At 39.4% G+C, this 72,089-nt stretch overlaps 3 protein-coding genes across 14 annotated transcripts; 1 reads left to right on the top strand and 2 right to left on the bottom strand.

Annotated features, from left to right (window-relative positions):
* Positions 1-26,073: 26,073 nt before the first annotated feature.
* LOC307122607 (heterogeneous nuclear ribonucleoprotein C) lies at positions 26,074-38,356 on the bottom strand. Of its 6 annotated transcripts, none has more exons than XM_079810700.1 (11): positions 38,221-38,315; positions 35,819-35,852; positions 34,228-34,325; positions 34,082-34,126; positions 31,569-31,834; positions 30,378-30,450; positions 30,245-30,292; positions 29,944-30,101; positions 27,949-28,062; positions 27,748-27,866; positions 26,074-27,670 (listed from the first exon to the last, which is right to left on the bottom strand). In XM_079810700.1, exons 4-11 carry the CDS (start codon positions 34,084-34,086, stop codon positions 27,572-27,574), a joined length of 882 nt encoding a protein of 293 aa, XP_079666826.1. In that variant the 5' UTR covers positions 34,087-34,126; positions 34,228-34,325; positions 35,819-35,852; positions 38,221-38,315; the 3' UTR covers positions 26,074-27,571. The 6 variants fall into 6 exon arrangements, with proteins under 6 accessions (XP_079666826.1, XP_079666829.1, XP_079666824.1 ...); XM_079810703.1 differs by having other exon boundaries at positions 31,698-31,834; XM_079810698.1 differs by lacking the exon at positions 34,228-34,325 and having other exon boundaries at positions 38,221-38,323.
* A 1,443-nt stretch (positions 38,357-39,799) lies between these two features.
* LOC307142326 (FH1/FH2 domain-containing protein 1) lies at positions 39,800-48,922 on the bottom strand. The gene is made up of 9 exons (XM_079843035.1): positions 47,905-48,922; positions 45,493-45,636; positions 45,179-45,361; positions 43,226-43,345; positions 42,983-43,144; positions 42,372-42,589; positions 41,742-41,961; positions 41,489-41,603; positions 39,800-41,417 (listed from the first exon to the last, which is right to left on the bottom strand). The coding sequence occupies exons 1-9, from the start codon at positions 48,343-48,345 to the stop codon at positions 41,389-41,391; spliced, it is 1,632 nt and encodes a 543-aa protein (XP_079699161.1). The 5' UTR covers positions 48,346-48,922; the 3' UTR covers positions 39,800-41,388.
* Positions 48,923-51,996: 3,074 nt separating this feature from the next.
* LOC307140566 (uncharacterized protein) lies at positions 51,997-65,725 on the top strand. Of its 7 annotated transcripts, none has more exons than XM_079840170.1 (8): positions 52,015-52,234; positions 53,002-53,102; positions 53,219-53,305; positions 58,952-59,029; positions 59,111-59,181; positions 60,533-60,704; positions 61,864-62,024; positions 64,333-65,104. In XM_079840170.1, exons 2-8 carry the CDS (start codon positions 53,037-53,039, stop codon positions 64,361-64,363), a joined length of 666 nt encoding a protein of 221 aa, XP_079696296.1. In that variant the 5' UTR covers positions 52,015-52,234; positions 53,002-53,036; the 3' UTR covers positions 64,364-65,104. The 7 variants fall into 7 exon arrangements, with proteins under 7 accessions (XP_079696292.1, XP_079696296.1, XP_079696294.1 ...); XM_079840169.1 differs by having other exon boundaries at positions 52,024-52,234; positions 52,936-53,102; positions 64,333-65,725; XM_079840171.1 differs by having other exon boundaries at positions 52,054-52,234; positions 52,936-53,102; positions 59,114-59,181.
* Positions 65,726-72,089: the final 6,364 nt, after the last annotated feature.

Raw genomic sequence — 72,089 nt, 5'->3', positions numbered from 1 at the left:
CAGTTATGATGATGAGGAGTTCAGTTATGATGAGGAGGAGTTCAGTTATGATGATGAGGAGTTCAGTTATGATGATGAGGAGTTCAGTTATGATGAGGAGGAGTTCAGTTATGATGAGGAGTTCAGTTATGATGAGGAGGAGTTCAGTTATGATGATGAGGAGTTCAGTTATGATGATGAGGAGTTCAGTTATGATGAGGAGTTCAGTTATGATGAGGAGTTCAGTTATGATGAGGAGGAGTTCAGTTATGATGAGGAGGAGTTCAGTTATGATGAGGAGTTCAGTTATGATGAGGAGGAGTTCAGTTATGATGAGGAGTTCAGTTATGATGAGCAGGAGTTCAGTTATGATGAGGAGGAGTTCAGTTATGATGAGGAGGAGTTCAGTTATAATGAGGAGTTCAGTTATGATGAGGAGTTCAGTTATGATGAGGAGGAGTTCAGTTATGATGAGGAGTTCGGTTATGATGAGGAGTTCAGTTATGATGAGGAGTTCAGTTATGATGAGGAGGAGTTCAGTTATAATGAGGAGGAGTTCAGTTATGATGATGAGGAGTTCAGTTATGATGAGAAGGAGTTCAGTTATGATGAGGAGGAGTTCAGTTATAATGAGGAGGAGTTCAGTTATGATGAGGAGGAGTTCAGTTATGATGATGAGGAGTTCAGTTATAATGAGGAGTTCAGTTATGATGAGGAGTTCAGTTATGATGAGGAGGAGTTCAGTTATAATGAGGAGTTCAGTTATGATGAGGAGTTCAGTTATGATGAGGAGGAGTTCAGTTATAATGAGGAGGAGTTCAGTTATGATGAGGAGGAGTTCAGTTATAATGAGGAGTTCAGTTATGATGAGGAGTTCAGTTATGATGAGGAGTTCAGTTATAATGAGGAGGAGTTCAGTTATGATGAGGAGGAGTTCAGTTATGATGAGGAGTTCAGTTATGATGATGAGGAGTTCAGTTATGATGAGCAGGAGTGAGTTATGATGAAGAGTTCAGTTATGATGAGGAGTTCAGTTATGATGATGAGGAGTTCAGTTATAATGAGCAGGAGTGAGTTATGATGAGGAGTTCAGTTATGATGAGGAGTTCAGTTATGATGAGCAGGAGTTCAGTTATAATGAGGAGTTCAGTTATGATGAGGAGTTCAGTTATGATGATGAGGAGTTCAGTTATGATGAGCAGGAGTGAGTTATGATGAGGAGTTCAGTTATGATGAGGAGGAGTTCAGTTATGATGAGGAGTTCAGTTATAATGAGGAGGAGTTCAGTTATGATGAGGAGGAGTTCGGTTATGATGAGGAGTTCAGTTATGATGATGAGGAGTTCAGTTATAATGAGCAGGAGTGAGTTATGATGAGGAGTTCAGTTATGATGAGGAGTTCAGTTATGATGAGCAGGAGTTCAGTTATAATGAGGAGTTCAGTTATGATGAGGAGGAGTTCAGTTATGATGATGAGGAGTTCAGTTATGATGAGGAGTTCAGTTATGATGAGGAGGAGTTCAGTTATGATGAGGAGGAGTTCAGTTATGATGAGGAGTTCAGTTATGATGAGGAGTTCAGTTATGATGAGGAGTTCAGTTATGATGATGAGTTCAGTTATGATGAGGAGTTCAGTTATGATGAGGAGTTCAGTTATGATGATGAGTTCAGTTATGATGAGGAGTTCAGTTATGATGATGAGTTCAGTTATGATGAGGAGTTCAGTTATGATGAGGAGTTCAGTTATGATGATGAGGAGTTCAGTTATGATGAGGAGGAGTTCAGTTATGATGAGGAGTTCAGTTATGATGAGGAGGAGTTCAGTTATGATGAGGAGTTCAGTTATGATGAGGAGGAGTTCAGTTATGATGAGGAGTTCAGTTATGATGAGCAGGAGTGAGTTATGATGAGGAGTTCAGTTATGATGAGGAGGAGTTCAGTTATAATGAGGAGTTCAGTTATGATGAGGAGTTCAGTTATGATGATGAGGAGTTCAGTTATGATGAGGAGTTCGGTTATGATGAGGAGTTCAGTTATGATGAGGAGTTCAGTTATGATGAGCAGGAGTGAGTTATGATGAGGAGGAGTTCAGTTATAATGAGGAGTTCAGTTATGATGAGGAGTTCAGTTATAATGAGGAGGAGTTCAGTTATGATGAGGAGGAGTTCAGTTATAATGAGGAGGAGTTCAGTTATGATGAGGAGGAGTTCAGTTATAATGAGGAGGAGTTCAGTTATGATGATGAGGAGTTCAGTTATGATGAGGAGGAGTTCAGTTATGATGAGGAGGAGTTCAGTTATAATGAGGAGGAGTTCAGTTATGATGAGGAGGAGTTCAGTTATGATGATGAGGAGTTCAGTTATAATGAGGAGTTCAGTTATGATGAGGAGTTCAGTTATGATGAGGAGGAGTTCAGTTATAATGAGGAGGAGTTCAGTTATAATGAGGAGGAGTTCAGTTATGATGAGGAGGAGTTCAGTTATAATGAGGAGTTCAGTTATGATGAGGAGTTCAGTTATGATGAGGAGGAGTTCAGTTATGATGAGGAGTTCAGTTATAATGAGGAGGAGTTCAGTTATGATGAGGAGGAGTTCAGTTATGATGAGGAGTTCAGTTATGATGATGAGGAGTTCAGTTATGATGAGCAGGAGTGAGTTATGATGAAGAGTTCAGTTATGATGAGGAGTTCAGTTATGATGATGAGGAGTTCAGTTATAATGAGCAGGAGTGAGTTATGATGAGGAGTTCAGTTATGATGAGGAGTTCAGTTATGATGAGCAGGAGTTCAGTTATAATGAGGAGTTCAGTTATGATGAGGAGTTCAGTTATGATGATGAGGAGTTCAGTTATGATGAGCAGGAGTGAGTTATGATGAGGAGTTCAGTTATGATGAGGAGGAGTTCAGTTATGATGAGGAGTTCAGTTATAATGAGGAGGAGTTCAGTTATGATGAGGAGGAGTTCAGTTATGATGAGGAGTTCAGTTATGATGATGAGGAGTTCAGTTATAATGAGCAGGAGTGAGTTATGATGAGGAGTTCAGTTATGATGAGGAGTTCAGTTATGATGAGCAGGAGTTCAGTTATAATGAGGAGTTCAGTTATGATGAGGAGGAGTTCAGTTATGATGATGAGGAGTTCAGTTATGATGAGGAGTTCAGTTATGATGAGGAGGAGTTCAGTTATGATGAGGAGTTCAGTTATAATGAGGAGGAGTTCAGTTATGATGAGGAGGAGTTCAGTTATGATGAGGAGTTCAGTTATGATGATGAGGAGTTCAGTTATAATGAGCAGGAGTGAGTTATGATGAGGAGTTCAGTTATGATGAGGAGTTCAGTTATGATGAGCAGGAGTGAGTTATGATGAGGAGTTCAGTTATGATGAGGAGGAGTTCAGTTATGATGAGGAGGAGTTCAGTTATAATGAGGAGGAGTTCAGTTATGATGATGAGGAGTTCAGTTATGATGAGGAGTTCAGTTATGATGAGCAGGAGTTCAGTTATAATGAGGAGTTCAGTTATGATGAGGAGGAGTTCAGTTATGATGAGGAGGAGTTCAGTTATAATGAGGAGTTCAGTTATGATGAGGAGGAGTTCAGTTATGATGAGGAGGAGTTCAGTTATAATGATGAGGAGTTCAGTTATGATGAGGAGTTCAGTTATGATGATGAGGAGTTCAGTTATGATGAGCAGGAGTGAGTTATGATGAGGAGTTCAGTTATGATGAGGAGTTCAGTTATAATGAGCAGGAGTGAGTTATGATGAGGAGTTCAGTTATGATGAGCAGGAGTTCAGTCATGATGATGAGGAGTTCAGTTATGATGAGCAGGAGTTCAGTTATGATGATGAGGAGTTCAGTTATGATGAGGAGTTCAGTTATGATGATGAGGAGTTCAGTTATGATGAGCAGGAGTTCAGTCATGATGATGAGGAGTTCAGTTATGATGAGGAGTTCAGTTATGATGAGGAGGAGTTCAGTTATGATGATGAGGAGTTCAGTTATGATGAGCAGGAGTGAGTTATGATGAGGAGTTCAGTTATGATGATGAGGAGTTCAGTTATGATGAGCAGGAGTGAGTTATGATGAGGAGTTCAGTTATGATGATGAGGAGTTCAGTCATGATGAGGAGTTCAGTTATGATGATGAGGAGTTCAGTCATGATGAGAAGTTCAGTTATGATGATGAGGAGTTCAGTTATGATGAGCAGGAGTGAGTTATGATGAGGAGTTCAGTTATGATGATGAGGAGTTCAGTTATGATGAGGAGTTCAGTTATGATGAGGAGGAGTTCAGTTATGATGAGCAGGAGTGAGTTATGATGAGGAGTTCAGTTATGATGAGGAGGAGTTCAGTTATGATGATGAGGAGTTCAGTTATAATGAGCAGGAGTGAGTTATGATGAGGAGTTCAGTTATGATGAGGAGTTCAGTTATGATGATGAGGAGTTCAGTTATGATGAGGAGGAGTTCAGTTATGATGAGGAGGAGTTCAGTTATGATGAGGAGTTCAGTTATAATGAGGAGTTCAGTTATGATGATGAGGAGTTCAGTTATGATGAGGAGGAGTTCAGTTATGATGATGAGGAGTTCAGTTATGATGAGGAGGAGTTCAGTTATGATGAGGAGGAGTTCAGTTATGATGATGAGGAGTTCAGTTATGATGAGGAGTTCAGTTATGATGAGCAGGAGTGAGTGATGATGAGGAGGAGTTCAGTTATGATGATGAGGAGTTCAGTAATGAGGAGGAGTTCAGTTATGATGAGGAGGAGTTCAGTTATGATGAGGAGTTCAGTTATGATGAGGAGGAGTTCAGTTATGATGAGCAGGAGTGAGTGATGATGAGGAGGAGTTCAGTTATGATGATGAGGAGTTCAGTAATGAGGAGGAGTTCAGTTATGATGAGGAGGAGTTCAGTTATGATGAGGAGTTCAGTTATGATGATGAGGAGTTCAGTTATGATGATGAGGAGTTCAGTTATGATGATGAGGAGTTCAGTTATGATGAGGAGTTCAGTTATGATGAGGAGGAGTTCAGTTATGATGAGGAGTTCAGTTATGATGATGAGGAGTTCAGTTATGATGATGAGGAGTTCAGTTATGATGATGAGGAGTTCAGTTATGATGAGGAGTTCAGTTATGATGAGGAGGAGTTCAGTTATGATGAGGAGTTCAGTTATGATGATGAGTTCAGTTATGATGAGGAGTTCAGTTATGATGAGGAGTTCAGTTATGATGATGAGTTCAGTTATGATGAGGAGTTCAGTTATGATGAGGAGGAGTTCAGTTATGATGAGGAGTTCAGTTATGATGAGCAGGAGTTCAGTTATAATGAGGAGTTCAGTTATGATGATGAGTTCAGTTATGATGAGGAGTTCAGTTATGATGAGCAGGAGTTCAGTTATAATGAGGAGTTCAGTTATGATGAGGAGTTCAGTTATGATGATGAGTTCAGTTATGATGAGGAGTTCAGTTATGATGAGGAGGAGTTCAGTTATGATGAGGAGTTCAGTTATGATGATGAGTTCAGTTATGATGAGGAGTTCAGTTATGATGAGGAGGAGTTCAGTTATAATGAGGAGTTCAGTTATGATGAGGAGTTCAGTTATGATGATGAGTTCAGTTATGATGAGGAGTTCAGTTATGATGAGGAGTTCAGTTATGATGATGAGTTCAGTTATGATGAGGAGTTCAGTTATGATGAGGAGGAGTTCAGTTATGATGAGGAGTTCAGTTATGATGATGAGTTCAGTTATGATGAGGAGTTCAGTTATGATGAGGAGGAGTTCAGTTATAATGAGGAGTTCAGTTATGATGAGGAGTTCAGTTATGATGATGAGTTCAGTTATGATGAGGAGTTCAGTTATGATGAGGAGTTCAGTTATGATGATGAGTTCAGTTATGATGAGGAGTTCAGTTATGATGATGAGTTCAGTTATGATGAGGAGTTCAGTTATGATGAGGAGTTCAGTTATGATGATGAGTTCAGTTATGATGAGGAGTTCAGTTATGATGAGGAGTTCCGTTATGATGAGGAGTTCAGTTATGATGAGGAGTTCAGTTATGATGAGGAGTTCAGTTATGATGATGAGTTCAGTTATGATGAGGAGTTCAGTTATGATGATGAGTTCAGTTATGATGAGGAGTTCAGTTATGATGAGGAGTTCAGTTATGATGATGAGGAGTTCAGTTATGATGAGGAGGAGTTCAGTTATGATGATGAGGAGTTCAGTTATGATGATGAGGAGTTCAGTTATGATGAGGAGGAGTTCAGTTATGATGAGGAGTTCAGTTATGATGAGGAGTTCAGTTATGATGAGGAGGAGTTCAGTTATGATGATGAGGAGTTCAGTTATGATGAGGAGTTCAGTTATGATGATGAGGAGTTCAGTTATGATGAGGAGTTCAGTTATGATGAGGAGTTCAGTTATGATGATGAGGAGTTCAGTTATGATGATGAGGAGTTCAGTTATGATGAGGAGTTCAGTTATGATGAGGAGTTCAGTTATGATGAGGAGGAGTTCAGTTATGATGAGGAGGAGTTCAGTTATGATGAGGAGTTCAGTTATGATGAGCAGGAGTGAGTTATGATGAGGAGTTCAGTTATGATGAGGAGGAGTTCAGTTATAATGAGGAGTTCAGTTATGATGAGGAGTTCAGTTATGATGATGAGGAGTTCAGTTATGATGAGGAGTTCGGTTATGATGAGGAGTTCAGTTATGATGAGGAGTTCAGTTATGATGAGCAGGAGTGAGTTATGATGAGGAGGAGTTCAGTTATAATGAGGAGTTCAGTTATGATGAGGAGTTCAGTTATAATGAGGAGGAGTTCAGTTATGATGAGGAGGAGTTCAGTTATAATGAGGAGGAGTTCAGTTATGATGAGGAGGAGTTCAGTTATAATGAGGAGGAGTTCAGTTATGATGATGAGGAGTTCAGTTATGATGAGGAGGAGTTCAGTTATGATGAGGAGGAGTTCAGTTATAATGAGGAGGAGTTCAGTTATGATGAGGAGGAGTTCAGTTATGATGATGAGGAGTTCAGTTATAATGAGGAGTTCAGTTATGATGAGGAGTTCAGTTATGATGAGGAGGAGTTCAGTTATAATGAGGAGGAGTTCAGTTATAATGAGGAGGAGTTCAGTTATGATGAGGAGGAGTTCAGTTATAATGAGGAGTTCAGTTATGATGAGGAGTTCAGTTATGATGAGGAGTTCAGTTATAATGAGGAGGAGTTCAGTTATGATGAGGAGGAGTTCAGTTATGATGAGGAGTTCAGTTATGATGATGAGGAGTTCAGTTATGATGAGCAGGAGTGAGTTATGATGAAGAGTTCAGTTATGATGAGGAGTTCAGTTATGATGATGAGGAGTTCAGTTATAATGAGCAGGAGTGAGTTATGATGAGGAGTTCAGTTATGATGAGGAGTTCAGTTATGATGAGCAGGAGTTCAGTTATAATGAGGAGTTCAGTTATGATGAGGAGTTCAGTTATGATGATGAGGAGTTCAGTTATGATGAGCAGGAGTGAGTTATGATGAGGAGTTCAGTTATGATGAGGAGGAGTTCAGTTATGATGAGGAGTTCAGTTATAATGAGGAGGAGTTCAGTTATGATGAGGAGGAGTTCGGTTATGATGAGGAGTTCAGTTATGATGATGAGGAGTTCAGTTATAATGAGCAGGAGTGAGTTATGATGAGGAGTTCAGTTATGATGAGGAGTTCAGTTATGATGAGCAGGAGTTCAGTTATAATGAGGAGTTCAGTTATGATGAGGAGGAGTTCAGTTATGATGAGGAGTTCAGTTATGATGATGAGGAGTTCAGTTATAATGAGCAGGAGTGAGTTATGATGAGGAGTTCAGTTATGATGAGGAGTTCAGTTATGATGAGCAGGAGTTCAGTTATAATGAGGAGTTCAGTTATGATGAGGAGGAGTTCAGTTATGATGATGAGGAGTTCAGTTATGATGAGGAGTTCAGTTATGATGAGGAGGAGTTCAGTTATGATGAGGAGGAGTTCAGTTATGATGAGGAGTTCAGTTATGATGAGGAGTTCAGTTATGATGAGGAGTTCAGTTATGATGATGAGTTCAGTTATGATGAGGAGTTCAGTTATGATGAGGAGTTCAGTTATGATGATGAGTTCAGTTATGATGAGGAGTTCAGTTATGATGATGAGTTCAGTTATGATGAGGAGTTCAGTTATGATGAGGAGTTCAGTTATGATGATGAGGAGTTCAGTTATGATGAGGAGGAGTTCAGTTATGATGAGGAGTTCAGTTATGATGAGGAGGAGTTCAGTTATGATGAGGAGTTCAGTTATGATGAGGAGGAGTTCAGTTATGATGAGGAGTTCAGTTATGATGAGCAGGAGTGAGTTATGATGAGGAGTTCAGTTATGATGAGGAGGAGTTCAGTTATGATGAGGAGGAGTTCAGTTATGATGAGGAGTTCAGTTATGATGAGGAGTTCAGTTATGATGAGGAGTTCAGTTATGATGATGAGTTCAGTTATGATGAGGAGTTCAGTTATGATGAGGAGTTCAGTTATGATGATGAGTTCAGTTATGATGAGGAGTTCAGTTATGATGAGGAGTTCAGTTATGATGATGAGTTCAGTTATGATGAGGAGTTCAGTTATGATGATGAGTTCAGTTATGATGATGAGTTCAGTTATGATGAGGAGTTCAGTTATGATGATGAGGAGTTCAGTTATGATGAGGAGGAGTTCAGTTATGATGAGGAGTTCAGTTATGATGAGGAGGAGTTCAGTTATGATGAGGAGTTCAGTTATGATGAGGAGGAGTTCAGTTATGATGAGGAGTTCAGTTATGATGAGCAGGAGTGAGTTATGATGAGGAGTTCAGTTATGATGAGGAGGAGTTCAGTTATAATGAGGAGTTCAGTTATGATGAGGAGTTCAGTTATGATGATGAGGAGTTCAGTTATGATGAGGAGTTCGGTTATGATGAGGAGTTCAGTTATGATGAGGAGTTCAGTTATGATGAGCAGGAGTGAGTTATGATGAGGAGGAGTTCAGTTATAATGAGGAGTTCAGTTATGATGAGGAGTTCAGTTATAATGAGGAGGAGTTCAGTTATGATGAGGAGGAGTTCAGTTATAATGAGGAGGAGTTCAGTTATGATGAGGAGGAGTTCAGTTATAATGAGGAGGAGTTCAGTTATGATGATGAGGAGTTCAGTTATGATGAGGAGTTCAGTTATGATGAGGAGGAGTTCAGTTATGATGAGGAGGAGTTCAGTTATGATGAGGAGTTCAGTTATGATGAGGAGTTCAGTTATGATGAGGAGTTCAGTTATGATGATGAGTTCAGTTATGATGAGGAGTTCAGTTATGATGAGGAGTTCAGTTATGATGATGAGTTCAGTTATGATGAGGAGTTCAGTTATGATGATGAGTTCAGTTATGATGAGGAGTTCAGTTATGATGAGGAGTTCAGTTATGATGATGAGGAGTTCAGTTATGATGAGGAGGAGTTCAGTTATGATGAGGAGTTCAGTTATGATGAGGAGGAGTTCAGTTATGATGAGGAGTTCCGTTATGATGAGGAGGAGTTCAGTTATGATGAGGAGTTCAGTTATGATGAGCAGGAGTGAGTTATGATGAGGAGTTCAGTTATGATGAGGAGGAGTTCAGTTATGATGAGGAGGAGTTCAGTTATGATGAGGAGTTCAGTTATGATGAGGAGTTCAGTTATGATGAGGAGTTCAGTTATGATGATGAGTTCAGTTATGATGAGGAGTTCAGTTATGATGAGGAGTTCAGTTATGATGATGAGTTCAGTTATGATGAGGAGTTCAGTTATGATGAGGAGTTCAGTTATGATGATGAGTTCAGTTATGATGAGGAGTTCAGTTATGATGATGAGTTCAGTTATGATGAGGAGTTCAGTTATGATGAGGAGTTCAGTTATGATGATGAGGAGTTCAGTTATGATGAGGAGGAGTTCAGTTATGATGAGGAGTTCAGTTATGATGAGGAGGAGTTCAGTTATGATGAGGAGTTCAGTTATGATGAGGAGGAGTTCAGTTATGATGAGGAGTTCAGTTATGATGAGCAGGAGTGAGTTATGATGAGGAGTTCAGTTATGATGAGGAGGAGTTCAGTTATAATGAGGAGTTCAGTTATGATGAGGAGTTCAGTTATGATGATGAGGAGTTCAGTTATGATGAGGAGTTCGGTTATGATGAGGAGTTCAGTTATGATGAGGAGTTCAGTTATGATGAGCAGGAGTGAGTTATGATGAGGAGGAGTTCAGTTATAATGAGGAGTTCAGTTATGATGAGGAGTTCAGTTATAATGAGGAGGAGTTCAGTTATGATGAGGAGGAGTTCAGTTATAATGAGGAGGAGTTCAGTTATGATGAGGAGGAGTTCAGTTATAATGAGGAGGAGTTCAGTTATGATGATGAGGAGTTCAGTTATGATGAGGAGGAGTTCAGTTATGATGAGGAGGAGTTCAGTTATAATGAGGAGGAGTTCAGTTATGATGAGGAGGAGTTCAGTTATGATGATGAGGAGTTCAGTTATAATGAGGAGTTCAGTTATGATGAGGAGTTCAGTTATGATGAGGAGGAGTTCAGTTATAATGAGGAGGAGTTCAGTTATAATGAGGAGGAGTTCAGTTATGATGAGGAGGAGTTCAGTTATAATGAGGAGTTCAGTTATGATGAGGAGTTCAGTTATGATGAGGAGGAGTTCAGTTATGATGAGGAGTTCAGTTATAATGAGGAGGAGTTCAGTTATGATGAGGAGGAGTTCAGTTATGATGAGGAGTTCAGTTATGATGATGAGGAGTTCAGTTATGATGAGCAGGAGTGAGTTATGATGAAGAGTTCAGTTATGATGAGGAGTTCAGTTATGATGATGAGGAGTTCAGTTATAATGAGCAGGAGTGAGTTATGATGAGGAGTTCAGTTATGATGAGCAGGAGTTCAGTTATAATGAGGAGTTCAGTTATGATGAGGAGTTCAGTTATGATGATGAGGAGTTCAGTTATGATGAGCAGGAGTGAGTTATGATGAGGAGTTCAGTTATGATGAGGAGGAGTTCAGTTATGATGAGGAGTTCAGTTATAATGAGGAGGAGTTCAGTTATGATGAGGAGGAGTTCAGTTATGATGAGGAGTTCAGTTATGATGATGAGGAGTTCAGTTATAATGAGCAGGAGTGAGTTATGATGAGGAGTTCAGTTATGATGAGGAGTTCAGTTATGATGAGCAGGAGTTCAGTTATAATGAGGAGTTCAGTTATGATGAGGAGGAGTTCAGTTATGATGATGAGGAGTTCAGTTATGATGAGGAGTTCAGTTATGATGAGGAGGAGTTCAGTTATGATGAGGAGGAGTTCAGTTATGATGAGGAGTTCAGTTATGATGAGGAGGAGTTCAGTTATGATGATGAGGAGTTCAGTTATGATGAGCAGGAGTTCAGTTATGATGAGCAGGAGTTCAGTTATGATGAGCAGGAGTTCAGTTATGATGAGGAGTTCAGTTATGATGAGGAGTTCAGTTATGATGAGCAGGAGTGAGTTATGATGAGGAGTTCAGTTATGATGAGGAGGAGTTCAGTTATGATGAGGAGGAGTTCAGTTATAATGAGGAGGAGTTCAGTTATGATGATGAGGAGTTCAGTTATGATGAGGAGTTCAGTTATGATGAGCAGGAGTTCAGTTATAATGAGGAGTTCAGTTATGATGAGGAGGAGTTCAGTTATGATGAGGAGGAGTTCAGTTATAATGAGGAGTTCAGTTATGATGAGGAGGAGTTCAGTTATGATGAGGAGGAGTTCAGTTATAATGATGAGGAGTTCAGTTATGATGAGGAGTTCAGTTATGATGATGAGGAGTTCAGTTATGATGAGCAGGAGTGAGTTATGATGAGGAGTTCAGTTATAATGAGCAGGAGTGAGTTATGATGAGGAGTTCAGTTATGATGAGCAGGAGTTCAGTCATGATGATGAGGAGTTCAGTTATGATGAGCAGGAGTTCAGTTATGATGATGAGGAGTTCAGTTATGATGAGGAGTTCAGTTATGATGATGAGGAGTTCAGTTATGATGAGCAGGAGTTCAGTCATGATGATGAGGAGTTCAGTTATGATGAGGAGTTCAGTTATGATGAGGAGGAGTTCAGTTATGATGATGAGGAGTTCAGTTATGATGAGCAGGAGTGAGTTATGATGAGGAGTTCAGTTATGATGATGAGGAGTTCAGTTATGATGAGCAGGAGTGAGTTATGATGAGGAGTTCAGTTATGATGATGAGGAGTTCAGTCATGATGAGGAGTTCAGTTATGATGATGAGGAGTTCAGTCATGATGAGAAGTTCAGTTATGATGATGAGGAGTTCAGTTATGATGAGCAGGAGTGAGTTATGATGAGGAGTTCAGTTATGATGATGAGGAGTTCAGTTATGATGAGGAGTTCAGTTATGATGAGGAGGAGTTCAGTTATGATGAGCAGGAGTGAGTTATGATGAGGAGTTCAGTTATGATGAGGAGGAGTTCAGTTATGATGATGAGGAGTTCAGTTATAATGAGCAGGAGTGAGTTATGATGAGGAGTTCAGTTATGATGAGGAGTTCAGTTATGATGATGAGGAGTTCAGTTATGATGAGGAGTTCAGTTATGATGATGAGGAGTTCAGTTATGATGAGCAGGAGTGAGTTATGATGAGGAGTTCAGTTATGATGATGAGGAGTTCAGTTATGATGAGCAGGAGTGAGTTATGAGGAGGAGTTCAGTTATGATGATGAGGAGTTCAGTTATGATGAGGAGTTCAGTTATGATGAGGAGGAGTTCAGTTATGATGAGCAGGAGTGAGTTATGATGAGGAGTTCAGTTATGATGAGGAGGAGTTCAGTTATGATGATGAGGAGTTCAGTTATGATGAGGAGGAGTGAGTTATGATGAAGAGTTCAGTTATGATGAGGAGGAGTTCAGTTATGATGATGAGGAGTTCAGTTATGATGAGGAGGAGTTCAGTTATGATGAGGAGTTCAGTTATGATGAGGAGTTCAGTTATTTATTTTATTCTTTTATTTATTTTTTTATTTTTTTTCATTTAATTGAATTATTTTATATTATTTAATTTTATTATTGCATTTATTTATTTATGTATGTATTTATTATTATTTTATTTTAATTATTTTATTACAAACACTATATGATTTACCAACACGGCATCCTCCCACGGACACTCTGGCCCCTCCTGATTTATGAGGTTCCCATCTCCACCATCGAGGGCTTTGAGAGGAGAGTCAGTAGGTTTCTACGAAAGTGGCTGGGCCTACCTCGAAGCCTGAGCAGCATCGCTTTGTATGGCCAGAACAACAAGCTGAAGCTTCCCATCAGCAGCCTGAATGAGGAGTTCAAGGTGGGCCATGCCAGGGAGGTGCTGCAATACAGAGAGTCACAAGACCCGAAGGTCTCCCAGGCTGGGATCGAGGTGAGGACAGGACGGAAGTGGAGGGCAGCAGAGGCGGTGGATGTGGCTGAGTCACGACTACGGCACAGGGCACTGATAGGAGCAGTGACTCAGGGAAGAGCTGGCCTGGGTAACGGCACAACATCTCACTACAACAAGGCACAGGGGAAGGACAGGAGATCACTGGTGCAGCAAGAGGTGCAGGTAGCAGTAGAGGAGGAGCAGGCCAGTAGGATAGTTGGAATGCGGCAGCAGGGAGCCTGGACAAGATGGGAGCTGCAGTGGACCGTAGAGTCTCATGGGCAGAGCTGTGGAAAGCAGACCCCCACCGCATATGGTTCCTGATCCAGGCTGTCTACGACGTACAACCGAGCCCATCCAACCTGTTCAGCTGGGGATTGGTGGAGTCACCAGCCTGCAGCCTCTGCCTAAAGAGGGGGACCTTGGAGCACATCCTCAGCTGCTGTCCGAAAGCACTGGGCGAGGGGCGCTACCGTTGGCGCCATGACCAAGTTCTGAAGGCCGTAGCAAATACCATCAGCTGTGGAATTGGCCACTGTAAGCGCCTCCGCCCAGTGAAGAACACCATTGCTTTCGTCCGGGCTGGGGAGAAGCCAACATTAGCTGCCAGAGCCACCTCATCTGGCCTGCTAGCAACAGCACGAGACTGGGAGTTGAAAGTTGACCTGGGGAAGCAACTGAAATTCCCAGAAGCTGTCGCCACCTCAACACTGCGACCTGACATGCTACTCATCTCAGAGACCTCCAAGCAGATCATTCTCCTGGAACTCACCGTACCCTGGGAGGACCGTATCGAGGAGGCCAATGAGAGGAAGAGGGCAAAATACGCTGAGCTAGTGGAGGACTGCCGAAACAATGGGTGGCGAGCACGGTGTGAGCCCATTGAGGTGGGATGCAGAGGGTTTGCTGGCCAGTCTCTCTGCAGGGCCTACAACATCCTGGGCATCATAGGGGCCAGTAAGCGAAGGGCCATCAAGGAGGCCACGGAGGCAGCAGAAGTTGCCTCAAGGTGGCTGTGGATAAGGAGAGGAGAACCATGGGTGAGGTAGGGCTACCTGGACACAAGCTGGGACCTGATCAACCCCAGCTGGGTCGCTTGGGTGAGAGTGTATGATGCTTGAAAGACCCGAAACACTCCGTGACCCCAGGTAACATCACTGATGATGTGTCCAGGTTGCATCGAGTTGATGTATGTTACAAGATTATTATTTTGTATTGAGTAAACCAGTAATATAACAAATAAAATAAAAGAATAGCAGGAAAATATACAAAAAACATAAATATAAATAGTGCAAATACAGTAAACCAACAATATTTCAAATAAAATAGCAATAATGCAAAATTAAATTTCAATAAAATTTAAAATAATTAAATTAAATTAATTTAAATTAAATGAACAGAAGTAAAATACTGAAAAAAATAGAAATAATAAATATTACTAAATAATAAGTAACACGATTAATATGATTTAAAGTGTCAATAATAATGATAATGCTCATGAGTTTGGTGATGGACTCCCTGTCTCTGTGAACACTAGTGTGCACTCAGCAGTTTTCGCAGTGCCCTAGTAAGGGCTTCTCTCTGTCTTGTTCACTAAAGCGCTCTCACGGCTCACTTTGTTCACTCTCATTTACATTCTAGCAAGTCATCCGTAGACCAGCAGCGGCACAATGAGGAGGGTCACACACACAAAACACACACACTGCGCAGTCACACTTCCTAAATTTCATGTTATCCAACAGCACTGAACACACACTCGGTCAGGAACAAACACTGTCTTGGCAACAGCACTGCACACATGACCTTCTCAAAGACACACAGGTATTTCAACACACTCACTCACACACTCACGAGCCAGATTCACAAATCACCTCGTGACCCAAACATCCCGAAGGATCTCCCAGACTGCATCAGTGTTTGTGCATTTTTCTCCAAGGTGTTTGTGTTGTTGCGTTTCTGGTTTGGTTAGTCGATTAGTTTGCCTGTCGGCGTGAAGCGTCTCTGCATGAAATGCATGTCATATCATGCATGTATTAGAGAGAGAGAGAGAGAGAGAGAGAGAGAGAGAGAGAGAGAGAGTGTGTGTGTGTGTGTGTGTGTGTGTGTGTGTGTGTTTGCATGGACTTGTTTGCTGAGCCGTGAGAACTGTGCTTAGGCAAACAGTGGAGATTGAGTGTGATTGTGTAACTGTTTTTAACAGTGTGTAGTTGTGTGTGTGTGTTGACCTTTAGTTATTTAAGTCAATGTGCAGGTGTCTTATTTGTTTTGTAGCATGTGTGTGTGTGTGTGTGTGTGTGTGTGTGTGTGTGTGTGTGTGTGTGTGTGTGTGTGTGTGTGTGTGTGTGTGTGTGTGTGTGTGTGTGTGTGTGTGTGTGTGTGTGTGTGTTTTGATCACTGGACAGCACTGAACTGATTTCAACTGAATAATGACGGTTTACTATTGTCTTTAGATACTCCATCCATCCATCCATCCATCCATCCATCCATATATCCATCCATCCATCCATCCATCAATTTGTCCATCCATCCATATATCCATCCATCCATCCATCCATCCATATATCCATCCATCCATCAATTAGTCCATCCATATATCATCCATCCATTCATCCATCAATTAGTCCATCCATATATCATCCATCCATCCATCCATCCATCCATCCATCAATTAGTCCATCCATATATCATCCATCCATCAATTAGTCCATCCATATATCATCCATCCATCCATCCATCCATCAATTAGTCCATCCATATATCATCCATCCATCCATCCATCCATCAATTAGTCCATCCATATATCATCCATCCATCCATAAATCAACCCCCACCATCCATAAATCAATTTATTCATCCATAAATCCATCCATCCATCTATCCATCCATCAGTTCATCCATCCATCCATCCATCCATCGGTTCATCCATCCATACAACAGTTAGTCCATTCATATATCCATCCATCCATCCATCCATCCATGTCAATCCATCATCCACCCACCCATCCATCCATATATCCATCCATCAGTTAGTCCATCCATCCATCAGTTCATCCATCCATCAATTAGTCCATCCATATATCATCAATCCATATATCCATGTATCCATCCATCCATCCATAAATCCATTCATCCATCCATCAGTTCATCCATCCATCATCCATCAATTAGTCCATCCATATATCATCCATCCATATATCCATGTATCCATCCATCCATAAATCCATTCATCCATATATCCATCCATCCATAAATCCATCCATCCATCAGTTCATCCATCCATCATCCATCAATTAGTCCATCCATATATCATCCATCCATCCATCCATCCATCCATCCATCCATCATCCATCCATATATCCATCCATAAATCCATCCATCCATCAGTTCATCCATTCATACATCAGTTAGTCCATCCATATATCATCCATCCATAAATCAATTAATTAATCCATAAATCCATCCATCCATCCATCAATCCATCCACCCATCCAAACATATATCCGTCCATCCACCCATCAGTCCGTACATCCATCAGTCCGTCCATTCCATCCATCCATCAGTCTGTCTGTCTGTCTGTCCGTCCGTCCGTCCATACATCCATCTGGGCCTAATGGTCAGAGAGTCATACTGGTAACCCAAAAGTTGTAGGTTTGATTCTCAAAACTGGCAGGAAATTACTTAAACCCTTGAGCAAGGAACCTCACCCCCAATCGCTCCCTGGGTATCACAGCAAAAATGGCTGCTCTGTGTGTGTGTGTGTGTGTGTGTGTGTGTTCACTACTCACTACTTACGTGGATAGGTTAAATGCAGAGGACAAATTCCAAGTATGGGTTATCATACTTGGCCTTCACATGTCACTTTCAGTTTTTCACTTTCACTCCTCCACAGGTCACCTTTCAGCGTAACCTACTCTCCCCCTCCCTCTTTGGTCTCATCCACACTTCCTCCCCCTAATCAGCTCTTTTCTCCACTCTAACATCCTTAGACAACTTTTGCCCCCTTTCATCCAAGGCCAGGCTGCGCCACCCCCTCTGCCCCCTGGCTATCAGCTGTTCTCTGTGAGCATCGCTCTAAACTCAGGGCTGCAGAGAGGAAGTGGCACGAATCAAAAGATCCCACTGACCTTGGTTTGTTTGTCTCAATCCCTCTTTTCTTCCTACTCTGCTAATGTCTCTACATACTACCACAACAAAATTAACAATTCTTCTGACTCTCACACTCTCAAAACCTCCTTCATCAATCCTAACAGCTGATGACTTTGCCACATTCTTCATAAATAAAACAACAACCATCATCGGCCAATTTTCCACACCACAAACTGACACACACACAGCAAACACACACATTCCCCCCTCATTCTTTCCGCACTCAGAGGCAGACATTTACAATATGACCCATCCGCTTGATCCTACCCCTATTAATCTCCTTCAAGCCATTTCCTCTTCAGTTGTACCCGCACTGACTTATATCATCAACACCTCTCTTTACACTGGAACCTTTCCCACAGAATTTAAGAAGGCTTGGGTAACCCCACTGCTTAAGAAACCCTCTCTGAACCCAGCACTTTTAGAAGATCTCAGACTAGTCTTCTATTTATTGCTAAAACACTTGAACGAGTGGCAAGTCTCCACCTTTCTTGCTCAGAACAACCTCCTGGACAGCAACCAGTCTGGTTTCAAAAGCAGATCCATCCATCCATATATCCATTTATCCATCCATCCATGAATCAATGTCCAACCCTCATGAGGAAGGGCATCTCAGGAACCACACTCCAATGGTTCCAGTCTTACCTCTCAGTAGGTCCTTCAGGGTGTTATGGAGGGGTGAGGTGTCTAAGTCGCAACATCTAAAGCTACTGGAGTGCCTCAGGGCTCAGTGCGGGGACCACTTCTCTTCTCCATCTACATGTAATCATTAGGATTTGTCATTCAGAGACATGGCCTTTCCTATCACTGCTATGCTGATGACACTCAACTCTACCTCTCAATCCAGCCGGATGATCCGACAGTAGCTGATAGCATTTAGTCCTGCCTGACAGACATTTCCTGCTGGATGAAGGACCACCTCCTTCAACTAAACCTTGCTAAGACAGAACCGCTTGTGGTCCCAGCCCACCACCATTCATAGTACTCAATACAGTGATAAAGGCTATGTCGATTAGCACTGAAGTATAAATATACTTTATTATCATGAAAATAACATCAATCCGTTTTCATGATAATAAATATATTTATACTTCAGTGCTAATTGACGGAGGGACGGACAGTTAGACTGACAGATAGACATGCAATATCACACAATAAACAGTACTCAATACAGTGATAAAGGCTATGTTGATTAGCAATGAAAAACATGTGCGTGGTGCTTGCAGTTGCAAGAATATTCTGGGTGGTTACTATGGTGTTGCTAGGGTGTTCTGGGTGGTTGCTAAGGTGTTGTTGGCAGTTGCAAGGGTTTTGTTAGATGGTAACTCGATCGGACCAACGGTTTCGAAGATATTCTTGAAAGTTGTTCAAACGCTAAATCACAATGTTGCACAAACCATAAAGGGAAAACCTAGCATGTTTGGTATCGTTGGACTCGGCAAGAATTCAGGAATCTAAGGAGATGAAGATAAGTCAACCAAATACAAAGTTATAAGTTTGATTTTACCACTAGGTGGTCCTGGCTCGAAACTTCTTAGGCTCCTTCAGGGCATAGTGCCGATGACCCATACCCATTTTCAGAATCAGCAATTGAGTCATCTTGAGCCAAGGAACCAGGACAAAACTGAGGAAAAATTTTTGTTTCTAGCCCTCACAGTTCAAAAGACAGTTGGTGGCGCTAGAACGATTGAGTTAGGGACTCCAAATTTGCATTGGTGACAGATCAGACTGTCCTCTGTCTGTGTGCCAAATTTCACAACTTTACCTCAAGCGGTACTATGGGCTGCCATAGACTCAAGAGCTGAAGAAGAAGAAGAGTTGATGGCACTAGAGGGTTTGAATTGACGCTAGCAAAACTGAGATGGAGAACAAGAAATCCAAAAGATAAAATCAGAGCTTGACTTCGAAAACATACTTTAGTATTCCTGAAAGAACATTGAAGCACCATACAAACACCATCTTCTGAAACTGTGGTCGCACATCAGCCGGGAACGTTGCTTCAACACTTTCACCGACTCCCGAGGCCTAAACATAGAGACATGCAATATCACACAATAAATAGTACTAAATACAGTGATAAAGGCTATGGCGATTAGCAATGAAAAACATGTGAGTGGTGCTTGCAGTTGCAAGGGTATTCTGGGTGGTTACTATGGTGTTGTAGGCAGTTGCAAGGGTGTTGTTAGATGGTATGGTATGGTATGGTAACCTGGGTGAATGCTAGACAGTTGCTCAGATGTTCTGGGTGGTTTCTATGGTGTTGCTAGGCGGTAGGTAGTTGTCACAGATCTTATTACGTTATTAACCTGATTGAGCACTTAGCTAATCACTATTAGCATGTAGGTATTAACCGCTAGCATGTGTAGCATGTTGGAAGTCCATTTTGTAGATAGACAGACAGACAGATAGATACAGTGTGTGAGTAGAGATGGTCACATGCTTCCCGTTAGAGGAAATAAAAACAGAGTGATGGATGTTAAAACAAAAGTCAGGAGAATAAAGGATGAAGAAAAAGAAGAGATAAGACAGAGAGGCCAACAGGAGAGAGAGAGATGACAGATCTGGTGAATGCATGAGAGGGTGAGTGTGTTCACTGCACTGGAATGATCTGAGCAGTGAGGCGTCAGATGTACAGCGCTGTCCGTCACACACACACACACACACACGCAGCTTCATTAATGAATATCCGCGTCCGGCTGGCATGCCGTTCTGCCATCTGTGGCATGTTTCACGCAGTAATTGTTCTCTTCATCTTCATTGCATTGGTCCTCGTTCACTTGCTGCATATGAAATCGAGCAGATGTGTGTCACAAATTCAATTCGTTTGATTGTTCCTGCGTCCGCTTCCAACGACACGGAGTCATTTCATTCATTTTAAATAATCCCCATTTAATTAAATTGAACTGCAAGTTCATTTCATACGAGTGTTTCACGTTGCTCAATTTCGCTGTGATCTAACAGGTAGAAGGTCATAAAAGAACGTGCAAATGCAAAATCATCTAAATGACCCGCCATCAGATGTCCTTCTGTCCTTATGTTCTCAGATCATAAACCTCCTTTGATGCAATACATTAAAGTGAAGCGAGGAGACAAAACAAGTAATGACGTAGAACTGCAAGCATCAATTACAGGAGTTATGAGTAGATTTGAGCTGCATATTTTTGTCTTCACTTGAAAAACCATTGAAAAAGTAATAATAAATATAACTGCAAGCAGCAATTATCGGGAACAACCGCAACAGAAGCAAACAAGGAAGCTAGCAGCAGACCAACTGCAAAAATGAATAAAGACATTTGGTGCATCCCAATTCGCATACTATCTGTCCTAAATTGTATTCGAAAATAGAATTAGTTCATCCCAGATTGTAGTATGTTGGAAAGAGTATTCAAAGATACCCGGATGGTCAACTATTTCCGGTTAGAATCCGAAGTGCAGATCCGTGCGCACTCTAACGGCTGATATTACCCACAACCCATTGCGAGTTGGACGAGGATTCGATTAGAACTACAAACGCGGATAAAAAGTGTTAAAAAACTACAAACATGGCGGATGTGCAAGTCCGACGTTTAAGTAGAGAGGGTTGGATAAAGGGGTTTGATGCACACACACTTGACAAAAATATATTTATTGAATATTATCCACATTAGATTTAATCTGGAACAGCATTGTGAACTTTTGTAATGATACATCTCCGCATAAAAGACGCACGACTGGCAGATTCTCTCGGATACGGTGGGAATTCAACTGAATGTGGAGGATTTTAATTGTGTCGATGATTGACAGGGCAGTTTAAACAGTGATGGGAATGCACGTAACTAAGCGACCCGGTCCGTTAAATATGACGAAGTAGTTTTGTCTCAAAGCTTGCATACTCTTCTATTACACACTCAAAAGTATCTACTGAGTACATACTTTAAGGTCATAGTATAAGTAGGCAAATTGGGACGCAGCAAGTGAGACCATTTTAAGCAAAAATGTTAAAAACCCATAAATACGTTGAGTTGTAACAGTAAGATATAATTGTGTTTATATTATAATTTCATTACAATTCTTGAAACTTTGAGTACCTTTAGGGCATGGTGCTGAAGACGCATACTGAGTGTCGTAACGATATGCCAATGTGTTTGTAAAATATAGCAATTCGCAAAACAAATTGCAGGATCTTTTTTGTCATTTTAATTAAAATGACGGCCATGTTTTTTAAGGTACCCCAATGTCATAATGCACTATGATAGCAACTGAGACCAAGACACTCCATGTCAATTTTGAAGTCAATCAGACCAACGGTATTGTAGATAGAGCCAATATCATGTTTTGTTCAATTATAGCACCATCAAGTGTGGCACAGTCCCACCGCTTTTTTTTCACCCCCCTAGAAAAGCGTCAAATTTGGTGAAAATATCTCATTTCATTTAGGCATTTATATTTATGAGCACATTAAAAAATGACCCACACCTGACTTTGATTGCATTTTTTTCCACTTAGTATCAAAATTTTGACATTTGGTCTTGAACTTTTAGTCAACTCGCTATGATTTCGATGTCTCTACAGTGGTTTCGTCTCGATCGGACCAACGGTTTCGAAGATATTCTTGAAAGTTGTTCAAATCACAATGTTGCACAAACCATAAAGGGGAAGCCTAGCATGTTTGGTATCGTTGGACTCGGCAATGATTCAGGAATCTAAGGAGATGAAGATAAGTCAAGCAAATCCAAAGTTATACGTTTGATTTTACCACTAGGTGGTGCTGGCTCGAAACTTCTTAGGCTCCTTCAGGGCATCGTGCCGATGACCCATACCCATTTTCAGAATCAGCAATTGAGTCATCTTGAGCCAATGAATCAGGACAAAAATGAGGAAAGATTTTTGTTTCTAGCCCTCACAGTTCCAACGTTATTAGCATAAACATGAGTGCAACCTTGGACAGTTGCTGGCGCTAGAACGATTGAGTTAGAGACTCCAAATTTGCATTGGTGACAGATCAGACTGTCCTCTGTCTGTGTGCCAAATTTCACAACTTTACCTCAAGCAGTTCTATGGGCTGCCATAGACTCAAGAGCTGAAGAAGAAGAAGAGTTGGTGGCACTAGAGGGTTTGAATTGACGCTAGCAAAACTGAGATGGAGAACAAGAAATCCAAAAGATACAATCAGAGCTTGACTTCGAAAACGTAATAATAGTATTCCTGAAAGAACATTGGAGCACCATACAAACACCAGCACATCAACACTTTCAGACTCTCGAGGCCTAAACAAAGAGTTTCGAGCGGTTTGGGTTGTGTTTTAACAGGTAATTCTGCAGCGACAGACAGATCGAGAGATGAATGCAGAAGGTGAAAGGCTAGAAAAAAACATCTCATAAAAAAGAGGCTAGTCTAGACGTGTTTGTCTGAACCTAGTCTTAACTTGGTTACACAACTCACCTCTGTCCTAAACAAGCATTCAGTTGCGTGCAATAACACTCGCAGGGTTCTCAAAGGATCTCTGAAAATCAATCGCAATGTTGAAGAAACTCTGAAACCGTAAAGCCGAGCTACTCAATTTACAGGAGTTTATCTACAGTCTGAAAAGTATCTTGCTGCAGGCCTTAAAACAATGAGCCTTCATTTTGGATGACAGCAAAACAAATTTACAACAAATCTAATAAAGCAAGAAAAACAAAAGCCCTAACGGCGGTAATAGAATCATCACCATCCAGAAAGATTACATAAAGTGCAGCGTCTACTGGGAACGCCATTGAATGACTCAAATTAATCAGTGTTTCTTTTAAATTAGTTCATTGAAATGAAGCAAATTGGTTTCCTAAAGTGAATCATTCTAGTCGAAGGCCTCTCTCAACTTGCTTTAAGGCTGCATGCAATTCAATCCAAGAAAACAGGGCATTTTGTCACAATACTGGCCTGTTTACACTTGGTATTAGATGCGTTTTGGTTGATCGGATCACTAGTAGACGAGGGAGACACGTTTTATGTCCATCTTTTGTCCACTTTCAACGTCTTCTGATTTCTTCGAGGGGAGGGTCAATGGCGGGTAAATAAATGGACTTTTCCAGATCTAATGGACAAGATAAGCTCACGCTATTTACATATGTGCGCAACTGGAGACGAAGGAAACACAGAGAAAACATACTTTTGTTTCTGCTCTGACAGTCGTGAGACCAGCGAACGCTGAGAGTGTGTTAGAAATCAGGAATGGTGAGAGAACATTGTGCTTGGGACGTTGTTTGTCTTCAACCCAAACTTGTGTCTTAATTCGACAAACTTAAAATCCCGTCTGGGATGTTTACGCATTAAGTCATTAGGCTCGTTTACACCTGTATTTAGCGGCATCCACTTGTGATCCGATCGACCAAAACGCATCTTAAAGGGTAAGTTCAGCAAAAAATGAAAATTGTTCCCTCAACTAGGGGTGGGAATCACGGGGTACCTCATACCGATAATATCATGATTAAGTTAATTCTGCGATAATATATTGCTAAACAATCCTATAATGGTCAGGATATCTAACTATGAAAACAAAATGCCCGTGAAAAGGTTATGTGCAGGTTTTCCAAACTTTGGACTTAAACATGGCTGGGGCATCTATTATTTCACTCACACTGCTGTCCACCATCCCGTTAAAAAACTCTTTTTCTTAGCCTAGTTAACTTATGTTCACATTTCCCCTCATTCACGTGCTGAGCGTCACCTCGAAGAGCCATGAAGTAGCGACACTGGGAGCAGGGAAATCTATTCAGAGCGACTTGTGTTATTAATTAAAATATCAATAATTGGCACCAGCGTATCGATTCTTAAATCGGACGGAGAAGGACAACGATATTTCGCTGTATCGATATATTGTCCCACTCTTACCCTCAAGCCATCCTAGGTGTATATGACTTTCTTCGTTCAGCCAAACACAATCAGAGTTATATTGCACTGTCTTCCGGTAATGGCCATACGCTAGTCGAGTTACGGTGGAAGAGTGACCTCTGACCCAACACATGACGTAGGAGCTCAAGCTTAGGTGAGAGTTGACGCCTCTCGCGGTTCAAACCAATAGGACTGGGCAACAAACTCAAGCTCCTCCCATATTTTGGTAACACTTTATTTTAGGGTTAAATTCTCACTATTAACTAATTGCTTATTATCATGGACATTACTAGGATATTGGCTGTTTATCAGTACTTATAAAGCACATATTAATGTCTTATTCTGCATGACCATATTCTACATCCCTTAATCTTACTAATACCTAAACACTACAAAAACTACCTTATAACTTCTAATAAGCAGTAAATTAGGAGCTTGAGGCAAAAGTCATAGTTAAAGGATTAGTTCACTTTTAAATAAACTTTTGCGGATAATTTACTCACCCCCATGTCATCCAAGATGTCCATGTCTTTCTTTCTTCAGTCAAAAATAAATTAAGGTTTTTGAGGAAAACATTCCAGGATTGTTCTCCATATAATGGACTCCAAACGGTTCAAGATCCAAATGACAGTTTCAGTGCAGCTTCAAAGGGCTTTAAACGACACCAGATGATGAATAAGGGTCTTATCTAGCCAAACGATCAGCTTCTGCGAGAAACCCAGCAGTATTTATGCTATATTTTACCTCTTATCAGACGAACGTGATCGTCTCTGAGCTCCACCATAACTTCCGCTAAGTGAGGTCAAAATACGAGCGTGGTCATAGATGTATACGTAGATGCCTCATTAGTGCCTGCAGTAGATCAGTAGAATGAGGCATCTACTATCGATACATCTATGACCAGGCTCGTATTTTGACCTCACTTAGCGGAAGTTATGGCGGAGATCACATTCATCTGATAAGAGGTCAAATAATAGCATAAATACTGCTGGGTTTCTCACAGAAACTGATGGTTTGTCTAGATAAGACCCATATTCATCATCTGGTATCGTTTAAAGCCCTTTGAAGCTGCACTGAAACCTTGAACATCATTTGGACCTTGAACCGTTTGGAGCCCATTGAAGTTCATTATATGGAGAAAAATCCTGGAATGTTTCCCTCAAAAACCTTAATTTCTTTTCGATCGAAGAAAGAAAGGCATGGACATCTTGGATGACAAGGGGGTGAGTAAATTATCCGCAAAAGTTTATTTAAAAGTGAACTAATCCTTTAAGTGAATATGTGTTCCCCATACTAAAAAGTGTTACCGACACTTTAAATTCATGTTTTAGACTTCTAATTCACGATCGGTGTTTTGGTTTGCTCTATCATCTGCTCTTCCGTACATACGGCCGTTACCGGAAACCATGATTACAGTTTATAAAGTTGTAAATATGGATATTATTCTCACAAAAGGCGGCCTTTATTAACCCCCTGGAGCCGTATGGATTACTTATGATGGATGACAATTTTTTGGGCTTCAAAATCTCCCATTATAAAGCTTGGAAGAGCCAGGATATTTTTCATTTAATTTAAGATTGTGTTTGGCTGAAAACAGAAAGCCATACACACCTAGGATGGCTTGAGGGGGATAAATAATTGGATCATTTTTGGGTGAAATAACCTTTTAATACCAGGTGTAAGTTTACATGGCATCTTGTTAGGGAAAAAAAGAAACATTATTGGTAAGACTAACTTTTAATATTCTGCAACAATCATTTAATCCAATAAGCTACAATAACAGCAAACATGTCGTGAACATTTGTAGTTTTATTGAAACTTAACACACAGACCAAACAAAAGACGAACAGAACAAATAAAGAAAACAGAACAGCTACAAACACATCTCGTATTTTTCAGAAGCAAACACACCTCTTAGTGTCACTGTACACAAATACAAACCGATAGGTAAAATTACGCTGACTGTACAATCCAAACTTGTTCTCACACACACTCAGTGACCCCTTATGGAATATAAAAAGGTTCCCTTCAATCAATCATACAGTATTTCTGAGAGGTCAAATAACAGAACTGGGCCACACTGCCGCCCACTGGTCAGGACGAGTAGTGCATTTACTCTCAAAAGTTAGCATTGAACCAGCACACACACACACACACACACACACACGAATGAACTCAACTTCACATACTGAGTTCAGCTAGTTCAGGGTCCATCAAGAGCCATTGAGACTAACATGAGCCAAACCACTCTAATAATCGTCTAGTATGTGTTGGGTAAGAGGACTACGAGGAACAGTTTCACAGCCACAGGAATCATGAAATGCATTGAGGAAGAAAGACGTTTATGGGCATCTTTCAGCACAGGCTGGTTTAAAATGTGAACGACCTGAAACTCCAGCCATCGTTATCATCACTGTAAGCAATCTAAGACTTTAAAAACATCAAACCAGAAGGACCTGAACGTGTCTGAAGTGGGCAGGCGAGTGTTTTCAAATCTTGACGATAGGATTCGGTTGGTGCAAACCAATTGACAAGGTACAAAATGCACGTTAGTGTCTCCTTCATATCTAAATTCAATGCATTCTGATTGGCCCTATCAATGACTAAACCACCATCACACCCAGCAGACCAACATTAGTGGAGTGTGTTGATTTGCATTGACAAACTAAGGGTTTGTCAGCGCTTTATTTAGCAAAACTAGTTATTTTTTTGCTCTAACCTTCAGCTACGCACAACCTACAAGCAACTGTTTAGGTAAAATCCAATCACAACACATCTAAGCGCGGAAAATCCTCATCCAAATCTTACGCAAACACATTCGAGCCAGAAGACGGCAGTCTTAAAACAGCTCGACATGGTAAGTTTGCTGCAAACAATGAGGGAGATTTCACTACAGCCCAAAGCATTGGTCCTAAAGCAGGAAACTTACCATCCGGCTGTTTTTTTAATGCTAGAATTCTTAGTAAGGTGTCAGAGTTTCATGCGATTGATCAGTCTAAAAGTGTCATTTGTCAAGCAGAGATTCGTTATCATGATCCAGGAGTCTTGGTTATCGTTCTGGACTTGTGAAATGAAACTTCAACTGTGCATTGAGGGTCGGAGGATCTACTCTATATCTCACGGTGAGCATGCATGTGTGTCCGTGGTGTTTAAGATTGGTCTCCGTTGGCGCTGTCTCCGTCGTCCTCTCCTTCCTCCTGCTCGCCTTCCTCTTCCTCCTCGTCATCCTCCCTTCCTCGACTCTTGATCTGCACAAACCGAAGACGCAGAGTGAATAGGAGCCGGGCGATATGGGATTTCTCACTGTAGTTTCTCTTTCTCTCACCTCCTCTTCCTCCAGCAGGTCTCCCTCGTCCTCGTAGTCGTTCATGTCCGTGCTCTCGCGCTCCTTCTTCCCGCTGGAGTGCTGCGGCGACACCTCCTCTGGCTTGGCGCCCTTCACATCTGCGCAGAAACAATCAGTGAGTGTGTAGATCTAAACAGGTGTCATTGGAAGCGAGTGGGTTTTCTGGCTGGTGGCACGTACCTGATTTCTTGCTGTGGTCTCGCTCCATGCGCTCCAGGCTCTCCAGCAGGTAGTCCACTTTGTGTTTAATCTGAGTCAGTTCCTTCTTGATGGTTTGTAGATCATCAGCTCTCACTGCATGCACACACACACACACACACACACACACACGGTAATTAGCATAAATGTGCACTCTAAAATGTCTAAATTTTTGAAAGAAGTCACTTCTGCTCACCAAAGCTGCATTTATTTGATTAAAAATACAGTCAAAACTGCAATATTGTGAAATATTACCATTTTAAATGGCGGTTTTCTATGTGAATATATAGTAAACTGTAATTTATTGATTTTCAGCATCATCCTTCAGAAATCATTCTGATTTGCTGCTCAAGAAACATTTATGATTATTATCAATGTTGAACAGTTTTATGAGGAATCCATGATACAATACCATTCAAACGTTTGGGGATTTGTCTTTTTTTTTTGGTTTAAGAAAGTTTTATTCAGCAAGAATGCAATTGTTTAAAAGTGACAACAATTTTATATAATTCTTACCAAAGATTTAATTTTCAATCAATGCTGTTTTTTTGAACTAATCACAGAATCCTGAATGAAAATGCATGTTTTCACCAAACTCTGAAGCGCCACAACTGTTTTCAACACTGATAATAATCATAAATGTGTCTTGAGCATCAAATCAGAATGATTTCTGAAGGATCATGTGACACTGAAGACGATAAATTCAGCTTTGATCACAGGAGTACAATTACACTACACAGCTGATTTAAAATTGTAATAATTATTACAATTTTACTGTCTTTACATTATTTTGGTAACACTTTAGAATAATGGTCATTAGTTAACATTAGTTAATGTATTTACTTACATGAACTAACCATGAACAGTTCATTTGTTAAAGATTTTAATAATGCATTAGTAAATGTTGAAATTAACATAGTATTGTTTGCCCCCACTATGTGTAACAGGGTTAAAAGTGACATGGTAATCAATATCTGCCGAGATCTGCTTGGTTACAAACATTCTTCCTTTGTGTTCAACAGAAGAAAGAAACTCGGAAACACTTTAGAATAATGATCATTAGTTAACTGCATTAGTTAACATTAACTAATAATGAACTGCACTTATATAGCGTTTATTAATCTTTGTTAATGTTAATTTCAACATTTACTAATGCATTATTAAAATCTTGTTAACATTAGTTAAAAGCACTGTGAACTAACATGAACAGCTGGATTTATATTAACTAACGTTAACAAAGATGAACAAATACAGTAACAAATGTACTGCTCATGGTTAGTGCATGTTAGTTAATACATTAACTAATGACCATCATTCTAAAGTGTTACCAGAAACTCATACAGGTTTGAAACAACTTAAAGGGAGAGTAAATGACAGATTTAGTTTTTAGAGTGAACTGAACTTTAATACAAATGGTTCATACAGCGCTATAGTTGGTATATAATACAGTCATCTCTAAATAAGAATATTCACTCAGGGATAAACGCTTCATAACCTGTGTATATTCACCTCTGACACATGGGTTTGATACAGTAATCGTGGTACGGTCTGATTGAGACTATCCTTTACTCCTTTATCTGTTGCTGGTTTGAGTGGCTCAGGCAGATTCGATTAGTGAAGTTCAAAAGAGACTCGCTTATGGTAAAAGACTCTGCATAATGAAAATATGTGCCTTGAATTTATTCAATTGTGTTCAACAATCACTCAACTTTTACCATTAAAACACCCTGTTGTATGATACATTTACATTTAGAAATTCTTAATTTTATATTTTAGAAAACCATACTCAAGTTCTCTTTTTTCCATAGGGTGAATTCAAGGAGATTGGGACACTTTCTCCTAGTCAGCTCAATGGCCAAAAGTGTCCCAATCAACCTGAATTTCCCTTACTTATCCAGACCTGGTAATTACTTTAATAAATGACTTCCAGACTGCGTAGGAACCCTGAGGAATAAAGAGTTATGGGAGAGCGCTCACTGGTGCGGGAGGTGCGCTGGCTGCTCTTGGAGGAGAAGCTGCTCTTGGTCCTGCGGCTGCCGCCGCTCACGCTCACACGCGCGCGCTTGGACGGGATCACCGCTCGCGACAGCGGAGGAGGAGGGGGCGGGGGGACGCGCGACGGGTACGAGTACATCCTGAAATCACACACGCTCAGATTAACACACACCTTCTGGGAATCCAATCAGAGTTCAGACAGACATTCAAAGCCTTTAATGAATAATAAAAAAGCTTTTGATCAGTTTAAATGTGAGCGAATCTTTCAAGAGCGAGCGCTCACCGGTCATAGTAATCCCTCTGGAAGTCATAGTCCAGATCAAACGAAGAACTGCGGGAGGAGAAGGCCAAGAATTAAAAGGAAAACTTGTATAATTCAATTAAATAACTATATATAAAAAAAGAATAATGCAAACCTGTACATATCTCCTGCAGAGCGTTTAATAGTCTTTGACCGATGAGGTTTTGGCTCACCAGCCAGATTAATATCTGGAAAAACAGAGAGATTGAACATTCAACAAAACTGACACGTGGCCTAGTGTTCACGAGACAAGTCGCTTTGGATGAAAGCGTCAGCTAACAGAATGAATGTAAACATGAGGCGCTCATGCATGTAGACATTTAGCAGGCATGTAAAACAGTATCTTGCAAAGCTTAGACCTGGTTTAGCAGAATGATAATGGGGTAATACAAGTCTCAGGAGTCGGTGAAGTTTCAGTTCAAAATACCCCACAGATCATGCTGTAAATGCCCATTTTTGAGTGGAGGGAAAAACATTCGGTTTTTGTGCTTGTATCTTTAAATGCAAATGAGCTGCTGATCCCACCCCCGAATGTAGAAGAGGGCGGAGCCTGTACAGCTCATGCCTCCAATACTCGGGCAAAAACTAAAACCTGTTTGGTTTTATTAGCTCTATCACACTCACGTGACATTGGTCTATGCTAATAGGGCGGAGTCTGTCAGCGGTCATGGGCGGAGCCTATGCATATGTAGCATCACATACATAGAAACGGCAAGCGCTTATTCGGAGACACTGCTTATGATTTATGGGGGTTAAAAAGAAGAGCGGATTTATCATTATAGGGTGGTTGTGTTCACACACTGCCGACACACATTTATGCTCAAACACCATGTAAAAGTGAATTTTGCATTTTTTTTATATATCGTACAAATTCCATTTTGTTTTTATTTATTACTGTTATTGTAAAATGCGCTATTTCCATAGCTTCCACCCCCAAAATTAAACAAAAAAGTACATTTTGCACACATAAAGCCTATTCTAAGGCCATCACGTTTTTGCATTGTGACAATATTACTTAACATAATTTTTACTAATGAGAATTTGTCATGAAAATTTCAATGCAAAAAAATAATGTTCCTAAAATTAAGCTTTATTTTAAGCAAAATATAGCTCTTATTCTTAAATTTTTTTTTGTGGACATTTTTTTGAGAGATTTACCGAAGACTTGAGAAGAACGGGGAAATAGTGAAATCTCAAAAACTTGCCAAATTCACATTTAAATGACATATTTCAAATCAGCAACTAAGTGTACGCTTATATGGGACTGTTTATGTCAGATTTAGTTGCTGATTTGAAATATACTTACCGAGCACCTGTCCGACGATCATCCTCCCATCTTCACCAGCGACCGCCGTCCTGGCGTTCCTCTCGTTGGCGTACTGGACGAACGCGAAGCCTTTGTGCACGGAGCAGCCCACGATCTTCCCGTACTTACTGAAGATGGCTTCCACGTCAGCCTTGGTCACCAGCATGGTGTTGAGGTTCCCGATGAAGACCCGGGAGTTCAGCGAACGCGGATCCGTCTTGTTGGTGACGTTACTGGCCATCAGGCTGCTGGTTGTGGGGGAATGACTGGGGCGAACAGAGGGGAATGGAAGGGGTGCAGAAGATTGACAAAGACAGGAAAGAAAAACGAGAAATTAGCTTGTCGATAACAAAACTAACGGCCTCAGTACCCATGTCTCCATCCAAAGTTGCGAATTTAAATTGGAATCTCGCATAAAAATGCTGTCCATCCCACGTGTGTTCAAGAGAAACGCAACCATGAGACAGTTCTGGGAGGGAAATAAACCAAATCATTTAGCTTTGAATTTAGCTCAGGGGTTCCAGAATGACGGACGGGCCGTTTATACGACACCGCTTTCAACTAAAAACGTTTCATATATTTGGCCCTTCATTTACACAATAATGGCGTTTTTGGGAGTCTGAAAACAATTTTTGGAAAGCGGTGCGCATTGTTTAGTCTATAAGCGCGCATTGTTTAGACTATAAGCGCGCATTTAGTCTATAAGCGCGCATTGTTTAGTCTATAAGCGCGCATTGTTTAGTCTATAAGCGCGCATTTAGTCTATAAGTGCGCATTTAGTCTATAAGCGCGCATTGTTTAGTCTATAAGCGCGCATTGTTTAGTCTATAAGCGCGCATTTAGTCTATAAGCACGCATTGTTTAGTCTATAAGCGCGCATTGTTTAGTCTATAAGCGCGCATTGTTGTTTAGTCTATAAGCGCGCATTGTTGTTTAGTCTATAAGCGCGCATTGTTGTTTAGTCTATAAGCGCGCATTTAGTCTATAAGCGCGCATTTAGTCTACAAGCGCGCATTTAGTCTATAAGCGCGCATTTAGTCTATAAGCGCGCATTTAGTCTATAAGCGCGCATTGTTTAGTCTATAAGCGCGCATTGTTTAGTCTATAAGCGCGTATTGTTTAGTCTATAAGCGCGCATTGTTTAGTCTATAAGCGCGCATTGTTTAGTCTATAAGCGCGCATTGTTTAGTCTATAAGCGCGCATTGTTTAGTCTATAAGCGCACATTGCACAAAGTGACATCGCCATCTACTGGTCTGGTAGCAGAATACAGCGATTTAAGTCGTTTTCGTAGATCCGTGTGAACGGGGATCATTTTGAGAACGTTGTTGTATGCACGAGAAAAACACGAATGAAAAACCTTTCTGTTTTTAGTACATCGTTGTCATGTAAATGTACCCTAAAACAACATTCGAGATGCTGTGCAATGAGATTGGTCTGCTGGTTAGTCCAGTTATCCAATCACATGATCTGTTTTTGTTGCGCATTGGCAAATTAATTTAGTATTTGTGTTTCCATAATAGTTCTCACACACGTCTTATCGAACGCAAAAATTCAATTGAGTGCATATTTTACTTCTTTATGCGCATTTTACGATTTTATGCAGAGCATTTTTAATGCAATATCCCAAAATATGTGGATGGAAACTAGTTAATGAGACCGGATCAGTTCTGGAAAGTCAACATGAAACCGCGTTCGCAACCCATTTTACTTCTGTAATAACATGCCCTGACAAATCGCTCAAAATAAGACCAGAAACATGTTATTATTGAGTAATTGGGTCTATTTTGGTTTCATGTTGACTTCTTACAGATTAAAATAGAAGCACATGAAGATTACAGTCCAGATCTATACACATTTTCACTTGGTCCATTATGAACATTACCAGAAAACAAGATATTTGGGGTAAGAACAAACATTTCCGAGATACAGTATGTAACAATCCAGATAAAATGTTTAAGCATCATAATCTACATAAACTAGTATGTTTAAAATCAGAGCCACAGCAGTCAAATATGAAGCTTCCCTGTACTATAATGAGCTTAGATATATATTTGAAATCAGAAGATTCACATTTCAACTAGGAGGGCGTGTATGTTGTGGTTTATACAGTTGGGCGACGGTGTTCATATCTGTACACACCAGGACTGGGCGGGTAATGTGGAGATGTACGGCTGTTGAGATATTGCATGCAAATTAAAAGTGCAGAAGTGAAACTAAATGTCCACTGCATTGAAGTTAAAGTAAATAGAAGTGCTGTATTATCGCTTTGCTTTGTTTATGGGTTCAGTGAAGAGTAAAGTGCATGGAAATACACGTATCTGATTGTGTGAAGTACTATGTGTGTGGATCATTTCCTGTGCTTACGACACGTTTGAGGAGTAAACTGGTGTTTGAGCTGGACTGGGCAGTGTTTGGAAATATCTTTAGATGCTTAGACCGCCACATAACGTGCACATTGAGATATTTAAGTGTGCTGAGGGGGAAGTTGGGGGTTGAATAGTCAGAACTCACTCCATTCTGTCTGTAATTCAGGTCGAGTCGTCTGTCTGCCTGATTCTGTTGGAGAGAAGAGGGTCGTTATTGGACACCGTTGAGCTGCTGCTCAGCAGTGCATTGTGGGTGAAGGTCGTACTGTGTGGGTGGGTGATGTAACCCACCGCACTTTAACAGACGTCACACCAATTTTAACACTTTCCCAAGGTCAAACACGCAGTCTAGTGTTCGGCTGCTGCCACCCAGTGGTTGGTGCACAAAACTTGAGGCACAGAAAAGGAAATTCACACAGATTCACCAAGTGAAACAGAAATGTTGTTTAAACCCACTCAATGTCACATGATCCCAAATTAAAACCCTTTTAATTTAGGGGAGAAATGTCAAAGTGTCAAATCGAGTGACGTTTCTGAAATTGAAATGACGCATCAAATCCTGCACTAATGAAAAAAAAAAACCTTTGAAATGGCCGCCAAAGGAGATTAAAAAGGTCCAAGTGAAGCCCTCGGCGCAGCTTAAGACACACCATTAATCTGTGTTACAGCCCACTGAACAAAGAGATGGAGATCAGTGTGTCTGCAGGAAATATCAGTATTGCAGAGATGAAAGTTTAAGGCCAATTACAAAGCGAGTCAGAGGTCTGTGCAAATGAAAAACCTCAATCTCCTCAGGCTCCATAATAGATAGTAGGACAATAAACATGATTTTAGGGAAATTAGGACCTATAATTGGTAATAACTTGCATAATAACCTTACTGTAGAAATGCTCCCTTGTCTTTCCTCAAGGTAGTTGAGAATGAAGACCATTTCAATGTCTCAATATTAAACTGAATTATTCTATAAAATCAACACTAAAATGGACTAAAGACACCATTGTTTTCCCAAAGTTTGTATTTAAGGATAAATCAATACTTAAATAGCACAGCATTACTGTATAAAGACTTAAGATCAAATGTTATTACAGTAAACATTGACAAAAAATGCTTTTCCTACTTGGTGTTTTTGTCTTGTTTCCAATCCAAATATCTAAATATTCTTAAATCAAGATGCTTTTACTGGAAAAGTCAAATTTTGTCTGGTTCAAAATTGAGTTTTTAATGGCTCTTTGGGACATAAACAAGACAAGATTTCAAACAGGTTGGTATTTAAGGATTAATCAAGGCCATTGTTAATGTCTCAATATTTAGCACTGTACAAAGTCAAGACCAAATGTTATTACAGTAAACATTGTTTTAAACACTTGACAAATGAATATCCAATGGTGTAAATGTGTGTTTTTTTTTAGAATAACTTGAATGAAAGTTCATGGGAAACCAATGCGTTTCAAATGTGAATTTTAGATATTGTTCTTGAAGCTTGTCTTCAACCATCTATCATGGCAGCCAACATGCTGAAGACTCGTCTTTAAATGTTTAAATGGCGTTAAATGAAGACCAAGTGGACGTAAATTTATAATTGTAAGACCTCAGTATCAAATGCTGGGATTCTCTCTGGGAGTGGCTCAGAAAAACATAGCGTGTCTTTTGTTTAGTGTTCGGCTAGTCTGTTTGCTTAAGCTAATTCAGACTACAAACAAATCTCTAACTGCACTACATAAAAAAGTGCATAAGTCTATACACTATTTATAAAGTATTTAACTCTATGGCAGTTTTAAAGGTGACGAAAGCAAGTAAAGGCTGCACACAAACGGGAGTCTAGTCTGCACACTTTTCAGGAAGATTGGTGCGGAAGTGGAGAGTAAAAGTAAAACCAACTTACGGATTGACGTGGGTCAAAAAAGCTGCCTCAAAAACTACAAAAAAAGCAAAATGAATAAAATCAGAAATGAACATCTGATATGTCCCTTTTAGCTCACTAAAGAAGGGGAAAAAAATTGTGTTTTGTTTTTTTACAACCAATTGAGAGCACCAAGTCTACATGATAGGGATAATATATCTTCATGACAAATTTGGTGTAAAAATGTGGACTTAATTATGAAAGTGTGACCTTTATGAATTTAAAGATTGTGTATGTTTACAAAGCCATCAGTCTAGACCAGGGTTTCCCAAAGTATGGGTCGCAAGTTCTGTGAAAAAATCAAATACAGTAGAGCGTCGCAATGCAACAACACGGGATCCATCCCATTTTATTAAACAACAGTTATGTAGATTAAAATGGGAATTGCAGTTCCATTGCAACACTTGTTTTTTAGTGTAAACGCATAAACAGATTAAATTACAATGTTTATAATTCCTCCCCCCACATTCCAAAATCAAAACTATATTATAATTATACAAAATATTATTGAGAGTAATCAAATGTACCGAATGTAATGGAAAACGCTTTTCTTGTATAGTATTTTGTCTTGTTTTCAGCTTAAAATCAAGATGTATACTAAATACACTCTAAAAAAAAAAAGGTTCTATATTGCACCAAAAATGGTTCTTGGCTCGTAATCATAGGGGAACCTTTTTTAGTGCTATATAGCACCAATTTTGGTGCTTCAGTGGTTCTTCAGCGGTTCTTCAGAGGTTCTTCAACGGTTCTTCAGAGGTTCTTCACCGGTTCTTTGACTAAGGTGCTATATAGCACCTCTGAAGAACCGCTGAAGAACCACTGAAGCACCAAAATTGGTGCTATATAGCACTAAAAAAGGTTCCCCTATGATTACGAGCCTTTTTTTTTAGAGTGTATGTAAAATGACATAAGATGTCTTGCTTTCCGGAAAACATGAAGATTTTGCTTAAAACAAACTAAATTATCTGCAAATGGGGTAAGAAAACGATCTTGTTTCTGTCCCAAACAGAAGAAGAAGAAAAAATATTATTTTTTCATAACCCATTGGCAAAAACTCATTTCATTTTGATATTTGGGCTGGAAACAAGTCAAAAATACTAAGTAAGAAAAGCATTTTTGGCAGTGAGTGATGGACAGGCGGGTCATTCATACCCAATATATTGGGGTGTGTATGATTATCATGTTTGGGAACCCCTGATCTACACATAAAAACAAAACCACAAACTGGTTTTAGCTGGAGTATGATGCTGATGTGTGCCTAGTGGGGAACTGTGTGGGGAACATGATTTGGTGCATATACTCATATAAGAAACCAAAAACAAAAGACAAACACTTGTATAATCTACATCAAGCACAGAAAGAAGACAGCAAAATCAAAGCACTTTCAAATGTGATACTGCATTGAAAATATTGTTCAATTCTTATATGAATATGCAAGTGTGTGTGGGGAGGGGGGACATCAATATAATGTTCATAACATCAAGACATTCTACAAGAACTCTTTGGATCAGACTACACACAAATATATAATGTAATATCCAATTGAATCAATGCAGCATGAGGCAGTTGAGCACATGAAGGCAGTAATACTGGCCCACTTCTTGACACATTTATTAAATAGGAATGCAAGCAGCTCAATTTAACATTCGTGATGTACTTTTAATGGAAAGATTGACCGTTTACATGATTTTGCATAGACCTGGGATGCAAATGTAAAACATGTTAAGTGGTCCATGCGTTGTTATAGATTATATTGCATGAGACAGAAAACGTGTTTTCTCAGTCCATTAAAAGTGCTGGAACAATTCAAAACCTGCAAAAACGTCGCCTGAAAATTCAATCTGGAACGCAACGACCCTCAAAAATAGGAAAAATAACGCCCAAATAACCGCATTAAAAACGACATGCTCAGTCCAAATGTCTACAGCCGAATAAAAATAGTCTACTCATGTTGGGGAAAACAGTCTGGCATCTTAAAAATGGACTTAAAACGCGTTTATATTCTGAATCCCGGACATGGAGGGAAAAACGACCCCATCTTGAAAACACAACCACCGGTCCATGAGACATTCCCTCCACAATAACTTCAAAAAAACAAATAAACCAGCTGCTCTAGCAGTAGTCCTGCAAAAAATGGGGGTGAAAAATAACTCCTACTTTGAAAAATAAAAATAAAATGGTGAGGTCCTCTCAAAGCATACATGTTTTTTTTCTTTCACTGCTCTACCACGGCATCACAAAATGTACGCCACCAAAGCCAAGCAGAAAATGACCAGAAAAATGCATTAAAAATAAAAAATAAAAAACACAAAAATTCTCCAAAGATAGTTCAAAGTCAGTCAAAAATAAAAAGTGACAAAAATCTCTCGAATCAAAATACTCACCGGGAGTTTAAGACTAAAAATGATTAAAATTCGGTGCTGTACTGTTTTGTGGATACAGTCCGTACCAGCTCGTTCAGTAGACACCGACCAACAGACGAGTGCACGAAATGGCGTCGAGCAAATGCGCACTGAAAACAAGCCCCGCCCCCGCTCGGCCTCTCTGCATATCATTGGCTGCTTTTCAACGCGCAGAAGAAACGGGCGACACCGATTGGTGGATTTACGCGTCAGTCTCTTTGACGCGATTCTTTTTAAATAAAGAGCACGTTTGATTGGTGGATGCAGTGTTTGGTAAACAGCCTCCTCCCTCGGAGCAGTAATCGCTTTACAAAAGCTGTGGATCTCATTTTGTACAGGTCGTTAAATGTGAAATATTGTTCTTCACAAAACAGAAATACAATGTACACTGCAAAAAATGCTTTTCCTACTTGGTGTTTTTGTCTTGTTTCCAGTCCAAATATCTAAACAGTCTTTAACCAAGACGCTTTTAAGTCAAATTATATTTTGTCTTGTCTTGTCTTGTTCAAAATTAAGCATTTTTCTGTCTCTTTGGGACAGAAACAAGACAAGATTTCCAACAGGTTTAAGACCATCTATAATGTCTCAATATTTAGCACTGTATAAAGTCAAGACCAAATGTTGTTACAGTAAACATTGTTTTAAACACTTGACAAATGAATATCCAATGGTGTAAATGTGGGGTTTTTTTCTAATATTTTTAGTGGCAGTTCATTGGAAAGCTATTTGTTTTAAATGTGAATTTTTTTAGATATTGTTCGTGAAGCTTGTCTACAAGCAGCCAACATGCTGAAGACTCGTATTTAAATGTTTAAATGGCGTTAAATGAAGACCAAGTAGACGTAAACTTGTAATTGTAAGACATCGGTATCAAATGCTGGGATTTCTCTCTGGGAGTGGCTCAGAAAAACATAGCGTGTCTTTTGTTTAGTGTTCGGCTAGTCTGTTTGCTTAAGCTAATTCAGACTATAAACACATATCTAACTGCACTACAAAAATTGCACAACACTTTTACTTTGAACTCTATGGCAGTTTTAAACAGAGTCGGACAGTAGTGGAGTATTTGTACTCTGCATTTTTTAAGTGTCTATACTTTATCAGCGTGTTTTTCTTGGAAATCTTTTACTTCACAACATTTCAAAGCATAGCATAATGTCATACTTTTTATTGCACCACGTTCCATATTGAATATCATTTAATACTTAATTACATTAAAAATGTAGTATTGTATACTTTCACTCTAGTAAAAGTAATTCAAATTTTACTTGAGTACAAATAAGAAAGTACAATATGTATTTTTTTTTAATTCTTAAATCAAGATGCTTTTACTGGATAAGTAAATTTTTGTCTGGTTCAAAAAAAAATTTTTATGTCTGTTTGGGACATAAACAAGACAAGATTTCAAACAGGTTGGTATTTAAGGATTAATCAAGGCCATTGTTAATGTCTCAATATTTAGCACTGTACAAAGTCAAGACCAAATGTTATTACAGTAAACATTGTTTTAAACACTTGAGAAATGAATATCCAATGGTGTAAATGTGTTTTTTTTTTTTAATAATTTGAATGAAAGTTAATGGGAAAATGTGTTTTAAATGTGAATTTTAGATATTGTTCTTGAAGCTTGTCTTCAACCATCTATCATGGCAGCCAACATGCTGAAGACTCGTATTTAAATGTTTAAATGGCGTTAAATGAAGACCAAGTGGACGTAAACTTGTAATTGTAAGACATCAGTATCAAATGCTGGGATTCTCTCTGGGAGTGGCTCAGAAAAACATAGCATGTCTTTTGTTTAGTGTTCGGCTAGCCTGTTTGCTTAAGCTAATTCAGACTATAAACACATCTAACTGCACTACATTAAACAAAAAAATTGCACAAGTCTATACACTTTTACTTTTAACTCTATGGCAGTTTTAACAGAGGCGGACAGTACTGGAGTATTTTTACTCTGCTTAAGTACATTTTTTTAAGTGTCAATACTTTATCAGCGTGTTTTTCTTTGGAAATCTTTTACTTCACAACATTCCAAAGCATAATGTCATACTTTTTATTGCACTACATTCCATATTGAATATCATTTAATACTTAATTACATTAAAAATGTAGTATTGTATACTTTTACTCTAGTAAAAGTAATTCAAATTTTACTTGAGTACAAGAAAGTACTATATGTAATTTTTTTATGTAATTAAGCATTAAAGGTAAAACAAAAACAAACTTGTATTTATGAAATCTAGTGCAGTAAAAAAGTATGCCATTATATATTATGCTTTGGAATGTAGTGAAGTAAAAGTTTTCCAAAAAAAATCACTGATAAAGTATACACTTGAAAAATGTACTTGAGTAGAAAGTAAAAATACTTCACTACTGTCCGTCTCTGGTTTTAAAGGTGACGAAAGCAAGTAAAGGCTGCACACAAACGGGAGTCTAGTCTGCACACTTTTCAGGAAGATTGTTGCGGAAGTGGAGAATTAAAGTAAAAACAACTTTTGGGACAGAAACAAACAAGACCCCCAATGGCAGATCATTTGGTTTGTTTTAAGCAAAAACTCACTTCTTTTAGATTTTTATTTTCCAGAAAGAAAGAAAAAATATCTTATGCCATTGTACTTATCTAGTAGATGCATCTTGATTGAAGAATTTTTAATATATTTAGACTGGAAACAAGACAAAAAAACGAATAGCTACGATGGTAAACCACATTTTCTGACAAAACAGCTATTTCTACTACAAAAAAATTTGGTAAATTATTGTAAACAAACAAAGAAATGTTCAGAAAACACTCGCAAATTCTTTATTGATTATTGTTGTATATAATGAAGAATAACTAGTAATTATGGCATTTGATATTGAACGGTTTTAAGCATCAGTAAACCATTAGCACCATGGTTGTCGTAAAAGAATTAAACTTAACAAAACGTGTATTCTTTCTTATCAAGAGATGCTACATTTCTAATTAAGCAATATTATGAATATTTGAAATGTAGAATTACAGGAAATTAAGAATGCTAAAAGACAGTTTATTGTACCATTGCAAAATAAATCCCAGAAAAGAGATCTTATTTCAAGTTTTGTTTCCATACTCAAAAATATAATTAGCTGACGCGCCAACGGGGCAAGACTTTTGAAGGCCACGAGGATTGGAGTTCACCACTTCAGTCGTCGGGAGAGACAACCTGCAACAAACAATCCATATGTAAATATTTGACTTGAATGCAACTGATGAATTTGGCAGTGAATGTAATACCTCTCTTGTCGGCCGTCTTGCTGCGCGGTCGTGGAAGAGTGAAGTCAACGTGGAAAGACGATGACGGTTCAGGAGTCTTCAAAACCTCCTCAAGTTTCGCCTGTTCCTGATTCTCCTACAGTGAAAAAAATTATCTATCATTATCTAGCTTCCTTATTACTCTCTCGCCATAATATAATAATAAAAAACGTTCAAGGCCTACTTTATCGTACTTTTACTTGTAAAAGCATTATTTGTGAATTAGAGCCCTTACATCAGATGGGCTTTGTTGGAGTTTGATTTTGAGTTTTGGCGTGTTTTGGCTGTCCTTCTCCCTCTCTTTCTCCTTCTCTTTCTCCCTCTGTTGAAGGATAGCATTGCGAGTGGCTCTGTACTCCAGAGCGAAGTCACTGACGGTCTTACAAAACGCCTCTGCGCTCGTTTCCCTCACCATGGAGCGCGAGTAACCGAGGAAGAGCAGGAACGAGTGGAATCTGGGAGAAAGGAGAAATTAACCTTTAGACTTTGTTTTGAGAAAGGGATTTAAACGCTAAGCACTATTTGTAGGTGAACACAAATTCAATAAATTAACTATACCAGTGAAGAGTTTTGACAAACTGGATTGAGTTAATGTTAAATGCTTGAAATGGTCCGATCAAACAGACGAGCTACTGGAGCTCAAACTGCTCAAGAAGTTAATGCTGCACTATGGGAAGAAAGGCAAGCCGGCGGAGGCAGTGATGCTTTGGGCAATGTTCTGTGGGACCAACACAATATTAGGTAATGTTATGCCTGATCGGAGTATAAGAGCATAAGGAATATTTGCATGTGGATCAGTGCAAATCTTTCCATGAAAATGCCTCAGATACGTTGCCGTTTAATTGTATTTAGCAAATGGTTTTACCGGTTGATGACTCTGCGGTGAACAGCTCGTAGCACCTTCAACCTCTCCTCACAGTCTTTCAGAAACTGAGGGAGCGCTGCCTCTTCTCCGGCTTCCTCTTTTCTTCTTCCACCTTTCTTCTTCTTTCCATCCTTCTCAAGAAGTCTTAGTTGATCCCAGGATGCTTTGCAAAGGGATTCAAGCTGGGAGAGATTCTGCTGCACTTGTGTGTAGTCGCACTAGTGTGCAATTGTTTATGAGAGACAGGAAAAAAGAGACGAAAACAAATAACAGGCTTCAAATTAACTGGATGTCATTAAAAAGATTATACATTTTTACTAGTCAAACTTTTGACACAACTAAAGCCTTACTAGGACACAGTCTAACGATTGAGAAGCACCCTCTGTATAGTCATGTGTTTCCCACAATGCAATGCACAGAAATTCCTGTGTCATTTTTCACTAACATTAAGGGCAATTTTCCACAGCGCTGAATTCAAAATGCAATTTGACCATTTATTTCCCAGCTGATAGATAACACCTCTGGCTGAAGTAAACGTGCAGTATATTGTGTGATTTGAAATGTTTGCTGTTTCACATTCAGCGCATAATGCACAATCTTCTTCCACATACCTTGCTGGCTTTTGTGACGGCAGTGATGTCTGAGTAGAGATCAGAGGATTGTGGGTAAAGCTGGAGCAATAACACGCACACGTGATGAAGAAGAGGCCGCCGGCCGTGTGTGTCTCTCACCTGAGAGAGTTTGCCCAGGTAACTCAACTCAAAGCCCCTCGCCTGTACAAAACACACACCGTCATGCAATGTGCGGGAGAATCAGGTGTCGCAGTGCACACATCTCTCCACAGGCATTCTCACCTTACAGCCGTTCAGGAAGTTGCCGATGGCCAGCACAGTTGCGAGTATGCAGCGGAACGTCTGATTGGCCGCTAGCTGCTCCATGGCGAGCTTCAGATGGAAGAGTGGCTCTGCGATTTCCTGTTTGCACACACATAAGCCCAGCATGAGGAGCACAAATGAGCAGACAACAGAAATCAAAATGCTTTTTAGTCGATAGAGATTTGACCGTATTACAAACAATAATGGATAATCCCAGCTAACATAAATATATTCTGAGAACATTTTGGTAACATTCCCATTAAATTATGAAAATGTTATTTCTGAATGATTTCTGAAGGTATGGACTTGTGATTTGTATTCTACATGGTTCTACACTTGCTCACTCCTATTACCAACAAACAAAAGCCGCTACAAGAAGCATTTAAGAAGCAGAGGAATTTCATGCCAATAGGCATGAAATGATCCTGTGGTATGGGCCCTACATGGATTAGCCCAAGTATGGGCTAATTCAGATCAGGCCGACATGGGACCCATGGATAAACCCTTGTAGGGCTCATACCTCAAGCCTATATCGTGCGTACATTGGCCCCATGCATGCCATGTTAAAGGGTTAGTTCACCCAAAAATGAAAAATCTGTCATTAATTACTTCCCCTCATGTCGTTCGACACTCGTAAGACCTCCGTTCATCTTCAGACACAAATGAAGATATTTTAGTTGAAATCCGATGGCTCAGAAAGGCCTTCCTTGGCTCACCCTCAACTCCCCTAAATTTACACTCTCAAGACCCATAAAGGTACTAAAGAAGTCGTTACAAAGTTCATCTCACTACAGTGGTTCTACAATAACTTTATAAATCGAACTTATATAGTGATGACCGATTTCAAAACACGGCATCATGAAGCTTTGAAGCGTTATGAATCAGTGAGTCGATTCAGCAGTTTGGATTGGCAAAGTCACATGATTTCAGCAGACACGCGATCTGAATCATGAATCGACTCACTGAATCATAACACTGCGAAGCTTCATGATGCCGTGTTTTGAAATCGGTTATCACTATATAAGTCGTTATTTAGGTTTTTTTGCGCACAAAAACTATTCTCGTCGCTTTATAAAGTTATTGTAGAACCTGCACTGTAGTGAGATGGACTTTGTAATGACGTCTTTAGACGTCTTGAGAGTGTAAAGTGCATTGAGCCAATGGAGGCCTTTCAGAGCCATCAGATTTACACTAAAATATCTTCATTTGTGTTCCGAAGATGAACGGAGGTCTTACGGGTGTCCAACGACATGAGGGGAAGTCATTCATGACAGAATTTACATTTTGGGTGAACTAACCCTTTAACTGGGTAGGGTGTTGGGTGGTTGCTAGAAAATAGCTGTAAAAGTCAATTTAAAATGAGCATGTTTACATGCACACGATACGCTGATAGCTCCCAAAAATCAGCAAAAATCTAAAACACCCATTATCATGGTTACATGGATACATGCAAACCAATAACCTGGCAGACTTTATTAAAAATTATAGGTAATTCCATCGGTATAGTGGAATAGTGTAGTGGTATAGGCACATACTATGCCTATTTTACTCAAAAAAAGAAAACACAAGTTAAGATTAATTGATTGGTTTGAGTACCATTTTGTGAAGGAAAAAAAGGGTTTTGAGGCGGGGCAATAATTAATAGACTTTCACTCATGTCCTCCACTTCTGCAGTCATTTTTCTCTGTTTGCATCCACTCATTTCCTCATCTTGAATGTGGAGTTGTCAATACAACTGAAAAATTTGAGAGAACGTCACATAAGCTGACTTTATAAATTGATGTAGATTTTCCTAAAATGTTTTACTCGCCATTATGGAGATCAGTGTTCCCTTTGTTTGGGTACTTGGAACATTAATATTAGCCTATTATATTTTTCTTCATATATATATATATATATAGCGAACACTACTCAGTTTTTCTTCTCTCTCACCCTCTCCAGGTTGTCATGATCCAGCGTGAAGGCCCAGATCTGCAGTCTGGCGCTCAGATGAGGGACGTTTCCCAGGGTCATGAGACACTGCTCGGCGGGGCCCAGAGGTGAGCGCGGGGCCTGAGCCTTCGCCTCCTCGATCAGATGCAGCTCATCTTCGGTGGGAACCAGCATCTGCAACCTCTGAACCACAACAAAGGCATGGCACCAAACACTCCTGCTTTCATGGTAGACTACATATGCTTTGGTGAATATTACAAAATTAGACCATGTATTTAGAAAAGCAAGTTTAGACTGTAAAGTGTAGTCCACACCTGGATGTCTTCTCTGTCTAGTACAGTGTTGTCCATACTGAGTATGGCAGGAGGAAGCAGATGGGCCGGTGGTAGGCCGCTCAGGGCTATAGTGATGATGTTACTGCGCTTCACACCCAATACACACACACACGGCTGCTTCTGCTGCATGAACCAAAGCAGATAGAGAGAGATGTGGAGCACAAACTCTGAAAAGCTCAATACGTAGAGGCTTGAGGCTGGAATACACTACGATTTTTTGACCTGATTTTCAGTCTGGATGAGTCAACGCTATAGTTGCCTAAAGTCAGAGCCAGCTGGAGTTGACAGATTTCACAGAAAATCAGCACAGACTCTGGTTTTAAAGCTTCAGACTTTGATTCCATACAGTCAGAGGAGATCAAACATGCTTGATATTTTGAGCTGACTTTAGAACGCGTCTCCTAGCAACAAGACTGTTAGTTTCGGAGCACCTTGAAACGTCTGTTATGCGTTTAGTGCAGGTTTTCAATCTTTTCCATGCCAGATGATCATTCTGGTAAGAGTGCATCCATTTTAAAATTTAAACGCCAGCTATATTTTCATGAAAAAATACCACATTTATCTAATATAAATATGAATAAAATATTATTAGGAAAATATTATAACTTATTTTTTCTACTGTTGTATTTTTTAAAAATGGTTTAAATAAATGTATTCTTTTAGTTATTTAATTAGTTATTATTTAATCTTAATTTTTATTTTTATTTTTTTAAACTTTTTTTCTTTAGACTATATTTTACACAAATCCCCATCTTAAAAATAAAGCTTCCAAAAGTATTTTTTCGCAGTGATAGAAGAACCATTTTTGGTTGCCCAAAGAACCTTTCATTGAAGAGGTCTTAAAATAACTTTTTTTTCCCCCTTAGTGTGAAAAACTTTTAAAAAATATAGCTGCAAGCAGCAATTATCAGGGTTCAAGCGCTTTAAGGCCTTTAAGTGCATGCTTAAAAAGGTATTATGTTTTCTTTATTAAGCCGGCACCTAGATCATTGATGGAAAACACCATTTTACTGAGGAAATATATGTTTTTAAAGATTTTTAACAGTTTTAGCGCCACCTATGGTCTGATCTCCATAAAAGTTGGCATGCTTCTTTAGAATCATATGCTGCATGTGCTCACCTAATTTTGTGAAGTTTTGAGTTTTCGTTTAGGATTTATAGACTTTTGGATATATTTTGCCACGCCCATTTTCTAACCCTCTGGGGTACTTCCTTTATCGGTCACACACAGGACCTGCGGGTCAAAAATGACCCGGTGGGCGGGATTAAGATTAAAAAGGTTTGAGCAAAATCAATTACTCAATTACTTTTCTTTTTTGGTGTTTTGAGATAATTTTATGATTTATAATTCATATTTATGTAATAATTATGACCCATTTTTCCCATTGAATATAATATATATATTTTTTTAAATTTTATTAAAGCTGTATTTAATTTTAGAGTCAAGCCTAGGCCTCATGAAAGCAATTTTTTAAATGAGATCAGTGCCATCCGGTGGACACATTGAGCATTTTTATCACGCAATAGCACATTTTTACCACTATAGTGGATCTTGCGTTTTATAATTTTTAAAAAAAAATCTTGGTGACTTTATTGGTACTTGGTATATGAACACACAAAAAAATTGGGGACAGGATTTGAAAAGTCTAAGTGGTCGTAAAAAAAAAAAGTCACACGAGTCAAAAATTACCCCCATAGGAAATTAATTTTTTTACGACCACTTAGACTTAGAAATGATCTCATTTCGTTCGAGTGGGACAGCCGTTTTAGTAAAAGTGGCCACGCCCACTTTGAAAGTTTTAGCCATACCGTCGCACACATGAATCGGAATGTCGACTTTCTTTTGATGATTATTGACAATCAGACTCCAGAGATCGTTCTGGACTTTTTGGTTCCAATCGGGCACTAGTTTGCAAAAGTAGGTTTTCAAAAAATCCAAAATACCCAAAAATTTCACAACTAATTGTTTAGGAGTTATGAGCCATTACATACTTTTGATCGCTGTAGCACCACCATCGGGCCGATTGGGGCGAGCCTTGGTGACATTGTAGATGGAGTGAGTGCCACCATCCCTCAAAGTTTCAAGTCTCTATGACTTACGGCTTGGTCTGGCCAATCATTTTAAGGGGAGAATGCTGATCACTACACTCTTGAAGCCCTAAATATCTAAAGAAACTTTTGTGGAATGGAAAGATTCGATGGATGTTAAAGGTTCCTTATGGAGCGATTGAAGACCTTGGGGTGAAAAGCCTGGTTTAGCATACGATGCCCTGTTTTTCTCTGTAACCATTTTTGTTTTAAAATCTATTCTGTTTAAAAGTCGTGTAGTGTATTCTAGCCTTTTAATGAAAGGTTTACTTTTGGGTTTCTATGCAAACATTAAAATCGTACCCGTCGCCGCTCCATCAGACTGCAGAGGGCGCTGTTGCTGCTGCGTTTGCTCTCAAACAGGTATTCCAGTCTATTGGTGTCTAGATGAACCGGCTCCAGACCGGCCCAGATCGACTGAGGCCCGAAGCGGCCCACTCTCGGCAAAGGCTGCAGACTCAACAGCGCGCTCCAGTGGAGCCTCAGAGTACGACAGGCCGGCGGCTGCGGAGACTCACTGGCTACAGGAAGAGGAGGGGCCGAAGGGGGAGGGGGCGGAGGGATGGGAGAGGCTGCAATCTGATTGGCCAAAGTGTGGGAGGAGTCTTCATCAATGCTGTCCAACTCAAGATCCTCGTCATCCCATAGGTCGGAGAAGTCGAGAGCGTTGAGGCGGAGCAGGGGGGCATGGCTTATGAGGGACGTCCCGGAGGTGTTGAGAAGAAAGGATTCGGCTTGTTTCATTGGGTCTTCTTGGTGATTTATGTTTAAAAAACTTGAAGTAAATGTTGTGCAAAATGATGCTTGTTCTGCTTAAACCCAATGGCCAAATATCCAGTCTCAATATAACTACTTCAGAGGAATGGTTTACCTTGATCAGTGTCCATTAATGGCTGCATGCAGCTTTGCAAATGATCCTCCAACGTTAAAAGATTTGCCTTGTACCAAGAAGCTCCATGTTCTCCAAAGTTTAAAAAAGCTAGTAAAGATAATCCATTCATAAAACGTGCAGCACACCTTTTCCAGCAGATGATGCAGCTCCTCTGAAAATCAGTCAACCTTGAGTTTGAGCTTCTCCAACCTCAGTCTGAGAAGCTTGCACATCATGTGATGTGTGTTTCAGAAGGCCCAGCTCTCCCGTTGCTTTTCAAGCATCTACGACTGCTCAAATGCTATAGATCCTTTCTTTTGCATTCTCCCACATCACGCCGTCATCTTGGTTTCAAGCGCTCTGTTGCATTGAAGCTCTTTTAGTGACCAGAGATGTGACTCTCCGTCTGTGTCCCAGACATTATGAGGGGTCGTTTAGACGGAAAAGAGTATGTGTGTGTGTATGAGTGTTTATTTGAGTTGCGCCCTTTCCCTTAATTTCCTTATCTCTTCAGCATCTCCTGTTTATATCACTGCTTCTGTACACACAACTTCACTATCCCTCAGTCTCCACCCTTATTCCCAGGTTATGATCGCTCTATAGAGTCAATCCATGCTGAGACTCAGACTGCATATGGATTTTTGGTCAGTCATCATTATTACTGTTGCTTATACTTGATTGTTTGGGATCTGAACAACCGTCTAATTCTAAGTAAATTGCGTAATATATTCAATGGTAATTGAGAGCCAAGCACCGAAGGTGCGATGGCACCTATTGTATCCGTTGGTTTTCCTATTATTATTCTTCTCCTGTTTTTCGCTCTGGCAGTCTATAGCAGCCTATAGAATCATAATCATAATACAACGAAGAGCACACTAAATTGGACGTGAGGCTGTATCTCAGCAACACTCAGCAACTAGCATATTCAGACCAAACTTGGTACATGTCATCCCAAGCATGAACTGAGGCTACTTGCAGAGTTTCGGCACAGTACCACTTAATGATCCGGAGATATAAAAAAATGCTATTTTTGCTTATAACTTCTGAACGGTTTGCCCAAAAATCATAAAATTGGTCTTCTGTAGATTCAGCCGAATGGGTGTCAGCCATTTTGGGTGTCGGCCATTTTGAATTTTGAAGTAAAATGTTGTATTTTATGAACACATTAGCATAATGTTATGAAACTTGGTATGGATAATCATGCCATGCCCTGAAGAAACCTGAGAAGTGCCGGGTCAGCGCCACCTAGTGGTAAAAATAAATACTTACATACGTATTACTTTGAATGTGGTTGACTTATTTTCACAGCAGTCCTCTCCTTAGTTTCCTGAATCATTGCCGAGTCCAACGATATCAAACATGCTATGTTTCGCATTATGGTTTGGGATTTAGCGTTTAAAAAACATTTGTGAATATTTTCGAAACCGGTATTTCATTCGAAATGAAACCACCGTAGAACAATTTAAATCACAGCAAGTTGACTAAATGTTAATGGCCAAATGACAAAATTTTGATTGTAAGTGGCAAAAAAAAAAAAATTCAATCAAAGTCGGACATGGGTAATTTTTGTGTGTTCATAAATATAAATGTCTATAACTCCTAAACGAAATGAGATATTTTCACAGAATTTGACACATTAATGTATGAGCACACTCTGAGGCACTAAGTACAGTATTTTGTTGTAAAATGCAACATTTTCAAATGCATTAGCGGGACCATGCCTCGAAGGTACTCAAACAGTTTCGAGACAGCGCCACCTTGTGGTCAAAATTTAAAATGAAATGTCCAAAAAATGCTAATAACTTTTGATTACTTTTGCCTATTTTAACTGCTCTTAATAGATTCCTTAATTCATACCAAGAACAATGATACCAATTATGCCACCTTTGCTCAAACTTGCTGTCCACCATGTTTAATTTCTTTGAAAACCTACTTTTTCGAACTCCTAGACTGTTGACCTGATTTTCACCAAAATTGGCTCGGATCATCTTCAGACCATGCTGGCAAAAAGTTATTAAAAGCTTTTCGATAGACCAAACCGTTCTTGAGTAACGCATTTTAAGAATGATTTTCTCAAGTCAACTAAATAAACTAAAATAATTGAAGAACTCAATTGAAATTGCTTTAAGAACCGAAGTGCTTGTTTTGCCTTGTAATTGTCCAATTCAGCTCCTATGAACACATTCAAGAGTCTTTGCTATTAGTTTTCCTGGAGATAAAATGTCTCTTTTATATGGCTGTTGGTGAAGTATACGGTTCAAGGACTTCAGCTCTTAACAACCATTTGGGCTTGATTTAGTGAAAGTCCTAAAACATTTGTAGCACAGATATAGAGACATTCAAAAAATGTTTGTTGGGCTGAATTTATTTTTCTAGCTCTTATTTTTTCCCTCAGAATATTAATAATCATAGGTCTAATATTATATAACTAGCATGCTTTGAATGGCACAGTGCAGAATCTGTTACTGAAGTGAACCCTGGGCTGTTCAGGATAATGGCGTCTCCCATGCGACTCCGTCTCCAGAAGCTGTTTAAGTTTGTTTGTAAACTCCGGGGAAGTGATTGCTATCACAGGGCTGAATGTTGTCCATAATTGTGTTTAATGATGTTTAATTAGCTGTTTTGAGAGGGCAATCCCAGACTCCGGTCCAAAGGGAATGACCTCTGATTAGAATCAGTGAGACGTTATTCATATTCATTCTCTTTATGATGTGAAAGAGACGTGTATATGAGTCAGAGGGGCTGCTGTTGAACTCCAGCTGGAGTACAAAAGCTATTCAACTGCTATGACGTTAGCTAGTTTTAAAGGTATTTTAGTTTTTTCCTTCACCCTTTTTCAAAAGCTCCTACATGAACATTTTCTTTTTGTGCATTAGAATCCTGTTATAGGGGATTCTTGGTTGAGCTCATTTAAGATAAGTGACAAATTATAATATAAATTCCATTAGTATTCCTTTAGAAGTATGTTTTAATGTGGTTTTGTAGTAAATGTGACCCTGGAGCACAAAACCAGTCACAGTGGCAATAGTCAACAATACATTGTATGGGTCAAAATGATCGATTTTTCTTTTATGCCAAAAATCATTAGGGATATTAACTAAAGATCATGTTCCATGAAGATATTTTGTAAATGTCCTACTGTACGTAAATATATCAAAAATTTATTATTAATAGTAATATGCATTGCCAAGGACTTCATTTGGACAACTTTAACAGCGATTTTCTCAATATTGGATTCCAGATTTTCCAGAATAGTTCTATCTCGGCCAAATATTGTCCTATCATAACAAACCATACATCAATGGAAAGCTTATTTATTCACCTTTATGACTGGTTTTGTGGTCCAGGGTCATATTATGCTTTAATGCCCTTTTATATAATAAAACTCTTTAAAAAATTAATTCTATTATCAATGTATTTATTATTTTGGTACTTTTGTAGAAGCTGCCATCGCCATTTCATTGGCTCTTCGCTACGCATTACGCCATCTCCGCACTCAACGTCGGGAGCGTGCGCGCTCCTCTGCCCTGCTCCGGAATGTTATTTATGGCAGGCGCGTTCCCGCGGACAGCACCGTTATTATTCGACGAGCGACCGAAACTACAATGTCAAACATTTTCGGGACACCGAGCGCTTCCGTGTCCACGCGCGCCGGTAAGGACCCATCCTGATCTGTCATTATTATACGCGCAACGTCCACCAGCCATCAAATGATATTTCTGGACGCAAAAGATTGAGATGATGTATCATCTTTCAGACAAGGTAAGTGACGCGCGAGCGCTTTACGAAGTTCCCACACCGCAGTGTCTGATAACGAACAATTTCACGCGATTGTTAAATCACCGCGCGCTTGTTTTCATTCGAAACTCGTAGTTTTGCGTTTGTTTCTTGTGTTTATAATTACTTTAAATGACTGACATCACCCTCAAGCCAAACATGTCACCGCTGCGAGGCGGAGGCGTTGCGCAATGATATTTAAAGTGTTCGCGGAGAAAACATGTGTCCGAAAAATAACTGCGCGAATAAAATATGTGCGCGTGTATTACGCAATGAGCGCGCGGGACAGATGCGCGTGGGATTGAGCTGAATCCACACAGGCTTTCTTAAAAGCGCAGTTCCCTGTAAAGGATGATTAGAAGAGAAAGAAAACAGCATGCATATAAATATGATTTAATGCATGCATTGCGTAACATGATCTAAACCAAGACGGGTTCAGTTTCGGACAGCTGCATGATGCTTCAAACTGACGGTGCGACCGCTTTAAAACACTTGTCACGCGCATCACTGTCACTGTCAGTGCACACAACATCCAGTAATGTCTCAATAGAAATGTGTTCAAATTATAGTGAACTGCACAGGCCTTGTAAATGCATGTTATAATGGATTCAGCAGCCTGTGGTGTGATGGACATCTCCTCCTTCTATCATAACTATGTGTGATTATTGCATGTAATTATCTTTCAGCCTGATCACACACTTTCAGTGGAAGTGGCTGTGTTTCTTTATTTATCCCTCGCTCACCCGGTGTAGGTGGAAGTGTGAGAGAGTGAGTGAGTCAGGGAGAGATGGAGGTGATTAGAAGAAAAGACTCAAACGGCCTGTTCTCAGACAACTCGGACAATGACTGTGAGGTATGAACGACGACTGTGTCGACGAGTGTGTGTGTGTGTGTGTGTGTGTGTGTGTGTCAGAGGTGATCTGCGAGTGTCATATTGGAGATACACATGTTGGATTGGTCTCTCTGTAGGACATGGGGGCTTGTGGACAGAGTACAGGTGTGTGTTTGTGTGAAAACACCCCCTTCACCGCCTTCTGTGATCAGCACCCACACGAGGTAAGTGTTTATATATATATATAGAGAGAGAGAGAGAGAGAGAGAGAGAGAGAGAGGGGGAGGGAGGAAGAAAGAGAGTTTATTGATAATTATTTTATCAACATTGATATAAATGTGTCTTGAGCAGCGAATCATCATATTAGAATAATTTCTGAAGGATCATGTGACACTGAAGACACTCACACACACTCTCTCTCACACACACACACACACACACACACACACACACACACACACACACACACACACACACACACACACACACACACACACACACACACACACACACACACACACATACACATACACACTGATCAGGCATACATTATGACCACCTTTCTAATATTTAGTTGGTCCCCCTTTTGCTCCTCAAATCATTCCTGAACCATTTTTGCTTTATGGCGGCGCATTATCTGCTGAAAGAGCCACAGCCACCAGGGAATACCGTTTCCATGAAAGGCTGGACATGGTCTCAACAATGCTTAGGTAGGTGGGACGTGTCAAAGTAACATCCACATGGATGGAGGACCCAAGATCCAGTTCTGATGCTCACGTGCCACTGGTCAGCGGCTATGCCGCCCCATACACAACAAACTGAGATGCTCTGTGTATTCTGACCCCTTTCTATCAGAACCAGCATTAACTTCTGGAGCAGTTTGAGCTACAGTAGCTCGTCTGTTTGATCGGACCACACGGGCCAGCCTTCGCTCCCCACGTGCATCAATGAGCCTTGGCCGCCCATGACCCTGTGGCCGGTTCTCCACTGGTCCTTCATGACCCTGTGGCCGGTTCTCCACTGGTCCTCCATGACCCTGTGGCCGGTTCTCCACTGATCCTTCATGACCCTGTGTCCGGTTCTCCACTGGTCCTTCATGGCCCTGTGGCCGGTTCTCCACTGGTCCTTCATGACCCTGTGGCCGGTTCTCCACTGGTCCTTCATGACCCTGTGGCCGGTTCTCCACTGGTCCTTCATGACCCTGTGGCCGGTTCTCCACTGGTCCTTCATGACCCTGTGTCCGGTTCTCCACTGGTCCTTCATGGCCCTGTGGCCGGTTCTCCACTGGTCCTTCATGACCCTGTGGCCGGTTCTCCACTGGTCCTTCATGACCCTGTGGCCGGTTCTCCACTGGTCCTTCATGACCCTGTGGCCGGTTCTCCACTGGTCCTTCATGACCCTGTGGCCGGTTCTCCACTGGTCCTTCATGACCCTGTGGTCGGTTCTCCACTGGTCCTTCATGACCCTGTGGCCGGTTCTCCACTGGTCCTTCATGACCCTGTGGCCGGTTCTCCACTGGTCCTTCATGACCCTGTGGCCGGTTCTCCACTGGTCCTTCATGACCCTGTGGCCGGTTCTCCACTGGTCCTTCATGACCCTGTGGCCGGTTCTCCACTGGTCCTTCATGACCCTGTGGCCGGTTCTCCACTGGTCCTTCATGACCCTGTGGCCGGTTCTCCACTGGTCCTTCATGACCCTGTGGCCGGTTCTCCACTGGTCCTTCATGACCCTGTGGCCGGTTCTCCACTGGTCCTCCATGACCCTGTGGCCGGTTCTCCACTGTTCCTTCATGACCCTGTGGCCGGTTCTCCACTGTTCCTTCATGACCCTGTGGCCGGTTCTCCACTGGTCCTTCATGACCCTGTGGCCGGTTCTCCACTGTTCCTTCATGACCCTGTGGCCGGTTCACCACTGGTCCTTCATGACCCTGTGGCCGGTTCTCCACTGGTCCTTCATGACCCTGTGGCCGGTTCTCCACTGGTCCTTCATGACCCTGTGGCCGGTTCTCAACTGGTCCTTCATGACCCTGTGGCCGGTTCTCCACTGGTCCTTCATGACCCTGTGGCCGGTTCTCCACTGTTCCTTCCTTGGAGCACTTTTGATAGAGACTGACCACTGCAGACCGGGAACACCCCACAAGAGCTGCAGTTTTGGAGATGCTCTGATTCAGTCGTCTAGCCGTCACAATCTGGCCCTTGCCAAACTCACTCAAATCCTTACGCTTGACCATTTTTCCTGCTTCTAACACATCAACTTTGAGGACAAAATGTTCACTTGCTGCCTAATATATCCCACCCACTAACAGGTGATGAAGAGATCATCAGTGTTATTCACTTCACCTGGTCATAATGTTATGCCTGATCGGTGTGTATATATACATTCTCTGTCCAGGCAATGGTATATAAAAAGTAGAGATGCGCTACTATTTTTCTTTTAAATGGCTTACAATACTCGATTTAAAGGGTGACAAAGTAGCAGACCCAACCAAGGCAAAATAATCAAGTGACTACATATAATGTTTGTTGAAAGGACTAGATGATGCAATCCCTAATGTTTGCACCACTTCTAGTTCTTGAAGGATGGCTGCTATAAGGTAGCCTGACGTCGTCATACTCAATTCTAGTCTGAATTTGAGTCTGATTCTGCTCCGTTGGGCTGTGATTATGGGGCGTGTTTCAACCGAACCAGGAAAGACCTCAATTGGATAGACCTACAACCAATCAGAGCAACGGAGCGACGCATAACGTTAGTTATCAAATGTCAACAGAACTCAACTGCACAGTGTTGCCAAGTCCACGGGTTGAAGCGACCCCAATTATGTGATTTACAGACCCAGGAATGCGAATTTTAGCCGGCAGTCCTTCCAAAATAACATATTTTACACCCCAAATGCCTTTTTTTCCCGGAGAACCCCCCTGGAGAGCTATTGGGCTTGTTTTTGGCTAGTTTTGAGGAACGTTAGCAATTGGGCGGGTTTTGTTGTAAAAACTTGGCAACCCTGTACCTGCACGCACGCTGGAATAAGTAGCCTAACGTTAGAAGAAAAAGATGAGTGTAAACGATGTTTGCCGGTGTTGTAAAAAAAGAATTTAATGATACACAGAGTACTTACCAACACGATCATCATTTCTGAGAGAAATAGTAAAGGTGAACGCATATACGAACAAGTTCTCCGTTTAGGATTAGAACAAATTCAACCCAAGCGCTCTTTGATGATGTGGATGATTACGTTACTGTTGATCATCTGTCCATCATCGTCTAAAGCCCGTCCTGACAATTTCATTGGTCCGAACAGTTTCTGTCCGGGCATAATTACTTCTCTATGGATCAAGTCCAGACCGAACTGCCCGAGTTAAAATGTTGTGGGCGGGGCTAAGTTCGGCTGGCATCCAGGCTAGCTATAAGGCTAAGTCTGAGCTAAATTCTTGTCTTTTAGATCTGCTATTTTCCTGTAAAGCTGCTTGGACACATCTATTGTAAAAAGCGCTAGAGAAATAAAAGTGATTTTGCTTGGTATAAGGCACACACCCACAGAAAGCCTATGACTTCAAAACACATTGAAATGTCTCAAAAACAGTGTAAAATGATCAAACTCACTGTCTCACTGTCAGATTCAGCAGGAATAATGATTTCATAACGTCTCAGAGAGCAGAGATAAATGAGCATAAATTAAATGACCTGTGTCGTTTATTTAATTATTTTGGGCGTTATTTTAGCGATCTGAGCACAGGTGCAAATCCACTTTTACTAGTTTAACGGGTTGGTCCAAAAGGGTTGTGGCTCGTCTCTTAATGAGTCGAGGGTGTGTTTTGGGCGTGACGTGCAATAAACCAATCAGAGTCTCATCTCCCTTTCCCATTAAAAGCCAATTGTGCTCGCACCATTGATTCACTATTTACATGAGGAGAGACTGAACGCTTCTCCAGAGAGGAATCCTTTATTTTTAAAATGTGTGTGTGCTGCTGCGCATCCCTGTGTGTGTTGTGCACCGCCTATAGGCTCATATTACTAACTCGCCCTTTAAATAACACAAAAATACTGCGCTATTGAGTTTAGAGCAGGTGTGTGTCAATGGTCAGTGGTTTTCCTCACAATAGCAACGCTCCAACAATGCTCCAGATCACACCTGGTGTTCAGACCAGACGCCCATGGGCGAACAGATGCGCCAGTGCGTTTGATATTTAAAGGCCCCCTGAAATCAAAATGGACGTTTTTGAGCTTTTAGTATGACTATGTTAGCCTTAAGGTTATGAATAAGCTGGTGTGCTCCAAAACAATGACAAAATTAGCCTTTAGGAGATATAAGCATTCAAAACTTAAAGTCTCTCACTTCCGTCAAAATGCATCACAGATTTTGATGACATGATCGCAGACTTCAACATCTTCTGTCCAATCAAATGCTCTCTAGAATCTGAAGCCCCGCCCCCTACACACATGCTGAAGCTGCTGCTGAAATTCTAAAGGTAAAGGCCTATAGTTTTTTTAAATGGATAATATATTAATATAATATTCCATACATTATCAGAGCTTGGCAGACAGAATTATAATTTTTTAGATACGTTAGTTAATCGATTATAGCCTAATAAATGTTATTATTAATATAATTTAGCTAGGCTATAATCATACATAATAAATAATCCTGTCATATAAAGTTTATGACATTTAAAAAATATTTAGATTAAAATGGGACAAATAATTACATGATAATATAGTCATAATTTAAGTAAATTAATTCCATAATTCAATAAAGTGATTACTGGTTCAGAATGACAGCTTAAAGTGATAGTTCACCCCAAAATGTCATTTACTCACCCTCAAGTTGTTCCAATAATGTATACATTTCTTTGTTATGTTTTACACACAGGAAGATTACAATGGGTGCCCCAAAGCAGCCTGGTTACAAACTTTCTTCTAAATATCTTCTTTTGTGTTCAGCAGAGCAAAGAAACTCATACAGGTTTGGACATCATGAGGGAGAGTAAATGATGACAGAATTTTCATTTTTGGTGAACTTTCCCTTTAAAGTGCACCAAATAGGCTACTAAAGAGGTCTTTAGAAATAAATAAAAGAATCAAATGTAAAATAATATAAAATGTGTTCTGTTGCAAGTTCACATACTTTATGTTTTCTTATGGTTTATTATTGAGCTGTCAAGTTGTCAATGTTGAAATAATCATTTCATGATGTATTCTTTATTTCTGACCTTTATGCAATTGTTTTTTAGGGTTTTTTGTGTGTGTGTGTGTGTGTGTGTGTGTGTGTGTGTGGGGGGGGGGGGGGGGTCGTGAATGGGTGTCCCTTATTTCGCAGACAACAAAACATATCGGACCCATTTAAATGCTTTATTTCAAAGCGATATGGAGGAGATTATGATGATAAACGGTTAGAGATTAGGATGAGACTGTGGCTTTACCAAACAGAAAGGCTCTAGTCAAACTGCGGTATTAATGAAACGCTATTGGCTGTTTCAAAAAAGGGGAGGAGCTGCTAACAGCTGGAGCCGTTTCAGAGGGGAATTACGTCCACACATTGAATAATGCTGCGCGTTTCAAGGCACTTCAGTGGGACTTTAAATGATAACTGCGTCGCATTGTGTCGGGTGTGTGATAGGGCCCTTTATCTTCAGTTACAAGTGGAAATTTCACAATTCCAGCTTTATTGAGCAATGGTGCAAAACGTCCAATTGCGCCACCTGTGAAAGAATGTCATGCCCTATAATTTTGGCTTATTTTTTGGTCACTATAACTCACAACATAATTATTTTTGCCCCGCTCTATTCGAGCACTGCACCCAGCATTTGGGTCTCAATGTGTAGCTCCAGTCTCTGTTTACTGTGAATCTGTGGGTCATGTGATGTGTCTCTCGTCAGGACTCCAGGGCGAAGTGTGTCCAGTGCGGTAAGAACAGGCCCATGATCACCAGATACTCCGAGGGTTACGGCACAGAGGTGAGGGCAGCGCCTGCACGTCTCTGAATGTATACGCGCATGTGTGTGTGTGTGTTTCAGTGTGTGACTGGTGTGTTTCAGGAGGAGTGTGTCCAGTCTCATCCTCAGGGAGACAGCGATGCAGACGCAGACATCGAGGACACGGACAGCAGGTGTGTGACTGACACACACACACACACACACACACACACACACACACACACACACACACACACACACACACACACACACACACACACACACACACACACACACACACACACACACACACACACACACACAAAGCAGAGGTGGACAGTAACTAAGCACATTTACTTGAGTACTGTACTTAAGTACACTTTTTGAGTATCTGTACTTTCCTTGAGTAGTATTTTTTCTGGAATCTTATGACTTTTACTTCACTACATTTGAAAGACAAATATCGTACTTTTTACTCCACTACATTTCTATCAAGGCCCTCGAAGTAGAAAGTCGTAGCTGCTTTGAAAGACAGAGGATGATTTGTTTTCTTCTTTAAAACGTGATTCTTTTTTTTTTTTTCAGACAGCCTATCAGTAATTGCTCTTGTAGGATCACATGAAGTTCAATGATTTCCAAGTATTTTTTGAACACCAATCAATTGATGGCAAAATAGAAGGCGGCAGTTCCCAGACTCAGTATGGCCATACTTAAAAGTTAAAATTCAGAAGAGCAGACGTGGATAAGTCTGAAAAAGTGCGAAAGTGCACACAGAAAGCTGCCTCTCAGACGCCAGACCACAAGAACTGAATTTTAGTCTATTGAATCTACTAAAATCTTATTATAGTCAATTAAAACTAGACTAAAACTAAAACAATTCAGATGCCTAAAATGTTATAGTCAAAAGACTATGACTAAAACTAAATCAAAATTTGCTGTCAAAATGAACACTGGTATGAAGTATGGTTGGTCAAATGATTTTTATAGATTTATAGCCAAGTTGCCATAGCCTTGTGGATACAGCGCTAAAGCATAGGTTACGTTCCACAATGATGTTAGTTAGCATGCAAAAACGTAGTTGGGCTAATAATGTTAACTGAAGTCCTTTCAGAAATGTTTTTTACGTAATCCTGTCAAATAAACACAATGTAGAAACCTTTCTTTTCTAGTGTGATTTTGACTTTGATAAGAGCTTTGTAACTTTTAAGCAAGTATTTAAATGAGCTAGCATGTCAGATGGAGCATGACTGGCTTAAACCACCATGATGGAGCAGTGCATTCATACAACAATGCAGCAATAATAAAATAATGAGTTTACTTTTACTTTTGACACTGAAGTACTTTTAAAAGCAAGTACTTCTGTACTTTTACTTAAGTAAAAATCTATCTTAACAACTTTCACTTGTAATGGAGTAATATTTAACCAATAGTACTTTTACTTTTACTCAAGTAATGGAGTTGTGTAGCTACTTTGTCCACCTCTGCATATATGCGCTGCACTGAATCACCTTCTGCAACTCTTTCTGTGCATTGTGATTCGCCCAGGCTCCAGATTGCAGGTTCCCTCCAGCGAATCAGTTCCCGGAAGCGGAAGCGTCAGCGAATCACGCGGCAGGACACCACTGAGAGTGAAGACGACGGTGGGCGGAGCCACAGGACTCACCGCTGGAGTCTGCGCCTCAGTCCCCATCGCACACACAACAGGACGATACTGGAGGTGCGACGAAATACAGCTGAAGGATTCTGGGCTGAAATTACTTACAGTTGTAAATGTATTTAAAATGATTGAAGCGAGAAGCACAATTCAATAATACAATCTAATTAGGAAATAATGAAAACACTGATTGTTTTTTACCATATAAACTAAAGAAAAAGTTATTTTTATTTACATGAACCATTATAACTATATTATTTATATAATGAATATTAGTAAATACATTATATATATATAATTTTTTTTATCAATGTACTATTATAGTTATACATTTTTTATTGTATTTACATTTTTAATGTTTTTAATATGTCTTACATATATTTTTAATATGTACATTAAAAACTATTGTTTTTTATTATAGTGTTTTAAATATATATTATTTTACGTTTTTTAGTTTAAGTAAATGTTTTAAATTACGTGTTATATTTTTAAATGATCCATTAATTTATTTTTAGTACATTTAGAAATTCAAGATGTCATTTAAATGTCACATACATTTTTAAAGTAGACATTTTAAATATAGTTTTTATTCATTTATATTTCATACATTTTTATATTCATATTTATTTTTACATTTAGAAATTCAAGTTAAACTAAACTGTTGCCTTGGGAACGAGCTGAATAAAAAAAGTAGTTTTTTTATATTTTATTTCATTTCAGTTAATATACATTTTTCATTTTATTTATATTTTTATTAGTTTCATATTTTTAAAGTTTTTTTTTCAATATGTCTTAAATATTGTTTTAAAATATAAATTTGAAATATTGTTTTTATTCATTTTTAGTTCAGTTTTAGTAATTTGTTTAAGTGTCACATACATTTTTAAAATAGACATTTAAATATAGTTTTTATTTATTTATATTTCATACATTTTTATATTCATATTTATTTTTTGTATATTTAGAAATTCAAGTTAAACTAAACTTTTGCTTTGGGAACTAACTGGAATACAAAAAGGTTTACATTTTTTTTTTTTTTACATTTTTATTTAATTTCAGGTAATGTTCATTTTAATATATGAAATAATGCCAAAAGTAAAAAGTGTGTTACAGTAATATTAACCTGTTAGCCTGCACCCCCCCGTTTGAAAAAGCAGAAGTAAATGTCTTGAATCAGTGTGGTGAAGCGCAGTCAGATTGACTGGTTGTGTGTGTCCCGCAGGAGAGCGTGTCTCAGGTGCGGCCGCTGGTCATCTGCCGCTGTGCAGCGCGAGAGACTCAAACCGCGACGGACGACAAACCCCACGGGGGGAAATGGCTCCTGACCGCATTCCCCGTCCCGCTGTCCCTCCCTGTGTCCTGCTATCTGCTCATCGTCCCCCTGTCCGTATCCATTCTCATCATTCTCATGTCATTCCTCTTACTGCTCACAGACACTTGACACTGTATAATCCTCCACACTCTATCAAGACATTTCCCTCCAGCGTCTACAGTAAGATCATGCACTTTCAATCAAGACATTGCATCTTACACTCTTTTGTACAGTGTTATCAATGGAAGACCATTTCTGCCACGTAAGAAAATAAAATGCTTTGGTAAATCATAATTATGACATATACTAAGTTATAATTGTGAAACTGTGAAAATTATTACTAAGTTATAAATTAATATGGCATAAAGTCAAAACAATTGACATACACAGTCATAATTATGACAAAAAAGTCAATTATGAGATACAAATCTAAATTATGACATACTAAGTTATAATTTTGAAACTATATACAAATATTAAGTCAGAATTATGAGATAAGTCAAAATTGACATACAAGTCATAATTATGAAACTATGAAAATGTTGTCTTAATTATGAGATAAAAAGTCAACATTATGAGATAAAAAGTCAACATTATGACATACTATATTATAATTATGAAACTGAAAATTATGTCATAATTATGAGATAAAAAGTCTAAATTATGACAAATGTCAATTATGACAAGAGTTGATTATGAGATAAAATGTCGAAATTATGACACTAAGTTATAATTATGAAACTATGGAAATTATTACTAAGTTATAAATTAATATGGCATAAAGTCAAAACAATTGACGTACATAGTCCTAATTATGACAAAAAAGTAAATTATGAGATACAAATCTAAATTATGACATGCTAAGTTATAATTGTGAAACTATATAAAATATTAAGTCATAATTATGAGATAAGTCAAAATTGAAATAGTCATAAAATGTCGTGATTATGAATTAAAAAGTCAAAATTGACATACAAGTCAAAATTATGAAACTAGGAAAATATTGTCATAATTATGAGATAAAAAGTCAACATTATGAGATAAAAAGTCAAAATTATGACATAAATGTCAGTTATGACGAGTCAATTATGAGATAAAATTTAAAAATTATGACAGACTAAGTTATAATTATGAAACTGAAAATTCTGTCATAATTATGAGACACAAAGTCAAAATTATAAGAGTCATAATTATGACAATATGCCATGATTATGAGATAAAAAGTCTAAATTAGGAGAAATGTCAATTATGACAGTTGATTATGAGATAAAATGTAAAAATTATGACATACTAAGTTATAATTATGAAACTATGAAAATTATTAATAAGTTATAAATTAATATGACATAAAGTCAAAACAATTGACATACAAAGTCATTATTATGACAAAAAAGTCAATTATGAGATACAAATCTAAATTATGACATACTAAGTTATAATTGTGAAACTATATACAAATATTAAGTCAGAATTATGAGATAATAAGTCAAAATTGACATACAAGTCATAATTATGAAACTATGAAAATATTGTCTTAATTATGAGATAAAAAGTCAACATTATGAGATAAAAAGTCAACATTATGACATACTATATTATAATTATGAAACTGAAAATTCTGTCGTATGTGATACAAAGTCAAAATTATAAGATAAAGTCATAATTATGACAAAATGTCCTGATTATGAGATATTAAACCATGAAAATTCTATCATAATTATTAGATAAAAAAAAAAAATCTAAATTATGACATAAAAAGGTCATGATTATGAGATTAAAAATCTAAATTATGACATAAAATCCATAATTATGACAAGAACGTCAAGTATGAGATACAAATAAAAAATGATGACATACTAAATTATGATTCTTTTTGTAATAACTATGACTTTTTATCTCATAATTATGGCTTAGCATGTCATAATTTCAACTTTTTATGTCATAATTATGATATTTCATGTTTTTTTTCTTGTGTGATGGAAATGGGCGTCCATAGTTATCGAACACCAAAGACATTCAAGTCATTTGACAAAAAGCACAGTCGAATGTGATCAGGAGTGCGAATTTACAACGATCACGTAATTGAGTGAAAATACTCAAAACATCCAAGCATCTCGTCAAAAAAAGCGTTTCCACACTCAATCGTGTTTAAGTGTAAAGTTGTAGTTTTTTAACAAAGGCGTCTCTTCACAAGGAAAAATGACCGTAATTTTGGCCATTACATTTCACATTGAAATGGCTTTTATTGGCTGTAAATAAAAACGAATTGATGGACTCAGCAGCGTAGGAAGATGAAATATATATAGGCCTATATTTTTTATATAATACAAAAGATTTAAGTAATGACCTGTGAAACATTGGTTCTTGGTTCCTTGGTAGTTTTCCCCTTGGGTTTCATTCGATGGTGTAAAGTGGGAGTTTTTTTGACCTGGACGTGGAGGATGAAGGTCAAGGAGCAAGATCTTTCCTCGTCTGCTGTTATCGCCATTAACCAGCATTAAATGACTTCAATCAAGAAATATGTTTTTCCTCTTTAATGAAAGATTACACAAACAGTCGTGCTCAACATTTTGCTTTACCGTCATCTTCATGAAGTGAATAACTGCACCGTCTCTCAGTGTCATCAGAAATAGAGCTGTTATCTAATTCTTCATGTGTGGGAGAGCAGCACATCGAGGCCAAAGGCCCACCGCCACATGTGGGCTGGATCTATGCAAGCGTTTTGTGTGTGAATATGCTCTTAAGAGTCCCTCTTTCATCTGTTCCTGATTCTTCATGGATGCGTTCCTCTGTGTAAAGGGCTGTTGTTTGTCTCACTGTAGGGGCAGTGTTTCACAGCGAGGGACTCGTTTGAACCGTCTCAAGGCGCTAAATTCACTCGCAGAAGCACAAGCGCGAGTCAGGTCAAGAGAGTTCAGACAAACCTTTCCCATAATCCCTCTGCATTCGTTCATTATCTGAGCGTGAACGTTCGCGGTTTGCATGAGTGTTATCACTACCGGTGTGCATCTGTTCCTCATTCCAGCTTATTTTAGATCTCACATTTGCTTACTGCATATTTTCCTTTGTATATTTTCCCCTGTGAACATGCTATTGTAAATTGAGTCTGTAAAATGTCTGGATTTTACGAGAATTAAAACGATAGTTTGACAGCAAGTCTTAAGCGTCTGATTTTCACAAAGCTATTGTTACGTCTCCGGTGTGTTTTCGTTGTGTTTTCGTTCTCTTTCTTTCATTCTTGACTGTCATGATTCTTAGGTTTTGCGATTGGTTGGTTATCATGTCAATCATCATTTGTCAACGTGCCGACGCCCGTCAAGGAACCAATCAGAACTCACCATCTCTGCATAAAGACCCGGACGTGACAGGAGAATGGAAGTAAATAAACAATTATTTGGTGTTAAAGTTAGTATGTCACATGACAATGCATCACGTTAGAGATTGAGTTTGTTTATACACACCAGGGAAGGAGCGGATGCTACCCCATGTATTTATGTCTGTTAGTTAGTATAGTTTAGTTTTGTTATGGATACTTTTCATACTTTATCACTACATTCTTTGTTCGTTTAGTTCATTAAATGATGCAAGTTAGTGTGTGTTTTGTTGATTTCTTTGCTTTAGCACCGCTTATTGTCCCTCACTCCAGTGTCCCATGTTTTGTTGTCTTATTATTTGCATATATTCTGTAAATATTTATTTCTTGTTTCACTATTGCACTGTAAAAACAATTGTGTGTGTTCTCTATGATTTTGACTCTAAAAAGAATTCATTCAGATCTGTCTCTGCCTGATTCATTTCACCACACATCGATGAACTGAAACTGTTTCTTTTATTATTTTCTTAATTCGTCTAACTTGATCACTTATATGTTACATACCCTATTACCTATTAGTTAGACATCTTAAACCGGGAGATGTAACAATTGAGGGCTCCTCGTTTGTTACTGTTCATTAAAGAACTGTGTTGTTTTGATAATGCAGATTAACTTGTTGAGTATTTTCTCCTTTTTATGAAGCATGTTAATGCAAGTTGTGATAATACTAAGCTTGCTCTTGGCATTTCATTTACAGAGCTTCCCTGATAATCCCTTGTTAGAGGCGATAGAAAAGTATTAACAATAGCTACCCACTTCCATATTTCTATTCCAAATCAATCCCGAAGTGATAGATCGGCTGTTTGAATTCGAAATTTTGATGTAGTCAAAGAGACAATCCTTTTGGCGAGGGGCAGGATGTCACTGAAACAGGTAAAGAGGAGGTAGAGACGGCCATGACGGAGGCTGAGGCTAATGTCGGGGGCAGTTTTGCCACCCGTTGAACCTTTTTCACCAGATACTCCCAGTTCTAGAGGGGAGATACAGAGGGAGGTGGGAATTGCACGGCTCCGTATGGAAGTGCAAGATAGCGCACAAGCCCGCCAAGCAGAGCTGGATCTGTGTCTGGAGGTCTGCAGGCTCAAAAGTGAGTTGGAGATCTCTTGGCACCGGTTTGAACTTCTCGTTGGTGAGTGATAATTCATCTAATTCAGGTTCCACCACATTTGATGTGGGAAAACACATTGCTTTGGTACGGAATTTTAGAGTATCGGAAATGGATAGTTATTTTATTGCTTTTAAAAGAATAGAAACTTCCTTAGGTTGGCCGAAGGATGTTTGGGCATTATTGCTAGATAATAATATATTGAGATTGCTAATTATTTGGCAAAGCCTTAGAAGTGTACTCTACCTTGTCTTTGGAAGATGGTCTTAAGTATGATGTAGAAATCGCAAGAAACACGCCACTCAAACTGTTAGAATTTGCATGAGAGAAGGGAATTCTCTTTTACAAATGGTGTATTTCTAGTAAGGTTGATGATTTTGTTTCACTTGGGTTATTTATGTTACTTAAGGACTTTAAGCAGTGAGGGAGTGGTGCGTCAATTTTGTAAGCCGCAGTGCTAGCGGACATTTTTGTGCTTACACATAAAAACATTTTTCAAATTGAAAGTGCTGAAAAGAGTTCCTTACCAACAGGGCCGGATTGGGACTCATTTTCAGCCCTGGAGTTTCATGGCTTAGACCGGCCCACTTTAGTTCACTACTGACTATATTAAAATAACATAATTAAAACCTCATAATATAAGTCTGCAATAGGCGCACTGTTCTCTACAGCCTTGTAATTCTTTGTATTTTTGAAAAATATCATCATTTCCAATTCAGTGCAAAAACAGTAGCCTAAGTTTTGCTTCACAGTGAAGATTTATTAGAACAGTAAATAACAGGACAGCATCAGAATCTATTTTCTTTAAGAATTAGTATTCATAAATATCCAAACATTGAAATGAAGAAAAAGATTTAGATTTTAGATTTAGCTTGTTTTAAGCAAATCACTTAATTTTTAGGGTGGTTTTTTTTTTTTTTCAGAAAACAAGACAATTTCTTATGCCATTTCTCTTGTCTAGTAAATGTATCTTGAATTAAGAATATTTAGATATTTGAATTGGAAACAAGTAAGATACTAAGTAAGAAAAGCATTTTTTCAGTGATAATGTTTGCTTATTCACACACTATGGTACAATAGCAGCTTACCTGTGTCTTTCACAGTGAGAGCAATAGTCTCTTCACAACTTGGTCCTGGCTCTCTTTCTGACACTAAATGAAATGTGTTACATTTATTTCTCACCACAAATATCCCCTTTTTACAAAGCTTTCAAATCAAGTCAAGTCAGTTTCATTAATGTATTGCTGAATCATCAGGCATCATTAATTATCTCAGGGCATTTTTCATTGATCAGGGCTCGTCATTACTATTAGTTCTTCTGAATGACAATCCTACCTGCCCAATCTGGTGTGTTGGGCTCATGACTGGAGCTTGGTAACGTTACTGGGCCTTGCTCTTCACTGTTAGCAGCAAACCGGACTAGAGGCGGCTGCTGCTGAAGAGCTACAAGAAAAAGTTTGATACATGAACGTGGTTTGCAGACAACGTTGTAAACACGTCCTAACTACCTTAACGATAGCTTACTTACCCATTTTTTTTTTTGAGCAAAAATGTGCTCAGCTTAGAACATTTGGCCGTGTCAGTTTCCAAAGCTTTCTTCTTTTTTATTCTGGCCTTTTCAGCGCCGCCTTTGCGTTTCCTATTATCCATTTTTATCTGACTTTTTTATGTTGAGCAACTTGCAAGGTGCTGTGTTGGGGGCGGGCCAGGGAGTCAAAAGATAATCACATCATCATTAACCTGCAGGCTGCACTCTGCGAGAAAATATTAAATAAAAAAGAGTGGGACTGCGGTAAAATAATAAATTAAAAAGTGGGGCTGCTGTGAGTGCAGGCAGCCTAGGGATAGCATCCATATTTCAACCCAGTGCCATGACAACAACGGCCCTCACGGCCAAAAAAACACACAGGCCCACCGGGAATTTTCCCGGTGCTCCCGATTAGCCAATCTGGGCCTGCTTACCAAGGTCTTCAGTGAATGTTCAGCTGCCTAAACAGAACAGTGAGAAGTACCCAGTGTAAAGTTAACTCTCCTCAGAGTTAAAGTCCACACTCAAGAGTGTTAAAAAAACCCTCTGAAGCGGTGTTAAAGTTAATGAGATCATTAAGAGATTCATTGAGTGATGATTGGGCATTAGTTATGAACACTTGCTGTTAACAAGCACAGTCACTGAAGGACATAGTCACCATTATGGTGAACAGTGTTTGTTTTAGTTGGACTCTTTTACCCTTTACTTTACAACATTACTTTTTCTATGGCTGCTATGTATGTTTAACAAATTTGTTTTCTACGGCAAAGAAAGCACAGAAACAAATATTTTCAGGTGTTGTCATGTTTTCATTGTAACAATCACTTAATTATCCCATTAACTTTAACACTGATTCAGAGTTCATTTTAACACTCCTGAGTGTGGACTCAAAATCTGAGGAGAGTTAATTTAACACTGGGGTTTTTACTGTGTAGAAAGAGACTCAAGGATGTTTTTTACTGTCATAAGAAATGACCTGTTTTATTTGAAGGGGTTTTATTACTAGTTGAAAAGGTTTTATTTGAAAGGTAAACAAATTATAACTTTGCTGGAAGTGGTAGATACGCCGCTGACTCAGCTTAAGACCGATGAGTTGTTTCAGAAATACCCAAGTGCATTTCCTGTGTGTTGTCACACGTGGCCAATGTAAGAAAGGGAATAACATATTTACTTATGTACAGTTGAGGAGTCTGAGGAGGTTGCAGAAACCATGTCTTGTGACAATGGCCAGGGGCCTCATTTATAAACGTTGCGTACTCACAATAGAAGGCGTTCGCCGCTCTCTACGCAATAATTGTTTTTTATAAAAAGCAAACTTGACGGGAAAATATGCGGTCCTTCACGCAAGCTCTGACCCAGGCGTTAGCACCAAAACCGGTGAAATGAGAAATGGCGACACCGTCGGCAGATGGAAGAAACACGAGAAAGTGTGCGAAACTGCAGACCGTTTTGTAAAAGAAATGGCTATGCCTCTCATAAATAACATGAAGACTTCACAAAGGAAGTCTTACAATTAACAGCCTACACGAACACCCGTTTGATCGATCTGCAGTGTAGCCTACAACAAACAAAATCAAACGAAAATTACAACAGAAATGCAAATTAACACATATTTGCAAAAAGAAAAGTGAAATATGTTCTGCAATAATATTGGCATGTTATGCAATTCATCCTCATAAATATGGTAAACAGAACGAAATAGCTAATGTACAAAACTGATATTCTCGTCAATGTGTCTGTCTGGCAGAGCAGATATAGATACAATTAGATAGACAGATAGATAGATAATTAGGGAGATATATAGATAAATAGATAGATGTATTAATTGTCCACTGGGGAAAGTTGTTTTCATAGTAAAATTTCTTCATCAGCTACGGAATCATGGTATTAATGCATATGTCTTTAGTTTTATTTTTGATAAAATAACGTATGACGTATGTCTTAACCATTCAGAAATCTGCAAGACATTACATTTGCACTGAATTATTTCCCATTTCCACGTAGATGATAACCGACATCTGTAGCTTGTCAGATTCAATTAAATGGATGGAAATAAAATGCCCCATCACAATGCGTAATGATGCACAATGGCTGATCTTGCACTCTTAGAAAATGTGGCAAATGGAAGGATTCGGAGTGAACGCATCTTCAGACAGCAAGAAGTGTTGCTGGCAAACGAGGACACACTCTGGCGATGGAGCACTAGACGCTTTTTTGCCTCAACTTTGATGTCCGACCATTTCTTTTTTATTTCGGCCACGGTCCGAGGTTGTGAGGCTACAGCATTTACGGCGTCTGAAACCTTTTGCCACTCAAGTGCCTTTTTGGCATTAGTAATGCCCACACTGTGCCCTCCAAGACAAAAATGTTCTACTCTTTTCCACCTTGCCAACGATAACTTCTACTCCACATTGAGTGAAGTTACGTTTTTTTTATTTCCTCTCTGTGTTTGCCATGATTTCACAATAGATGAATATTAACTTGTTTAAGCTTTCCTGTAGCTCAAACAATAGAGCAATGGCGCTAGCAACGCCAAGGTCATGGGTTCGATTCCCAGGGAAAGCAAGAACTGACAAAAAAAATTAAAAAAATGTGTACCTTGAATGCAATGTAAGTCGCTTTGGATAAAAGCGCCTGCCAAATGCATAAATGTAAATATAAACTTGTGGGCTTTTCACGGACTATTTATGGGCAACTATGGGCGTGACATGAAGCCGCAAAAGCTGCGCTACATTTAGAATTGATTGTGATTTATTAAGGGAAAACTGCGTAGGATGTGCGTGCGCACGGTTTTATAAATCCAAATATTTCTGTGCGTACGCACGTCCTATGTTTCATCCGTACGCCACTTCTAACGCAAATCCTACGCAAAGTTTTATAAATGAGTCCCCAGATGAGGGAAGTTGTAATGAGTGATTCTTTGTCATCAACTGTAACTCATGAAAAACTCTCTCACAAAATGATCCCTTGTTAGTATTGTTTCAAATTGGTGGAGAATGATGAATTGGACGACATTTCATTCTTGGTTAAGGATGGTTTACTTATGCAAAAATGGCACAAAAGTAATACTATAGAGAACGTAGTTTATCAAGTAGTAGTTCCCACTGTCTTTCAATCGCCAGAGGTTTTGTCATTGGTGCATGATCACCTCTTGTCAGGACATTTAGGAATAATAATGACCTATAACCATAACCTTCAATGTGTTTTTGGAATGGTCTTAAACGTGATGTAATACGGTATTGTAAGACCTATCAGGTGTGTCAATATACAGAAAATCTTAACCAGGTGATTCCACCGGCTCCTTTAATTTCAATCACTGTTCTGGGCGAACCTTTTGAACAAGTGATAGTGGACTGTTTGGGGCCTCTACCAATGTCTAAATCAGGCAACCAGTTTCTACTTACGATCATGTGCCCCATTACCAGGTACCCAGAGGCTATTTTTAGTTTTCATGTGACTTCACATCCTTATGTTGTTGGGGCGGCAGTGGCTCAGTGGTTCATGTAGGTTGGCTACAAACTGGAAGGTTGGTGGTTCGATCCCTGGTTCCACCTGACCAAGTGTTGAGGTGTCCATGAGCAAGACACCTAACCCCAGCTGCTCCCGACGAGCTGGATGGCGCTTTGCATGGCTGACACCACCGTCGGTGTATGAATGAGTGAGTGAATGGGTGAATGTGAGGCAATGTGTATAGCGCTTTGGATGGCCAATGGTCTGTTAAAAGCGTTATACAAATGCAGTCCATTTACCATTTATGGGAACACCCACCTGGAGGGAAAAACAAGGCTTTCCTCTTCTGCTCGCCAGTCATTTTTACCAGGTTTGTAGTAAGTACTAAAGAAGTAAGACCAAATTTAATATACACCTTAATGATGCTGCATACCTTGTACATGTAAGCAGATGAACACAGAATAATGCAACAGAAGGTTTCTCATTAAGCATTTTTCCATTGAAAACCATTATAAAGAAAGTACTCTGGTTCATATTCTGGGCTCATCTGCTCGCCTGTTTTTAGTATGCATCATCAAAAAGGTGTAAACTGAATTTTATCTTTTAATATCACTGTTTTAGTACATTAAGGCACTTTAAGGGTCAGTTGTTGCACCTATAAGGATTAAGCATCTCCTTAG

This window comes from Gobio gobio (genome assembly GCF_949357685.1).
Source record: "Gobio gobio genome assembly, chromosome: 2".
Taxonomy (NCBI): Eukaryota; Metazoa; Chordata; class Actinopteri; order Cypriniformes; family Gobionidae; genus Gobio; species Gobio gobio.
This window is presented reverse-complemented; position numbering and strand designations above follow the sequence as displayed.

Coding starts and splice junctions, on each gene's coding strand:
- LOC307140566 (XM_079840166.1), top strand. CDS start 53,037: ATGGAGGTGATTAGAAGAAAAGACTCAAACGGCCTGTTCTCAGACAAC. Junction 53,306..58,951: donor GTGATCAGCACCCACACGAG/GTAAGTGTTTAT, acceptor GTCTCTCGTCAG/GACTCCAGGGCGAAGTGTGT. Junction 59,030..59,110: donor CCGAGGGTTACGGCACAGAG/GTGAGGGCAGCG, acceptor GGTGTGTTTCAG/GAGGAGTGTGTCCAGTCTCA.
- LOC307142326 (XM_079843035.1), bottom strand. CDS start 48,345: ATGAAACAAGCCGAATCCTTTCTTCTCAACACCTCCGGGACGTCCCTC. Junction 42,590..42,982: donor CCGTCACAAAAGCCAGCAAG/GTATGTGGAAGA, acceptor ATTGCACACTAG/TGCGACTACACACAAGTGCA. Junction 41,962..42,371: donor CACCGCAGAGTCATCAACCG/GTAAAACCATTT, acceptor CCTTTCTCCCAG/ATTCCACTCGTTCCTGCTCT.
- LOC307122607 (XM_079810699.1), bottom strand. Junction 30,451..31,568: donor GATCGTCGGACAGGTGCTCG/GTAAGTATATTT, acceptor CTGTTTTTCCAG/ATATTAATCTGGCTGGTGAG. Junction 27,671..27,747: donor ACCTGCTGGAGGAAGAGGAG/GTGAGAGAAAGA, acceptor CGGTTTGTGCAG/ATCAAGAGTCGAGGAAGGGA.